Source organism: Astyanax mexicanus, chromosome 3, assembly GCF_023375975.1.
Source record: "Astyanax mexicanus isolate ESR-SI-001 chromosome 3, AstMex3_surface, whole genome shotgun sequence".
Taxonomy (NCBI): domain Eukaryota; kingdom Metazoa; phylum Chordata; class Actinopteri; order Characiformes; family Acestrorhamphidae; genus Astyanax; species Astyanax mexicanus.
In genome coordinates, this window is record NC_064410.1 from 2,890,794 (window position 1) to 2,962,828 (window position 72,035).

The window sequence follows — 72,035 nt, forward strand, 5'->3', positions numbered from 1 at the left end:
GAAGAGCTCTTCCATCTACCATCATCAATGCTGCTGCAAGATCTTGGTGAAAAATGTATTAATGCAACACTGCTGCAATCAAAGCTAAAGGCCGTCCAGAAGACATGTAGGTTCGCTGTGGTTTTGCAATAATAATAAATCATATAATAACATTTTTTTTGTACATTGCAGACATCACAACTCCCAGTTCCAGTCACCACCTCTGTTAAGAAGTCTGAGTCTGCGAATTTCTCTACAATAAACCATTTCACCTCAGACCAGTCTGTGTGCTTCTGTTTACGTCTCAGCGATTTAATTACACCGAACCTCAAAAAACTTCAGTGAAAAATCAGTGGAATTCCTCTTCAACGCCGTAGATCAATCTGAAAGGACTTTCAAAACAAGCCGTCAGTTCACGAGAGCTCAGTTTATACAGTCGTACAGTTAAAATGTTAAAACGTCAGGGTATGCATTAGAAATGTATGTGTAATGTGTAATATACAGTATGAAGGATAGCTTTCTTCCCTTCAAAGTGTAGCGCAGTAGACGTTCTAGCTGCCAGAAATGTTAGAGTGTTAGAAGAGTGTAGATCTTTGATACAGGCCCATTTTCTGACTTTTCCTCCTCCACCGGTGTGTGTGTGTATGAGTGTGTGAAAGAGTGAGACTGAGAGTGAGAGTATGGGTGGTGTAGATGGCGTGGGCGTTGTTTGATTCTAATGAGGTGGTAAATAGCTCTAAAACAGTCGTGAGTCACGGCCTGTGCCCTTCCATTCGCCAAAGAAAAATAAATCTATCCAATATTTGATCCCGTCCACCATTATGACCTTCGCGGGCCTCGGCTTTTCCAGAACGCTCTCTCTTTTTTTTTACACACAAACGTCTGTCGGAGGAGAGCAAAAAGCTCACGCAAGCCAGGAGTTGTGGAGTTATGGAGTTGTGGAGTTGTGGAGTTATGGAGTTGTGGAGTTATGGAGTTATGGAGTTGTGGAGTTATGACTCGGAGGGAGAGAGTCACTCCTCCAGAGCGGAGTGAAGCTCGCTTTAGTCCTCAGAGAGAGGGATGATGGTGGAATATGAGGACAGCAAAGTCAGGGAGAGGAGAATTACAGCTGAGCGGGGAGAGGGAGTGTGAGAACAGAGGGAGGGGGGACGGAGTGAGGGATGGAGACGAGGGAGGTGGAGGTGTAGACACTTTTTTGTAACAGTGCTAGAGAGTGACCTGGCTCTCTAGAGACGGTGGAATGCAGTTATGAGTTTTTCTGGGCTGGAGGAACTGGTGCGAGAGAAAGAGAGAAAAAGAAAGAGAGAGAGAGAGACATAGAGATAGATAGGGAGAGAGAAAAAAAAAGAGAGAGAAAGAGAGAGAAAGAGAGAGAGAATATGTGAATATGAGGATTTGTGGGTCAGCGCTTTCCCTCCATGTCTCAGGCTTATTGGCCACCCTTCCCCGTCAAAGCCCGGTGTGTGTTTGCACAGCTGGGAGGACAGCGCAGAGAGATGGACGGAGAGATCCCATTGACCCCCTCCTCCTCCTCCTCCTCTCCCTCCCTCCCTCCCTCCCCATCCCCAAAAATATCAGCCCACCAATTCTCCCCCCCCTCCAGCACTTCCACTGGGGGTTTCCTCTACTCTTAGCCCCGAGGTACTGCAGCCTCTGGCCCAGTTTGTTTGCTTTAGCCAGGCTACCTCACCATGACTCCAGCCTCCTTGTATTTTTAGAGAGCCATCTTTCGTTTGCCACGGAGATCCAGCCACCACGCTCTTTGTTTTCCTTTCCCTTATTTCCCTTATTTTTGTTTTTCCCCTCCGTCCTATTTATTTTATTTGTTTTGCGCATTTTTTCACTTCCCCTACAATGAAAACCCCAAAAACCTCTTTCAAACTCGTGATCTACGAGGGCACAATCGTCTGCGAGGCTGAAGAATTCAGCGAGTGGGGAATGTTATTGCTCTGGCCTGGCTTACAAAAACTGCAAAAAACAATCAGTGCGGTCATTTAAAAACACAAACAAAAAATTGCATTTCAAAAACCATCCAAACCTTCCCTTTATGCTGATGGGCATTCCAAGCAAAGCAGACAGGAATAAACACACAGTACTGTGTAAAGGTTTTAGGCACTTAAGCAAATTACACTAATTCATACACTCATCCACATACTGCTGCCATCTGGACTCTACACAACAACTACACAACAAAGACTCAGCATGCACTCACTACTACTCACTACTACTCACTTGTGCTGTACAGTACAAACTACATCCTTTAAACAGACTGGAACAGACTGGAGCTTTGCACTGTGGGTAAGAAGGACTGTTTAATAAAACTGAGCGACTGCTTCAACAATGTCACGATGACATCTTTTCATCAAAGAACAATAAACCCATTCATATTCCACGCACTTACTGTACGCTAGCATTCTGCTGTGTGGCCAACGCGGTTGCAATCCACCCAATCCACCTGCAACTGAATGGACAGTTACTGCAGGGGGAACAGCTGGGCAACAGATGTGTTGTGTTATTCCAAACTCTTGCACAGCAGCGGCCACCACCACTACTACCACCATACGAATCCAACTCCACCTCCAACAAGTCTCCAAGAACACATACCAGTCACATATGTGCCTCGAGTCAGCCATCTTGTTTCTCTGTGGCGCATGGCTGGGTTTCCGGTTTTGCGCTCCGGAAGTAGGCTTGTGCGGCGGGAGGCTGTCCAGCTCAAAGGCTGAGGTTAGTTAGGGCCTTTTAGCACTTCTGCACTCCTCTGGATCTGTTCAACGAGAAGCCGGCAGAAAATCCCAAACAGATGTGTCCATTTTTCCCTCTTTCTCTCGAACATGCATTTCCAATTAGCCACCAGCCACTGAAGCCATGCGCCTTCGCAGCAAACCCAACACGGCCAGCCTCGCGCTAATGTTCAGGAAGTATTACATCACTGAAAAATAAACCGAACTGGGTGTAAATATATTTGTGTGGCGAGTTAACGTACTATAAATAAACCCATTACTCTCAAATCCTCTTAAAATTCCCAGAATGACTAATGCCCACTACGCCTAATATTGTTCGCTTTAAATGTGAACTCCGGCCAGAAATATGAGCACCGTGTACAAATTCATAAAGGGACCATCCAAGGCAGTAAAATAAATGTAATTAAGGCCTGTTAAAATGACCCTGCTTTGCTTTACTTCTTAAGCACAAGTGAAAAATCTGGGATTCTGGGGGAAAATCTGGGATTCTTGGTGTACAGTATAACTGGCTGTGGCAAGGACAGAAAAACAGAAGTTTATGTAAGGGTTTTTAGTTGCCTGCTGGAGACGCGGATAAATCAGGCCTTTAGTGTATACACCTCAGTCGCCTGTGACATTTCTCAATGGCTAAAAGGAATTAAATCCTTCTTTTTGAAAGCTCCAGTCTCGGGTGCTTATAAAGCACTTTCCCAGCAATCAGCTAAAAGTTTGTATATACAAAGAATGTCATCTTCCCTAATTAACAAACCTCAAGACTCATTTGCTCATGCCATCGGGCTCTTGGAACTTGGAACGATCCACTTGCTTTATGCGTGGAAAAACCCCGTGCAATCAAGCGGCTAAAATCAACAGGGTCTTCATGTGATTCCAGCTAACGTTCTGCTACATTTATGTGGCAATCCCATTAAATCATGGCATGCTCACTTTTCTTCATGCACCTTCATTCTCCTGGAGGTCCTGACACACGGTTTGTTGAATGCCTCCCCTGACGTCGTTCTGGTGGGTACGTACACCACCATGTAGGGCTGAGTTTGGCATTAATGCAGCTGAGAGAAAGTGCAACGCTCCACCTCTCCATCATCTCTGTGAGAATTCAGACCCGTCCGTTAGAGAAGCAGAGGCCTGGCCTGATAGCAGTGACTGGGTCAGGTCCAATTCGGGAGTGAGTCCTCAGGGTCTTTGTTTCACAAAAGCCTGAAAGGGGGGGAAAAATGAGCAAGTGAAAAAGAACACGCACCGAGCGAGAGAGTGAAGCAGGGGAGCAATATTTCGAGAGGGGGCTGAAGGAGAGCGAAAGAGACAGCTCAGTGATATTTCTCCTCTCCTCCCCAGCTGTACAATCTCACATCTGGCTTCATGTTGGCCAGATGAATGCCAGGCTGTCAGGCAACGGTGGCATTACCCCACCGACGGGAAATGTTGTTTTTGGAACGCCGCCCCACCCTCCGAATCCTTAGACCAACCGCCTCCACCCCTTCCACCCCTCCCTCCTCCCTCTCGCCTGGCCTTTCTTTCTCCCATCCGCCAACACAAACCCCCAAAGCCGCAGCCGCTTCACTGCTGACGGGCAGAAATTAATCGTGAAGGCCTTACACAGAGTGATTTATCAACGGCTACTCCAGTTCACAGTCTGCGGCGAGGCAGGCCGGGGCCTCGGAGCTCTCAGGAACCCTGCCGTAGGGGAAGTCCGAGAGACTCCGAGAGTCAGAGGGAGAAAGACAGCATGTGTCAGGTATCAACAAACTGAAAATTGAGCAATGAATAGGTTACAATTCATCCAGAAAGTAAAACTGGCTAATTATAGCATGTCCCGAAAACTCTGCAGACACATTCATACAGTCCAAAGGGAGGGAAAGAAAGAGAAAGAGAGAGAAATAGAGTGAAGAAGAGACAGGTTTAGCTAAATTAAGCTAGAGACAGGTATCTAAAAAGAACAAAAATAGCATGGTTTTAACACAACATTTAAAAACTGAGGCAAGTAAGATCTGCAATTCTTTTGTGAGCTCCTGGATGAGTTGTCCATGCCCTTTTGGAAGATTTTGGTATGCCAGTCACTCCTGCGAGATTCACCAGTGTTCTATGTTCAATATTGATCTTGCTGGTCGGTCAAGTTGACCAACATGACTAGCAAGACAATGCTGGTCAACCTGCATGGTAAAGTTAAACCACTGAAAGACTTATTTTCAGCACGGTGATACAATATACTACTAACAAGAACTACTTTTTGTCTTCTTTGCCCTTAGTGTGTTTTAAATCATTTGGAACTCTTTCCAGGGGAAGTCCAAGAAGAAGAAACACTTATACACATGCAAAGGGAGAAATAAAGAGAGAAAGAGAAAGAAGAGAAAGTCAGAGTTACCATAAGTGTCTGCCAGGTTTACCGAAAATTGAGCAATGAATTGATCATAGTTCAGCAATCCTGAAACTAAGACTGCATATGATTTCTACTTTTAGCATCTTCTACATGCCTTGGTAAAGCCTTCCTTCCAGGCAAGACAGCAGTGGAAGGTCTGAGCTGTTCTGGCAAACCCTGGGAGAACTGAAGTCCTTGTGGAACATCACCAAATGAAAAGGGAAGAAGGGAAGGAGGGAAGGAGGGAAGATGGGAAGGAGACCCTCTCTCTCTGCCTCACACCCATCGTACACTTAAACACAGAGCCCCCTCCCACCTCCGACTGATCTCATCGGCCACGTAAACACCGCCCTGGCCTCTGCCCTGGAGACTGCGGGCAGCATCCCAGAATAATCAGTTGCTACGGTCCCTAGAAATGGTAAACAATGGAGAAGTCCCAGGAACACTGAAAGCTTTATCCCAGAGGTCTGGAAAAAGGGAACGCAGTTGGAGGGAGGGCTCGGCTGGTCAAACACGTAAAACTTTAATCAAACATCGCTGCGCAACATTGTGACCGTAGAGGACACTGCAGTTTGCCAGTCTGGCGTGCTCTCTGCATGAAAGAACGAGATAATAAACAGGCGTTCATCGCCAAGTACGTGCTTCCCAAGGGCCAAACACATCACTTTTACGGTCTGACCTCTTTCTTACATAAGGATTCTTATGAAGGCTGTCCCTGCTAGACTTGTTCCAGGGCTTTACACACAATATCCCATTGCAGTGAACTCTGCCCTCCGCTGAGGGAACGTAATGATGTCTCTGCTCGAGCTCTACTGTGAATAATTTGGAAAGAGATAACTGTCCATCCTTCTGAGCTAACTGTCCCACCAGAAATAGGCCTTTATCCAGAACCGGCAGGTCCGGAGGAGTATAGCTGTAAGGCGATCTGGCCTGTATTCAGACCAAAGGAACATAACAACATAACAAGAGGATCCGGCCTGGTGTTGGACCATTGTGCATTTGAATAAAGGCCCAGAGCCTATCGAAAAAAAAAAAAAAAAAACGCCACAGCGAATGCGTGCAGCAATTAAAGTAAATAAAAAGAAAGGTGGTCCAACAAAATATTAGAGTGTGTGACCTTTTTTTTTGGGTGGCAACTTTTTTTTGGCCAGGCAGTGTAAGAAATCCAGTGTTTAATCCATTAATTTTTCACCAAGATCTTGCAGCAGCATTGATGATGGTAGAGTCTGACCACTGCACAAAGCAGCTCTTCTCCATCCAGCACTTTATCCCAAAGATTCTCAATGAGGTTAAGATCTGGACTCTGTGGTGAACTCTCTCTCAATCCATGTGTGAAAATGATAAAAATGTCATGCTCCCTGAACCCTGAACTTGGAATATGGCCGTGTCATCAGAGAAGAAATGATCCATTGATGGAATAACCTGGTCTATATTCAGGTAGTCAGCTGACCTCATTCTTTCAGCACATACTGTTGCTGAACCTAAACCTGCAGACCAACTGCAGCATCAACCAACCAACACATCGTTTGCTTTTTTTTTACCAGGTCGTGTAAGAAATCCATATAATGTGATTATTATTCAGAGTAAATCTTTACAAATGCGTTATTACACTGTGCTTGTCTTTCCAAGGAACCAGAGTTTCTTAAAATCTTGAGCCCATCACCCAAACAGCCATGGCAAACGACTAAAATACAGTATTATGCAGCATTTACTGGGAGTATTGTGAGTCTCCTGAATGTGTAAAAGCCTCCAATGTACCAGACCAGTCACCAGTCATTCTACCACCATTCCATTCTAGCTTGGCATCTGGATGTACTGGATTGGGTCTGGGCTACAGTGGCCTACAGTGGCTTCTGTATTTTGGACTAGGCTACTGTATGCTATAAGCAGATCTGTCTCTTCTTCTTCTTCTTTTTTAGTCTAGGCAGGATTCCCTCCGTTGCTCAAACAGAAGGTTTTTTTGGTCGGTGTTGGACGTGATTGATCATTTTCGCTGCCCCCTCCTGCAGGCCTGGAAAAAACCCAAAGAGTGCAAGCAGCAAGGTTTTTTTTTTTCAGAGCTCTAAATGGCCCATATTAAACGGTGGCTTACCGCAGTTTGAAGGGATCTGGTGCGCTTCAAGCCCACTAGCCAGTGGTTGAGTAAGTCAACACGTACAGCAATTTATTTTACCCAAGCAAAACTAACTTCATTAACTGTGAATAATGCCACAGAAATGAGGGCTCTCGTTGATGTGTTTACCTTTTGGCACCCCAGGTGAACACTTGGGTGTCACCTCTGTAAAAGCTTTATGGCTGGATGTTGTGGCGCTTTTATAAGATGCAGGCAACTGTTCCTATAAACTTTTTCATTGGAACTTATTTGCAGCGCAAGGGCCGGCAGGATATGATGCCGTCGCTGTGTCTGGTGACGGGTTGCGCTTTATTTCCCCCGTTGTTTATTTGTTTACAGGGCTTCGGCGACCTGTGGTGAGCGCCACAGTCGGCGGGTCTGGACACCTTTTGGCCACAGGCACCTCGCCGTCTGCGGTGGACCTTGGTGAAGGGGTGGTGGAGGGGTGAGTCCAGGCAGAACGGCGTTCCCTCCAGCGGTGCTCGCTGCTGCTGCTGCTTCCTGCACAGGTGGAGGACCTGCTTCTGACCCACGGCCTCTATGGTCTGTAAAAGCACATTAAATACACACACACACACACACACATATATACACACACACACACACACACACACACACACACACATACTGCACCAGGAGACGCAACATTTAGGAGCAGCGCCAAAAAAAAGGTATTAGAAGTGAGGAGGTTTTTCCACTATAAATTCAAGAGGGCTGAGGCAAGGGTTTATGTGGGGAGGCCAAAGAAAAAGAACGAAAAAGAGAGAGAGAAAGAGAGAGAGAAAGAAAGAACACAAGCTCAGGTGATGTGAACTCAGCGCTTTACCCACAGACCCGCTGGAAGACGGCACTTAAAGATGAAAGACACCTTACTTACCAAAGGATCTGAGAATAACTGGCCCTATAAAAAAGACCTACACCGCAGCGTTACAGCCTTTATAGTGCGTGGCTCGGTTTTCAGCCCGACTCTTAGTGCTTTTGAAGGGACACTCTCACAAAAAGTGAATTTACACAACTCCCTACCCAACTCCCTTTAACCCTCCTGTTATGTTCCGCATCAATCTGACCCGTTTTAAAGTTTGAAGATCTAGGAAAAATAGTTAAAAGTGTGAAAAGTTTTTTTTTTCACTATGAAACTTCTTTTGCTTGCCTTACTTAGTGTAATAATCATAAACTACTTAGTAATTAATAATAAACATATAATATGAAAATCTATGGTTCATCTTACATATTTGCAACAACCACCCCCTGAAAAACTAAAAATAAAACAAAATTGCAATGTTATGTTTTAATGTTGTGTAAAACTATTGTTATATATGTTGTGAAAGTAGTGAAACATTTAAAAAGTTTATACATGTATTTTTTAAGAAAAAAAAAAACAAGTGAATTACCCTAATTGTGAATAAACCACTACCTGTTAGAGGTAAGGAACAGCCTTGCACTAAATACTGATAGAATAATTAGTAATGGAGTTAGTAAAAAAAATATTTACACTACTTGTAAATAAAAGTACACTACTTGTACTTTTTGGATAATTAAACATGCATCAGGTCAAATTAACCCCGAAACACAATTGCTGTTCCTGACAAATAAACATAACAGGAGGGTTAGGTTTAGTCTAACGGCCAAGACATATTTGATTTTCTTATTTAAATTACTAGGCCAGCAGAAAAGTATCTCTTTTTAATAAATGATATGCTTACATTTTAACACACTTGTTTCTGAACCCGGAATACCCACCTCTGTATGTAAGTAACTATAGGTTTAAATAGGATCTCCGGTGGATTTGGTGTTTTGCAGACACTCTAAGACTATAGGTCAGTGGCTGAACTGCACTTAGCAGGGCATTATTACACATGTTGTAAAGTAACATCTGACATTGCAAAGCCTGTTATTATTGTAAAAATATGTTTGCATATATGAATATTAATGAGCAAGAGCCTTAGACTCATCTTATCATTTCTTCCTCTCCACTCCTCCACTGGACTAAAGCAGGGTTATACTGCGTTATTCTGGATCACCGGAGCACTTTTTTTTTTTTTTACAAAAAACACAAAAACTCACACAACATTCATTCATACTAGAGACCACAAGTAGATGTATTAAATAAATAAATAAATAAATAAGAGTTAGGAGTGTGTATTTATTGTGTCTGATTTATCTGATTTATGTGTTTGATCTGAACTTTGAACTATTGAACAGGGAGATGTTTTAAGGCTATGTAGGACAGTAGTACAGTAGGATTTTCACTAAAACAACATTAGAGCTCACTTATTTAGGTAAGCACTAATGGCTTTCACTGTATTACCATTAGGAGGTCTCTCTCTCTCTCTCTCTCTCACACACACACACACCACACACACACACTCTCAGACACACTAGCACTAGTATGAGTGAGGGACTGAGTGAGTGTAAGGTGATAATGCTTTAGATGGATGGGGTGAGGGTGAGGGTTAGAGACAGAGACCAGGACAGGGGGTGGAGCTTCTCACTTTACAGAAGCACAGGAGATCTGCTGGGGCCATTATTCACACACACACACACACACACACACACACACACACACACACACACACACACACACACACACACACACACACAGAAAGAAAGTACATCAGAAAGTCTGCACCTGCAGGTCCGGCCTCTGGCCGGGCGTCTGCTGATGTAATTATGGGTGCTGTGAGGTCAGCGGGTGGATGCCTACTACTGCTCACATTCCAGACCAGATCCAAACTCAAAATACTCAAAATACATCAAAACCACCACTGATGATCACCGAACTCTCACACACCACCAACATCCAACCAGTATAAACACCAGAGAGTCAATTACGTTCAGGGATCATCTTAAATTTACAGTATAACGATTTTACAATACATTTAAAATTATTGTGTCACATATATCATCACTGTCGCTCAAAATCCTAGTGTCTCCATTTTTCTTGTGTTTAAATTCTTGTCATAATGTGAATATGGCAGTTGTTTTTTTCCATTTTACCTTTTTTATTTAAATAAATTGACCAAGATAAGTTACTCATAGCAAAATCAGTTTTTCTATTTTTGCTATTTATAGGTTTATGTTTGAGTAAAATGAACATTGCTGTTTTATTCCATAAACTACAGAAAACATTTCTCCCAAATTCCAAATAAAAATATTGTCATTTAAAGCATGAGAAATGACTGAAATCACAAAAAAGATGCAGAGCTTTCGGACCTCAGATAACGCAAAGAAAACAATTTTATATTCATAAGAAGTTTTAAGAAGTTTTTAAGAAATCTATATTATGTGGAATAACCCTGTTTTTTAATCATGTTCTCCTCCACCAGTCTTAGACACTGCTTTTGGATATCTTTATGCTGCTTTACTCCTGGTGCAAAAATTCCAGAGATGTTAAATTTGGTAAAATCAAAGAAACTCTGCATTTTAAGTGGTTTAAGAGCTGTATATATGAGTGTTAAATACACATTGAAGGACTTTTATCTTGACAGTATTTAAAACTATGATATCCTGTCTCTTGAGAAGCAAGCAGTTAGACAGTAGTGCCACCCTAGATCTGTGGAACCAAGTTCAGTAGGCCGAGATGTTGTTTCCTTCCCCAACAGACTTCAAGCTCAGAGTTGGACGTACCCAGTTTAAAGAGTTCTCTGAGACTGTTCATTTGACCCCAGTGCAAGTGGCTCTCTCTGCGGACCCGACCATCTCTCAGCAGCCCGGCCCAATCGGTGGGTTGCATTACAGGGTGGAGAGGACAGTTAAGAGACGTGTTAATGAAGTCTGTCGACAACACGGCTTCCCACTCTCACACACAAACACACAAAACACCCGGCAGAGAAACGCCCAGACGAAAATATGCAAGAGTTTAATGGGAAAAAGTGTCTGTTTGGGTATAATCAGTTAATCAGATCTAAATAAAAAACTTGGCAAAAATAAAAATTCGACTTTTCTCAAGAGATAATGAACAGTAATATGTTTCTAAACAAAACCAAATAAAGGCAAAACTAACTCATTTTTATTTTTTCTTATAATACAGTAGCATAAGAAGACTTTCAGCACTGCACTTTGTTTTAAAGTTTTAAAACAGATGTTTGTCAACACCTCTGTTTTATTTCTAATAGTACATTACCCTATACTGATAACAGTGCTGGGCGTTTATGGATTAAAAAAATATCTTAAAATCTTAGTTTAAAAAAAAATTAAAACAGATTTTCGATTATAATCGATTTTTCCACCCCTACTAAAAATCTACAAAACTACAGATGACAAAGAAATGGTTAAAAACTAGGTTTACCTGTTAAAAAGAAACTTTGAAGGAGAGATGATTATTGTTTTTTAAAAATTAATCACAGATCCTCACCAGAGAGCGATAACTCTGGCGTTTTTTCAGAAGCGGTACGCTTATATGCTTTATACCACCGGATGTTTGTGTCAAAATTGCTAGAACTTAGCGCCGGTATCCAAGATAAGGCGGATAAACACTTTAGAAATGAGTAGCGGTTTCAGATATTTTAAATTAAAAAAATAAAATGTCTGAATGTAAAATCGGGATTACACCATTTTGAAAATCATATTAAAACTGTAATTCCAATTAACTGAATTAATTGTGAAAATCACCCAGCACTAACTTATAATAATCATACATATTTAGCTGTAAAAAAAAAAAAAACTTGTATCTCTAAAATGGCCATTTTTTATGTTGCGTCATTGCAGACTGCAGCAATTATGATTGTTCCTCTATGTATCAAATTCCCACCTTCAAATTTCTGCAGCGCAACACAGGCACAACAGTGCACAAGTATAAACGCTGACAACAACGACATAGGCCATTTGTGTAGACTATGCCGTAGACTCTGCACCGACTGGAGATGCAGAAGTACCATAAATCTGCATTTATGATCTATTGTCTCTTGCTAGACAGTAGTCCTTTCATAGATTAGGATGAGTCATTAGGATGAGTCATTGCATGACAGTCTGGCATCACACCACTGCAGTCTTTAACAACATTGATGTGGTGTTACTGTAGGTGCTGTTGTCCTAATGGTCTGCTTGCATGTAGTATTGCATTGTGTAGCCGTCTGCCAATGGTACTGGCACTAACAGGAAAACTCATAGAGGTCATTTGTCTTATATATCGTGATTTTAACTTGGTGGTGGGAAATACAGGTGCACCACTGACTGATTGAAACCCTGACAACAGTCAACAGTCAGCCGCCCAATCCTATCCTGTAACTTGTAGCCATGCACCAAACACCCCCGCTTCTTACATACTCAAATAAACATGCTGCAGAGCTCAACACATTCAGCTTTTACATTAACAATAAACAGAATAAAGAATAAAATAACATTGCTGTTCCCTTAAATGAGCTGCTGGTGTATCTTTACAGTGTGAACACGCAGGTAAGTATCCAAGGCTGAGACACGCAAATCACAGTACTGTTAAGATATGAACGTGCCAAAGTCAAAGCTCACCCGGCTCTTAAAGGGAATGACGATTGCCGTTTTTTTTTTTTTGCGCCCTCACAATGCCAAAGACACAAGGACACCCCCTAAATCAAGCACTATAGAACGCTAAAATAGGGCACATGATGTTACAACAACCCACCAAGTTTCATTCCTGTACTGAAGGATGATAAGTCTTTGAGCACAATAAATCATCTTATGAATTAAGGGCTGAACGGCTCTTTGGCCTCGCGTTCATCACACAGAGCGGAGTGCAGAGAGACGCAGAGCTAGCAGAGGAATGCTTCTGTTCCCTCACATCACACACACTTTCACATACACACACACACACACACACACACTCACACATGCAGATAAATCCCCTGCTATATGTCCTACTCCTACACTGGTGGGTGTTCAGCGCTCCTGTATCGAGGAGCGCTCTGAGACAGGCTGAAGTGTTCGTGAAACGGTGGGAGGGGCCACGGTTTCTCTTCAAACGCCCCCCTGACGCACTTAAGTCATTAGGATTGATTTATCTCAGGGCTGCCTTAAAACGTTCGTGCTTTTAGAGGATTGAGATGGATTTGCAGCTCTAAATCGCGGCCTATTTTCCCTCTTTCTCGGTCAGTTTAATTAGACGTTTTTGTTTACGTCGTTGGCGTCCAGCACGTCAAAGTGAATACCTTTATATAAAAGTGTAAAAACAAAAAAGCTCGAGCGGCGCAGCCTGGAAGGCCCTTGACACAATTAAGCTTTGTCTAGACATCTTTAAAACCTTTGAATTCCAGAAGATTAGAATAGCCAATTAATCTAGCAGAGTTGGCCCTGGATCAGGAGGCTGAGCGAAAAAGAGAGAGAGAAAGTAAAAAAAAAGAGAGAGAGAGAGAGAGCACTAAAACTGCGGTTAGGCCCTTGTGTAGAAAAAAACATCAGCATTAAAACGACATTGGAAGCGAGGGAAAGATCAACAAACCTAGCGCTGACACACACACATACACACACACACAAAAAAGAAAAAGGAGGCCATTCGTAACAGACTCGAAAAAACAAACTGCCGTTCCTGACGCGAATTTTACTTTTTTTTCTTCAAACAGGAAGTAGATTGTTTTTTTCAGCACCCCGGGAGAGCATGGTGGGTCTTGGTAGGGTTTTGGGTAATGTTATATGCAGGGATTATTTGGATATGACACACTCAGAGGCGTTCACGTTCCCGTGAGAAGCTCAGGGGCACAGTCGTGGCACAGGGGCCGGATGCAGGTAATGCCCCTCCATCAGCGAGGAGGAAACCCCTCGGGACAAGAGGCATGGGAGACATGGGCGTCCCTGAGAACAAACTAAGCTGGGTTGATGGAAGGACAAAAAGTATTTGCCCCCTACAGATTTATTTTTTATTTTTTGTGCCTTATAGTGCAAAAAATATGATATATATATATATTTTTTTTTTTGGTAAGTGATGCAGGTCATTGTTTATAGCTTTATCTCTGAGCCTCTGCTATATACCTGTGTCTGTAGTCTGTGGCAGACAGCATTAGACAGCTTATATTAGAGCAGTGTTTGTTGTAAAAACCCTTCACACACTCCTGCTTACAGAGCCTTAACGCCCTCTTGTGAATGGGCACCACACAGTGCAGAGTGCAGCCTGAGGATGACTCAGATAACAGCAAAAATCCTACAGTAAAAAAAAAAAAAAAACTGCACATAAACTCTAAAAAATATAGATATTTAGATAAACATTTGTCTAAAGCTACGTTTACATTACAAGCCACGAATCTGTCCCTGAAATGCCTCACATGCTGCACATTGATACCTGTATAAACGTAAAAATGCCTTCTTCACCAACAACAACAAAAAAAAAACTTTATTAGAGAGACGAGAGACTCTTAGCTTTATAAAGGGAAATGGATGAGTTAGCAGCTCATATGTGGAGCATCTTTTGCTGGAGTAGAGAGGAAACAGCTGCTCTGAAGTTTATGCTCAGGTCGAGGAGGTGAAAAAAAAGGTCAGGTGGTTTGCTTTTGCTGTTTTTTTTGCAGCTATACCTGCACAGCTGCAACAAGAGATGGAGTGTGGGTACGAGAGAGAAGCACGTAGCGTTAATGCTAATGAATTCCAATTCCGATTTGACCGTTCACATTCATGTCGCATGTCTATGGATTGGATATGTATCTGATTTAGGACCACATATGAAAGTGACTCAAATCTGATTTGGCACCTTTACACAGACATTGAGCAAAAAATCAGAGTTGAGTCACTTTAGTCTGGTAATGTGAACGTAGCCTAAGAGTCATCTTAGTGGTAGGAACCTTGTGGGAAAATCACCTCATGTTTGTAACAGAAATGAATGAATATGAAAAATCTCTGAAAAACACCTAAAGAACCTTCAGTTCATGTCTCAGATTCAAAGTTCTTCATTTGAAGCACCTTGCTTTTTAGGAGTGTGTAGTGCAAAGTTAGCTATGTGCATATAAACACCCATATTTATTCGATAGCACACTCTACACCTATCCAGCTCCTAGAAAAGAAAACTATATATTATATTATATTGCTGTCTTTAAAATCAGGTCCAAAAATAACATACTAAAAAAAAAACACACAAACAAATGGCGTTGGACCGCCCTGGACAGAAAAATGTAAAGTGTGCGAGTCAAAAACAGAAGTGCCAACAGTGCCATAAATTTCCCTTTGAAAACACCATAAAAAGATTTCATGGATGTCAATAACCCCTGGGAAGGGCCTTTGATATGATTCAATTCCAACAGTTAAGCCAAGATACAGGCGAGCTCTTTGAAGAGGAAGAAATACAGGTCAGGCTGTTAGAACACTTAAGAGTCTCTCTCTCTCTCTCTCTCTCTCTCTCTCTCTCTTTTATGGCTTTCCAACACTGGAAGCTCTGGGAAGGCTGGTCAGAAGTGCTTACAAATCACTAATTAGGCAGAGGTTGGGCGGACGATGGGGGTTTGGGAGCTGTGAGGTTGGGGGGTAAGGGGGAAGGACGGTGTTGGGCGTGTCGGCCAGCCTGGACCTCCACGTCAGAGCCCACGGGCCTTTCCCATAAATCCCTGCTTCTTTAATGTGTGTGTGATTCAAAAGTCTGTCCGTCCGGCCTGGAAATTCTGACACGGGATATGTGAGGAGCAGAGCCAGGGCCAATTAGCACCCATCCCGGGCCCGGACAGTACTCAGGACCATCAGTGCAGACTCATCCTGAGAAATACAGAAAGTAGGGAAACTTCTTTTAGCTCCTTTAGGTCAATTCTGTTTCAAAACCACCAGAACTGGGGATGATTCAGTTGTTTTAATTACCCAAAAATGCAATTTGTTGTGTAAAGTTTGCTTCTGTAGTTTTGAAATGAGATTATTAGGCTAACTGTGCTAACTGTGGTCCTAAAACATTTTCACGCTTACAGTTATTTGTCCACCAGATTTGGTATAGCAAACTATAGTTCTTAAAAGTATATTCAACATGTAAAAGTACATACCATACTTTTAACATTAAAATTAATATAAACTTAAATGCACACTCAATTTACTTTCCAAAGTAGACTTAAGTGTGTTTTTTTTTATACATCACGTTTAATACACTTGACGTATATTGTAAATTTACTACTTTGCATATTTTTTTCATTATTATTATTTTGTAATAAATTTATTTTTAATTTCCTCCCAATTTAGCTAGGCACCTGAAGGCAGGCTGCATGACCGGGATTCGAACCAGCAACCTCCTGGTCATAGTGGTAGTGCTTTAGACCGTTTGGACCACTCGGGACCCACTACTTTGCGCATTGATGCACATATTGTGTACACCTTAATTCTACTGCAAGTAGTATTTAATGCCAAGACAAGACATATATATTTTCTGTCAACACAACGTACTTAACATTATGAAGGAAGAAAATTTGTTTATTATATTATAAGGCGCATTTTATGCAACAGTAACTAGTAGTAGAAACAGGGGTGTCGCCATGTTTTCCTTCAAAACGAGTGCTGGATGTAAATCTTCGTAGAGTTCGCTCCTGAAAACTGTTTATTTGGGTGAGTAAAGCGCTTCTGTTTATTTACTGATTTCCACTTAGGCTTGAGCATTAGCATTAGCGGCTAACTGCTAGTGGTTAGTGGCTAATGCCACCCAATTTTAGCTAAGTGGTTCATCCAGATGTAGACTGTTTTTACATGGTAAACATGCAGCCTACAGTCTGATAAACACTACTTGCCTCTGAACAGCAAAAGAGCTAGTGCTGGGTATGCGGCTAATGCTAATGCTTATGCTGCTCCAGCAGTGCTATCTGTGGTTAGCAGCAGGCTACAGATCGATAATACTCACCTGTGTATGGCCAAAATGGCTTTACTGCTCCTTAATACCTAACTGGATAAATTTGTACACAAGTTGCACTGGATTATAAGAAGCACTGACGATTTCTGGGAAAATTAAAAGACTTTAAGTGAGCCTTATATATTATATGGTCTCAAGGCCGGCCAAATCCAGCATTTGCTACAGTGCATAATCCTGTCATGTGTGTCCTAATGTTTAAACCAACACATTTAACCCCACCCTCCACCCCCTTCCGTTAATATGGCGAGCTTTACAGGAGGGAAACTTTGCCCAATTACAGGCACACCTTCCAAAGCCTACATTTTCCTACACAATAAAAACGGCTCATTTGGGCGAGAAGTGGCCTAATTTGGCATGGAGAACTGAAAGAAAGGGGGAACGCAGAAGGTAAGCAAGAGTCGACATAAATCAGCACTGGCCCAGAGCGTTCAGAACAGCTCCAAACCTCCTGCTCAAGCCGAACAAGAGAAACACAATAGTAAACGTCTGAGTGGGAGCAGACAACACAGCGAGGGCATGTTTATTAGGAAAAAGCTTGCTAGTAAATGATCGATTACTCCAGCGCAGCGCAAATAAACAACTGCATCAACTGGCTGCGTTCGAACCAAGAGATGATGTCATATCCTCCTATCTCCTCGGGGACATCATCTTTATGTAAACCAACATCAAACGGCCAAGCAGAACTTTGAAGGCACTTGGCACTGGGCGAGTATTAATTGCTTGTTTTTGTTAGTATGTTACCAAATAAAAAAGCCCCCCGGAGGAATTAAACATGGGCTGTCTCCAAAACAAGTGCCATCTCCATGGAGATCCATGCAGAGGACTGGTCTGAATGGGATTATCAGCCCTAATGGGTTTGGATGTGGAATCTCAGGCCTCGGGGACTGAGCTGTGGTTTCTGCTCAGCTCCGGCCCAAGCACTGAGTCAGCGGTTCGCATCAGGTGAAGCGCTGCAGTGTGTGAGAGTGTGTGTGTGTGTGAGCAGCAGTATTGCTGGCTTGTGGAGTGTATACAAGATTTTCAGGCTTTTTACAGATAGTTTGGTAGAGAAAAAGTTTTTATTCTTTATTTTTTTCCCCACATTATAATTGAATAGTGAAGTCATGCAGACAGTAATGAAGGAACACATAAGGAATCATGTAGTAACAGAGGTGGAATGTATTGGATTACATTTACTCACATTACTGTAATTGAGTAGATTTTATGAGTAATTTGTAATTTTTAAAGTAGTTTTTAAAATAGGCAATTTTACTTTTACTCAAGTACATTTTGACACAAGTAATTTACTTTGCTACAGTGGAAAACACCCCGTTACTGAGTAAAAAATAAAATGCGAGTACTTTTTTTTACTTTTACTTAAGTAGATTTTTAAATGGGTACTTTTACTTGAGTAGAATTTTAGCAAAGTAAAGGTACTTTTACTTAATTACAAATTTCAGTACTTTTTCCACCTCTGTGTAGTAACTTAAAAGTGTTAAACAAACTTTATTATCTGGGGAGCTGTTTGTTGACTTGCAGTTTCTGAGGCTGGTAACTCTAAAGAACTTATCCTGTACGACAAATGAGGAAACTCTTGCTCTTCCATCATTTCCTGGGGCGGCCCTGATGAGTGCCAGTTTCATCATTATAGCATTTTTGATGGTCTTTGCTGTGACTGCACTTGAGGATACTTTCAAACTTCTTGAAATGTTCTTGAAATGCTCCCTCTTGGGAGCACGCACTATGTCGCTATGTATGTAATCATGATTAAAATAACTGTGTAAGTAAGCTAAAGTGGATTATCTACGCTCAAGTACACGGTGCGTACCTCCCGAGAGAGGGTGGTTTTCGTAGCGGGGGTGCTGAATTCAACACAACATCGGCAAGCCCACTGAGCAGTGAGCAATGACAAGCGTGCTCGGGCACGGATTGTTTAAACGCAGTGTGGTGCAGACCAGCGGGGTAGCATACATCAACCTAACATACATCTGATAATTGGCAGAAATGTCTTTAATAAGATATAATGACTCAAAATTAAACTTTGTGCCTTATCTAAAAGAATCATCCATTAAAAAGACCTTTACGGCTCTGAATCAACTTTTTAGAACACTACGTTTCTTTTTTAATCCAGATGTCAGATTTCAAGTTGAGATAAGAAAAGCCCTGGCGCAGGGATAGCTGGGATGTTTTGTTCCAGGTCAGAGTGTCCTGACGGAGGTTCAGTATCTGTACGTCTTGATGGGTACTTCTTGAGTCCAAGCAAAAACATACACTCCTGCGTCGAGAAATGCACAACGTATGGTTCACGGCCAGCCCTGTCCACTTTGCGTTCTCAAAGCAGCTTCTAAAACACGGCATAAATCACAACTTATCTCTTATCAGAGCTGGAGGCCCAATAAAGCCGCCAAGCCCATCGGCCTCCAGCCCATCACGCCGCTCTCCCACCGCCCCCAGGTAGTGGAAAAACAAAGCGGGAACAATTCAAAATACCAGCGTTCCTGGCTGCGTTCCTGCAAAGCGCTTGGGGAGGGGAAAACGTGCCTCCTAAAGGAGCGCTCTGGGTCTCGTCGGGTAAGGGAGCCAGACTACTGTGAACTTGTGAAAAAGCTCCGGCCTGTCTTTTTTAAACAAAGGGGCAAAAGAAAAACACAATGCATCAGTCTGCACATAATCCCCAGTGACTAGGAACTGAAATAAAGCCAGGTGCTGCACTATGTTACATACACACACACACACACACACACACACACATAGGGGAGTGTACTACTGTAAAAACGGTAGAGTTTGGAACAGTCAGACAGCAAAAGATGGGAGCTGAGTACATGAGAAGAGTCCAACTGGCAAAAAAAAAAAAAAAAGGCTGGAACATGATCAACACGGCCCTTAAATTTACTGCACAGTTTTTTAGACACATAAAGAAAAAAGGGGCCCAACGCAATAAACAAGTTTCCCACATTCATCTCAGATGATTCATAACTGCAGAACAGCAATAAAGGGCTGTGCTTTTTATTCATTTCGAGGTACTGTATCTGCTAGCCTCGAAACCACAGCTCACAAGACACAAGGAACACAAGACAGGAACTTTTTTAGGCATTGGGTCCCATGACTTTTGCCATGTGCGACGGAAGCTAAAGAATGTTGTTTTACTCTATAAACTACAGACAAGATTGCTCCTAAATTCCAAATAAAAAAATACTGTCATTTAGATCATTTATCTATTTGTAGAAAACGAGAAATGGCTGAATTAACAACAACAAAAAAGATGCAGAGCTTTCAGACCTCAAACAATACAAAAAAAAAAAGTTCAGAAAGAAGAGTTCAGAAATCAATATTTGGTGGAATAACCCCAGTTAATTTTAAATCACAGTTTTTTTAACGCACATTGGCATCATGTTCTCCTCCACCAGTCTTACACACTGTTTTTGGATAACTTTATGCTGCTTTTTTGTCATTTAGATCATTTATCTATTTGTAGAAAACGAGAAATGGCTGAATTAACAACAACAAAAAAGATGCAGAGCTTTCAGACCTCAAACAATACAAAAAAAAAAAGTTCAGAAAGAAGAGTTCAGAAATCAATATTTGGTGGAATAACCCCAGTTAATTTTAAATCACAGTTTTTTTAACGCACATTGGCATCATGTTCTCCTCCACCAGTCTTACACACTGCTTTTGGATAACTTTATGCTGCTTTACTCCTGGTGCAAAAATTAAAAATCCAAGCAGCTCAGTTTGGTGGTTTGATGGCTTGAGATCATCCATCTTCCTCTTGATTATATCTCTAGAGCTGTATGTTGTGGCATTAAGTACTGCCTTAAATGCATTTTAGTGTGCTCTTTTTCAGTAGCATTAAGGTGTACACAATATGTGCATCAACACGCAAAGTAGTATATTTGCAATATACTTCAAGTGTATTAAAAATTATGTTTAAAAAACACACTACACTTAAATCTAAAGTTTGCAAAAGTTATAAAACCTAATGCTTTTGTGTTGTGTTTACATATAGCTTAATTACAAGTGAAATATACTTAAGTTGCTGTAAGAAATCCAAAACAGTACATTTAGTATGTATTTGAGAATGTATTCATTTTAATGCTAAAAGTATGTACTTTTCCATGTTAAATATATACTCAAATGCACTTTTCTTTTACAAGGGGTGTAAAGGTAAACAGCCTTCCACAAAGACGCGCTAATCAGCAGCTTGTTAATGAGTCTAACATCAGTGCAGCACCTGCAGGACCGAGCCCATACAGCCCCACAGCCAGTGTGCAGAGGTGGGAATATTCCTGCAGAAGCCACAGCAGGGAACAGACTGAACACCTGCCAATAACACTGTTTCCCCCTGCCGTTTTTTCCCTTTTTCTTTCTCTAGAGTCAGAAATCTTTTTTTGAGGTTTGGAACGGCCCTTTATGTTTCCTGTGCATGTAAAATTAGAAACTTTATACCTTCTACATGAAATGCTGGCGCTGAAGAGAAAGCGAGAGTGTGTGCTGGCTTTCAGATCCAGCTGGGGAAATCCTTCTTAAGCAGGTACGTTAAAATTAGTGGTGTCAATCGATTAAACAAATTTAATCCGATTAATCACAACAAAATTCTGTGATTAACTGCGATTAATCGCATTTGTTTTTCTTCAGACTCAAATTTTTATAGTGGATATTTAAATGTAAATAAAAGAATGAATGTAAGAAATGTAAAATGCAATTACTGTATATTAGTGGCGTAGAGAGAGAGAAATAGAGAGAGAAATAGAAAGAGAGAGAGAAATATATAGAGAGAAACAGAGAGATAGAGAAATAGAAAGAGAGAAATATAAATAGAGAGATAAATATATATAGAGAAATATATATATATAGAGAGAAATAGAGAGAGAAATATATATATAGAGAGAAAGACAGAAACAGAAAGAGAAATAGAGAGAGAAATATAGAGAGAAACAGAGAGATAGAGAAATGGAAAGAGAGAAATATAGAGATAAATATATATAGAGAAATATATATAGAGAGAGAGAAATATATAGAGAGAGATAGAGAGAAATATATACATATATATAGAGAGAGAAAGAGAGAGAGAAAGAGAGAGAAATAGAAAGAGAGGAGAGAAATGGAGAGAGAGAGAGAGAGAGAGAGAAGGAGAGAGAAAGAGAAATATAGGGAGAACTAGAGAAAAATAGAGAGAGACATATAGCCGGATGACAGATCAGTGCGTTGAGCGGGGGCGGGGCAGATTACGGCGGAAGTAGGAGTCAAACTTGGTGCCTTAATTAAATTGCGTAAAAAAATAGTAACGCGTTTTATATATATATATATATGTTTTTTTTTTATAATCTCAATTAATCTTTTTTTCTGTGGATTAATTAAATTATTATTTATTAAAGTGTACGACTGAGAATAAGCGAGAGTAAGATTGATGTTGGAGTAAGAAGGTTTTTGTTCATTATGTTTAAAAAAAAAAAAAACTGCAGTGCACAACTTGAGTTTGTGTAATTATAAATAGCAGCATTTATTGTGTATTATTAAAATACTTAAATAAAAAGCTAATTTAAAGTCTAAATTCTGAAGCAACATTCGTCCACACATCCATTCAGTATTTCCTTACTGACCTCTATTGGTGAATAGGTGGAACTACACGTTACCAAGTGATATTATTTGCTTTATTATTTACCTTAGATTATTACACAATAATACAAACAATCTTGGCACTTTTGGAGGCACTTTTTATGCAAAAAAAAAAAAAAAAAAAAAAGAAAGGAAGTGAGGACAGTCACAGTGTAAAAGCACTTATCATTTAATCTTTTTCTTTTTCACTGAAGGCATGCTGGAGTCTTCATGAAGACCCTCACTCTCCTGTGCTTTCCTCTTGCGTTTACTCTTGTCGCTTAAATATCCGCTGGAGTCGCTGTTTAGGAGCTCAGTGTTTAAAGGCATTTCTTCATCTGCCTCGTGCCTTTTATCTTTCTTCTTCTTTTTCTTCTTCTCTTTCTCCTTCTCTTGTGAAGGGCCGTCAGAATCAGGTTTTACCTTTATTCCGTTGCTGTTAAAATCAAGTGTCTCCATCTCAGCCACCTGGTTGCCGTTGTCCTCCATTGTCTCCGAGTCTAGTTCTTTGTTCTTTTTCTTCTTCTTCTTCTTTTTGGGCTTCGAGGAGTCCATGTCCTCTGTGCCTTCGTCTTTAGGAGCTGATTCTGGTTCAGCTGCTGCTTCTTCGGTTGTTCTCTGTTCCTCCATTTCTGTACTGCTGACTGCAGCAACAAGCTCATTCACCCTGAAAAAACACCATTTTTTTTTTTTTAAACCCTGTACACTGCAGACACACAATGTCTATGTGTTGATGTGCACATACAGCTCTTTAAAAAATTAAGAGACCACTTCAGTTTCTGAATCAGTTTCTCTGATTTTGTTATTTATAGGTTTATGTTTGAGTAAAATGAACATCGTTGTTTTATTCTATAAACTACAGACAACATTTCTCCCAAATTCCAAATAAAAATATTATCATTTAGAGCATTTATTTACAGAAAATGAGAAATGGCTGAAATAACAAAAAAGATGCAGAGCTTTCAGAACTCAAATAATGCAAAGAAAAAAAAAAGGATTACATTCATTAAGTTTTAAGAGTTCAGAAATCAATATTTGGTGGCTCCTCCACCAGTCTTACACACTGCTTTTGGATAACCTTATGCTTTACGCTCCTGATGCAAAAATTCAACCAGTTCAGTTTGGTGGTTTGATGGCTTGTGATCATCCATCTTCCTCTTGATTATATTCTAGAGATTTTCAATTTGGTGAAATCAAAGGAACTCTAAGTGGTCTCTTATTTTTTCCCCCAGAGCTGTGCATAATCCATAAATTTAATGGCATTTGGGATAAATATGCTGACTGAAGTCTCACAAACTTTTTTTATAAAACATGATAACCAGTTTTATACTTTTAAAGCTCATCATACCTGTATTTTTCCAGTCTTCCTCTGATCAGAAGGACGCCAGCCACATCAGCGTCCAGCTGAAACACTTCAAACTCCAGATGGTCTCCAACCTTAAACCCAGAGTCTCTCCATTGCTCCGGGGTCAGAAGATGTGGCTTCATTACACAGGCGTTAAAGCAGCCGTGCACCAGACAGCCCACGTGACCCACCGCCATTTTATTTATCACACCCTAGTAAAAAAAACAACGACAAATTAATACTTTTTAAGACCTCAATAATTACAATTTAAGACCCAAACATCTAGTCATAATTTCTCTGGTTTTCCAACTAATTAGTTCTCTTCGTTCTCTCTTAGCTAGCTTGCTGCTATTGTTAGCTAGATCTCTGGTAATGTTAGCTAACTCTCCACTAACTTTAGTTCTCTCAACGGTAAGGTTAGCTAACTTGCCACTAATGTTAGCTAGCTCTCTGCTAACATTATTTCTTTCTCAGGTAACCTTAGCTAATTCGTCGCAATTGTTAGCTAGTGCTTGATGCTAAATTATTTACCACAAGCTTATCTCCTTTCTTTGGTTTGAAGACGACAAACGAGGCCTCGATGTTTAGGTGGATGAAACCTTGGTCGTCGAATATGTCCCCGTATTGTCCTACGATTTTGATGTGATCATACGCCAATGGCACACCTATCAAACTGAGAAGAGAAACATGCATTTTATAAAGGCCTAAACAACAACAACAACAATAATCACTGAATAAACTAGTCTTACTTCTTAATAACAAAATATTGATCAACTTCACTTCTTGTCAGTGTGATGGTTTCTCTATTGTTAATAGGGGAAAAAAATGAACCACCTGAGAGCAAATCTTTGAGTTATTTTTATTTTTAAGTACCTGTTACAATATACAATATATATATATATATATATATATATATATATATATATATATATATATTTTGTAAGTATATTTTTACTTTTGCTTCTTCTATATTTCGGCATATATCGCTAGGATTTTATTCCAATACATTCTAAGAAATACCTAACTTTTTGGTTACTGTCATAGGGTAAAAAAAATATTCTAGCTAATTATCGGCTCCACCTTAAATGGTGAAGCCAGAGGCGCCAGACGGTAGCTGCTGCTGGAGAATTAATGTATCTATCTGAACTGACCTGCTGAAGTATTTAAGGTGGAACAAAACAGTTAAAGTATCTTACCTGACTGTAACTGACCTGATTCAGTATTTAAAGTGGAACGGAACAGTTAAGCTATCTTCTTTCCCTGAGACTTACCTGCTGGAGTATTTAAGGTGGAACGGAACAGTTAGAGTATCATATCTCGCTGGGACTGACCTGCAAGAGTTTTTAAGGTGGAACAGAACAATTAATCTATCTTATCTCGCTGGGACTGACCTGCTGGAGTATTTGAGCAGTTCTGAGTTCAGCTCCTCCTGGATGCCGGTCTTTTTCCTCTTGATGAAGGCGGGCGGCAGGACGACGTGTCTGCGGTGCGACTCCAGGACCAGGCAGGAGTAGGGCGCCTGCACCAGCGCACAGGCCGCCGCGAACGACGGCAGCAGGCTGGCTGAGACCGGGGCGTCCCTGCCCGCGGCCGGGAACAGCGCGGCGGAACCTCCGGCGGGCTCGGAGACCTGATTCCGATCCTCATCCAACTTTTTAGAGTTCGCCATGAGAATCGCAGGAGGAGCACGTGGTGCGGGTCTTCTGCAGGGGAAAACTGAGCGCTGCTGGGTTTGGGTTCGGGGTCTGTACCGCCCCCTACTGTCCCGGAGCAGGAGGCGTTTAACCCACAGTGATCGAGAAGGGTAATGTTGCACAAATATATATAATGTGTATTTATATACAGAATATACAGCTCTGGAAAAAAATATCTTGATTTTACCAAATTATAATCCTCTAGAATATAATCAAGAGGAAGATGGATGATCACAAGCCATCAAACCAAACTGAACTGCTTGAATTTTTGCACCAGGAGTAAAGGCATAAAGTTATCCAAAAGCAGTGTGTAAGACTGGTGGAGGAGAACATGCCAAGATGCATGAAAGCTGTGATTAAAAACCAGGGTTATTCCACTAAATATTGATTTCTGAACTCTGAAATCTTTATGAATATGAACTTTTGAGGTCTAAAAGCTCTGCATTTCTTATTTTCATCAAATAAATGCTCTAAATTACAATATTTTATTTGGGTGAAATATTGTCGGTAGTTTATAGAATAAAACAACAATGTTCATTTTACTCAGAGAAACTGATTCAGAAACTGAAGTGGTCTTATAATTCCTTCCAGAGCTGTATGTGTATGAATGTACATATAAATATAAAATTAATTCATTTATACACTTATTAATATGCCTTACCATATGTCTGTCTTTGTTAAAGAGCATAATACAAAGTATTTTAGCATAAAAGCACATATCCCTTTTAATAAGATGTTAGATGATAAGGGTTTCTAGACACGGCCGAGATGTTCAATTGTGCAACAGAGATCAATTGTTGCATAGGCCAATCAAAAGTGTGAAGTACCTGTCTGTCATTTTGTGCATCAGCCAATTGTTTAAAGCAATTTGTAAAACGGCATTAAGTATTTTTATGTACACGCAAACATCAGTTGTTTTAAATATCATAATTATGTATTATATCGACTAATTGGCAAACATAAGTAAACTGACAAACAGGGTCATAAATGAGCTAGATAAATAAAATAATCCAAAATCCTACAGTAATCCTACTGTTGGACAGTTCAATTACTGTAGGTCTCTGACTATCTGACCTTCTGGTCTATAACCTGCCTATAACCTGTGAAGTTGTTTATAACCTGTGTGACTCTGAAAGCACTCTGCTGGCTTCCTGTTGCAGCAGGATCAATATCAAACTCATGCTCTTTGTTTGCAAAGCCTCTAAGGGCTCATTCTTGTTCTTCCTCTGAACCATGGTTCAGAACAACAGACCACCAGCATGTTTTTCTCTGGGTTATAGGCCTCTTGTTTACTCTGCGGTGATACAAACTCCCAAACCTGCCTATTTGTTTGGGTTTAAAAGAGTTCTTTAGGAACATATAGTGATTTTATATAGAAACAAGAAACAAATGGTGGTGGTAAAAAAAAAATATCATGAATAGCCTATAAAAATGGTTATGTACATTCATTATCAAAGAAATAAGTGCCACATTGCAATGCAATACATAAAAAAATCTGAATAGACTGATATGGGCAATTCTTGGCCATATATATACAGCTCTGAAAAAAAGAGACCACTTAAAAATGATGAGTTTCTTTGATTTTACCAAATTGAAAACTTCTGGAATATAATCAAGCGGAAGATGGATGATCACAAGCCATCAAACCATCAAACTGAACTGAACTGCTTGAATTTTTGCACCAGGAGTAAAGCAGCATAAAGTTATCCACAAGCAGTGTGTAAGACTGGTGGAGGAGAACATGATGCCAAGATGCATGAAAACTGTGATTAAAAACCACCAAATATTAATTTCTGAACTCTTAAAACTTTATGGATATGAACTTGATTGCATTATTTCTTTGAAGCTCTGCATCTTTTTTGTTATTTAGGATTTCTCATTTTCTGCAAATAAAGGGTTTAAATGACAATATTTTTATTTGGAATTTGGGAGAAATGTTGTCCGTAGTCCGTATAAAATGAATAAAATCATAAAATTGGCTCTAATATTTAATATTTTCCTGAATACAAATCAAACAGTTCACGTCTTTCAAACCTTTTGTCTAGTTTTTATGTCTATTTTCAATCTCAATTCCTGTTGCTGATCTGGAATTATTAAGTGGAGTAGAGAGAAAGTGAACAGGCAGCTTCACCAAGTGTCTTGTAGGACATTTTTTTTTTTAATTCCCTTAAATTTTCAGAATGTCAATAAGTTATTTTACTGCAGAAAAAGGGTTTTGTCTCGCCTACACCTGTAGCCCTTATACAGGACAAGACATTTTAAGGGGTTAATAAGTAAAAAAAAAAACTACACCATCTGTGGCATCACTCCAACGCTTTTATGCATTTCTTTTTTAAATCCTTTCAGATGCTGTACCAACCTACCACTACTACTCCACCTTCTACTGTTTGCATGCTTTAGTAAGACACTCTGGATAAGAGCAGCATCCAGCAAATGACTCAACGTAAATGTAAGTATTGACCCTCTCAGCCATTAGTGTCAGACCTGATGTAGCCTTACAGGCACCAGTGAAGGTCAGGCAGGCTGGCGAGTGTACAGTGATCAGAGGGAGATAACACTGCGTGTGCGAGTGGACAGTACTGCACGGTGGCATGTTACGTGCTGACGAGTGATGACAGTAGAACCCTGTCAGCAGCGGCACCAGGCTGTTTCTGCTGTCGTGGTCCTGCAGTCCTGCGGTCCTGAACACACATATCAGTGAGCTGAGTTCAGCAGTCTTTGATGATGTGCAGGTCTGTTTCACATAAGAGCACACCACCTTCAGTGCTTGATTTTAAACAGTAAAGAAAAATATAAATGTGTAAAAAAAAAATCATATAGTTGCAACAGTTTAAAACAATTCCACCATTCCACCAAATCGGTGCCATTTCTGTCCCCAGGAATTTACATGTATAAATGTGCATACAAAATACTTTTAAAATACATTTTATTATTAAGCATATTGTCTTGTGCATTGACCTAATTAAAAAAGTAAAATATGTAATTAAAACAGTAATAAAACTACTTAGAACACTGTAAAAATAGCATTTGTAACCTTTCCTCACTCGATAATTATAAACTTTACCATGAAATTTAACTATTAAAATCCTTCAGAGATTGTTCTATGTGTCCAAATCCCATCTATACTTAAAAAAATATATATATTTTCCATCATAAATCCATAATATTTAAGTTAAAATACACATTTTAGTTATGTCCCTGGGTTTTTGCATCAAGAGTGACATAAGGTTATCCAAAAGCAGTGTGTAAGACTGGTGGAGGAGAACATGATGCCGACATGCATGAAAACTGTGTTTAAAAACCAGGGTTATTCCAACAAATTATGATTTATGATCTCTTAAAATGAATCTCTTATGAATATGAACTTGTTTTCTTTTCTGGACTTGTGTTATTTCAGCCATTTCTCATTTATTTCTGCAAATAAATGCTCTAAATATTTTTATTTTTGGAATTTGGGAGAAATGCTGTTCCAATGTAGTTTATAGAATAAAACAAGACATGTTCATTTTACTCAAATATATACCATATATACCAATATAAATAGCAAAATTAGAGAAACTGATTTAGAAACTGAAGTGGTCTCTTATTATTTATTTTTTTCAGAGCTGTACAGCTGTACACACTTTTTACTTTTTATTCTTACTTTAAGATTTTGATTGCAGATTTTATTTTGATTTTTTTGCATAAAATCTTTTGGCACAAAATTCACTCCATACCTTAGCTTTAGCTTAAGTCACTGTATCCCACAGTAACCACTACAGGAGGGTCTGTTTCAGTCATTTTTATTTCGTTTTCATATGAAGCCTCTATATAAAAATACTGTAAATCAACAATTTATCCCTTATATAAGCATTTTACATTGTGCATTTTGTATGTTTGAGGTCAGAGCATTCAATATGCCATAACATTTCAGCATTACAATTTCAGCATCGACATTCCAAAAACCTCTCACCAGGGATTAATGGAGAGATGCAGGATGAATGCAGTAAGGAGGAGGAGGAGGGAGCGCAGGAGCGAGAGAGAGAGAGAGATAAAGAGAAAGTAAAGGATTATGCATGCTCATTTTGTGCTCATTTTGGTACGATGCTCTATGCATGTCATCAATATGCTACACTTCGTAATGACCTCCCCTCAGGTCATCGGGTAACTGAATGCTGATTGGCTGTCAGTCCAGGAGAGGCGATCTCTTTTTGCCACAGTAGTGTTACCTGACCCAGAGTCTGTAGTCTTCGGGGAGAGCTGCAAAGCATCCTACTGACAGCCCTCAGCCCCGGAGCGTCAGCACCACTTAGCGCACAGAGACGGTCCTGAAACCAGATCAAAACTGCGAAGACCCCCGACTGTCACGGCGATGCGCTGCGTCCGTTGTACGCGATCTGAGGAATGCCGTTACTGGAGTTATCGAGCATCTCCTGGTACGAGAGAAAGAGAAAGAGAGAGATTTACAAAGATTAGCAGTTCCTAATCAATTCCTCATCAAGATATCTGCATTAATTAATACTTTTAAAATCAAATTATGTTGTATATATTGCCGTTTTACACTAAAACTTTTAAAACTTCAAATGGTTCTTGGAGTGACATCATAAAATAAGCACTTTTGGGTTCATAAAGAGCCATGCTCCGGTGATCCGGTATAACACTGCTCTAGTTCAGTGAAGGAGTGTGCGTTGGGGGAGATACGATAGGATTTCGGCTCATGCTCATGAATATTCATACATGCAAACATATCGACTCCGCTATGTCATATGTTAATCCACAACATGCGTAATAATGCCCTGCTAAGTGCAGTTCAGCCACTGACCTATAGTCTTAGAGTCTCTGTAAAACACCAAATCCACCGGAGATCCTATTTAAACCTATAGCTACTTACACACAGAGGTGGGTAGTCCAGGTCCAGAAAGTAAAAATCCACCCGGGTTGTATTTTTACATGTAGTTTTAACTAGTGTAAACAGAACTTTTTAAAATATACATCTCAGTTGTACTTCGCAGGTGTTGTTCCTCCATAGACTGATATTCTAACCATTTGTTTCTTAGCTCTTTTCTGAATTACTGAGTAAAGTATATAAACACTGATGTGTTATTCGCACAAATAACACAGGAATGAACTGCCATGCTGTTTCTAGCGCTGTTAGTTATCTCCTATCTGACGAGACGGCGTCGCTGCCCGGCGAAGTGCACTTTCAGCAGGATTTAATTTAATTGCCACTAAATATATTTTTTCTATCAACACAATGTATCAATTTAAAGCATATTGCTTAAAAAATACATTTAAAGTACTCTTCCTTTTCACAAGGGGTTAGCTGCAATTTTAACTTGTGGACGTTCTGTCGGCTTCCTTGGAATTTCTGGTTTAGTTTCAACAAGGTGCAATCTATTGGAACTTCTCCACAGACACTAGACAGGCTCTGTGTGTGGGGCAAAAATATATTTATATATTTATATATGAGTGGGATAAGATCTATTTTGAACTCCGAGGGTAAAGGAACACTCACACAGAGCTGTCAGTCACCCTAACAAAAGCTGGTGTCCTCTTTTAAACAAGCACAAAGAAACACAGTCAGTGTATCTGCACTGAGATAATGCTGGCTGTGTTGTGGCAGAGTGTGAGCTGGTGGGTCGAGTGTGTGTGTATATGTGTGTGTGTGTGTGTGTGTGTGTGTGTGTGTGTGTGTGTGTGTGTGTTCTGCTGAGCTAAGTTAGTTCTCCTCTCCCCCGCTACATCTCTACCTTCTCGGCCATCTCGTGCGAGTGGTGCAGCGAGTGCTCTCGCTCCAGGAACATGCGCTGCTGCTCGCTGCTGGCCAGCCTGCAGGTCAGCCAGGTGGACAGCGTGCAGCTGCTGATGCCCAGGCAGGCCAGGGACATGGCGGCCAGGTGCAGCGTGTCCGGACGCTTCACCAGCGCCCGCACAAACTGGAAGTTCAGGATGCCTCCGATCAGGCCGCAGATGCAGCAGGCCGAGAACAGGATCATCTGGTATATAGAGAGATAATCACAGATTACATCACATTACATTACATTACATTACATTTTGTCCAAAGCGACTTACAAGAGTGAAGTACAAAAGTAATAGAAGTTAAAAACATCTTTATACAGGGACTAAAGGAGGCCAAAGTGAAATAATGGGATAGAGGAGTGAAGGAGGGGAAGAAGGAAATGAGGTTAGAAGTAGTTAGTGTGTTAGAGGTGTTAGGAGAGTAAGTGTTCTTTGAAGAGCTCTGTCTTCAGGAGTTTATTAAAGATAGTGAGAGATTCTCCTGATCTGGTAGTAGAAGGTAGTTAGTTAGAGGTGTTAGGAGAGTAAGTGCTCTTTGAAGAGCTCTGTCTTCAGGAGTTTATTAAAGATAGCGAGAGATTCTCCTGATCTGGTAGTAGAAGGTAGTTAGTTAGAGGTGTTAGGAGAGTAAGTGCTCTTTGAAGAGCTCTGTCTTCAGGAGTTTGTTAAAGATAGTGAGAGATTCTCCTGATCTGGTAGTAGAAGGTAGTTAGTTAGAGGTGTTAGGAGAGTAAGTGCTCTTTGAAGAGCGCTGTCTTCAGGAGTTTATTAAACATAAAGACAGCTAACATCCACTAGAACTGCTTAACAGCTCCTGTGATGTGCAGAAAGAGAATAATTTATATTGCATTACTATGATATTAGAGGCCACCAATCAACCAGTCAACCAACAAACTCCAGACAATCGTCCAGCTTAAAGTGGATCTAAAGTTCCCATATTTCCTCAGTAAGCATCCTAAAGGTTAGAGCACACTCAGCAATATAAAAAGAGAATGAATGAGACGTGGAGGGAAAAAGGCAGGGCATTTTTCTGGCCCTTACAGAATGTGCTGCCCTGTTGTTTTTAATTGTTCGACTGGCTGCAGACAGAGCTGTTATCTAATGTCAACAAAACGCCAGCTCATCACTTTCCTGTAACTTTTACCTCAGATTACAGTGAGAGTAGACACTCTCACTGTAGACACTGTGTGTGTGTGTTATTTAGCTGTGGTCACGACTCTCTTTATCACTGTACCCCCCCCCCCTTCATTAACAGCACACACTAGCTCTTATTCCACTAAACATGTTAAAAACCCAAACAACCAACCAAACATTTAACCAACCAAACAGACAGACAAACAAATAAAAAACATCCTAGATTTTCAAAAGCACACTTAGATCAGACAGCTATGAGAATCATTGGCAAGATGGCGGCGCAAGCATCCAAAGAAACTCACAATTTATAATATTTTCCTTGATAAACATGACAATAGCCACTATATTACTATACTTTAATGTGTAGTTTCAATGATTTCTGGCAATTTCTATCATCATTTTCTTCATAACATGCATTAGGAAATGACTAGTAATTCATCTCAGTAGCTAGCTAACTAGCTAACTTTCCTGTTCCACCTTAAATGGTGCAACAGATGGGCAGAGGCTGCAGCAATTAAGAAAGAACAAAAAAAATAAAATAAAAGCCAACAAAAGCTCCCAATTTCAGCTTCCAATCACAGAGGAATTAATGTTAACGTCTATTTTCTGTTTTTTTTTTTTTTTAGACATAAGGCTCACCAGATTATAATATTAAGCAATATACAGGGGTTGGACAATGAATCTGAAACGCCTGGTTTTAGAGCACAATAATTTATTGTGGTGACGGACAGTTCTGGTGGAAACAAGAGAGTTGAGGTGCACATTGAATTCTGTGGTTTTATGTTTTTTGGATACAATCCAGTATCCAAGTTAGCACCCGAACATCCCTTTCAGACAGCTTCCTCTTACAGCATCCACAGTTAATCCGGTTGGATGTGGTCGGTCCTTCTTGGTGGTATGCTGACATTACCCTGGATACCGTGGCTCTTGATGCATCACAAAGACTTGCTGTCTTGGTCACAGATGCTCCAGCAAGACGTGCACCAACAATTTGTCCTCTTTTGAACTCTGCTTTTTCACCCATAATGTTGTGTGCATTGCTATATTTTTTAGCAAAACTGTGCTCTTACCCTGATAATTGAACCTTCACACTCTTCACGCTCTTACTGGTGCAGTAATGTGCAATTAATGAAGATTAAAGCCACCAGGCTGCTCCAATTTAGCCATGAAACCTCACAGTTTCAGTGTCCGACCCCTGTATATAAATAATTTTAGATATGCACCAGATCAGATAAGCACTTTCTGCACCAGAGCGGTATACTGTACTGCTTGGCTGGAGACTAATGAGGCTGAGTGATTGAGTGAGAGGGATTTACAGTAGATGGTAACGTGGTAGAGTGCCCTAAATGCCATCACAGAGAGCCATTACGGAGCGTGAGGGCGTATCAATTCAGTCATTTTTCCATTGTGTGGAAACAGTTCAGTCGAGTGTTTGAGGCGCATAAAATAAATCCGATCAGCGAGGGAGAGGCAGAGAGAGAAACACAGAGAGAGAGAGAGAGAGAGAGAGAGAGAGATGGGAAAATGGATCCAGAAAGTGGTGCACAAAAATATACAGCAGATATAAAACTCACGGAACAATAAAAAAAAAAGAAAAAAAGAAATGCATGGGCGTTTTAAAGACTCCGGACGGGCAATTTGTGGGAGAAAGTGGACGGGAGGACAAGAGGCATGTAAAAGACAGATAAAGAGAGACGGAAAGACTGCCAGTCAGGCAGAGAGAGGGAGACGTTAAGTCCTTCCAGACCAGGTTTCACTTTGCTATTGATTTGTCATTAACACTCTCCCCTGTGACTCCTCCACTCCACTTCTCAAGGTGCCTAATTGAATCTCCTCCTCCATGCAGAGCTGGTATGGCAGCATGCCTCTGCACACATGCTATGCAGATCACAAGGAAATCAGGCATGTGCCTGAATGTCTGATGTTGTGGAATCCTTAAGGTTTTATACTGTTTTTTTATATATAAAAAAAAATATCAAATACATATCCTTTAAATCAATCCATATATTATTTAACCCAAGTACCACAAAGTTCCTTAAAACAAATAATAAGAATTAGTTCATTTTATAAACTCTCCAAATTTGGTGGAATAACCCTGGTTTTCCTCATGCATCTTGGCCTCATGTTCTCCTCCACCAGTCTTACACACTGCTTTTGGATAACTTTATGCTGCTTTACTCCTGGTGCAAAAATTCAACAAGCAGTTCAGTTTGGTGGTTTGATGGCTTGTGATCTTCCATCTTCCTCTTGATTATATTCCAGAGGTTTTCAATTTGGTAAAATTAAAGAAACTCATCATTTTTAAGTTGTCTCCTATGTTTTTCCAGAGCTGTATATGAGGCCAAAGGGTCAATGTTTAAGAAATAGTAAAGTATTGAGAAACAGAAATGGAATATGGCAGCATGCTTCTGCACACAGCAGGGAAATGCATGTGCCTGAAAGCCTGATGTTGTGGAATACTAAAGGTTTTTTTATTACTGTAAACCCATCTGTTGTTTGAACTCAAATGATTTACATAAAATTGGATATTTCTAAACAGTACTCAACTAATTTGAGTTAGCTGAACATTTGTGGGTGCATATACTGTACTATTCAAACTGAGATCTTTGAGTTGAACCAACTTATAATAACTGAGTTTAGTCTGTTGCCATTATCAGCTTCTTTTCCATTGGCTTCTGTCACAATCTATTTGCATACTGGGTGTGTCCAACAGTTTCTGACTAACACCCACCATCAGTGTGTAGTGATTCCCCCTGGGCTACCTTACAAATAAATCAAGCTCCCCTTTAGTTGTAATAACATGATGTTCTAAGTTATGCTAACTTAAGTTTTCATTACCCATTACTTAACTTTTTTAACATCTCTGTCATTTCCTTTCCAGCCAAAAAGCATTATTCATTTATTATACTTTATAACAGTCATAAAACCTATTAAATTATGTTAAAATAGCCCAAAATTACTTAATGTTATAATATTAAGTAACAACTGAAACTGGGGAAATTGACCTTCAAAGTTTCAAATCAGGCCTTTAGTCCTTAATTCACCACACAAATGCAGTAGAACTGTACAGTAAAACAACTCTGAACAATATCGCCCACCTTTAGTTTGCAATGAACCAGTTACTTTTTAGGTCAGTAAAGTCAGGCAGAAGCAGGTATTTAGGGTAATAGCTGGGACAGTACTCACAACCAGGCCAGTCCTTTTTTTCGCACACAGCATCCCACAGAGTCCACAGACGAGGAACTGTGAAAGGAGACAAGAGACAAATACGTTAGTGTGGAAGATGCTCCTTATTCATGTGTGTTTGTTCATTCTGCTTTCTTGTTTATTTTGTTTCTTTATTATAAAAGTACCCTGCTGCAACCCTGACAATAATGTTGTCATGCAACCCAGTCTCATTTCCCATGCGTAAATAATAATATTAATAATCCCTCTCTCTCTCTCTCTCTCTCTCTCTCTCTCTCTCAAGAATACCACTACTACTACTAATGATAATAATAATCTCTCTCTCTCTCTAAATAATAATAATAATAATAATAATAATAATAATAATAATAATAATAATCTCTCGCTATGTTTCAGTATCTCTCTCTCTAAATAATAATAATAATAATAATAATAATAATCTATCTTTTTCTCTCTCTCTATGTTTCAGCCTCTCTCTCGTTCTTTCTCTGTCGCTGTTTCAGTCTCTCTCTCTCGTTCTCTCTCTCTCTCTCGCTATGTTTCAGCCTCTCTCGTCCTCTGTCTCGTTCTCTCTCTCTCTCTCTCTCTCTCTCTCTCTCTCTCGCTATGTTTTAATCTCTCTCTCGCTCTTTACATATACTTAATAGCAGCGTAGCATGTGTACGCAGCACTATGCGTGTATATGAGTACGCAGCACTATGCGTGTATATGAGTACGCATGCCAGTGTTTAGTTTTGCGTACCATTTCATACGCATGGGAAATGAGACTGGGTTGTGTCATGTGACAGGCAGTTCGGTACCACTTCAGTTTCTGAATCAGTTTCTCTGATTTTGCTATTTATAGGTTTATGTTTGAGGAATATTGTCATTTAGAGCATTTATTTGCAGAAAATAAGAAATTGGTGAAATAACAAAAAAATATTTTTCAGACCTGAAATATTGCAAAGAAAACAAGTTCATATTCATTAAGAGTTCAATTTAAGAACTCAGAAATCAATATTTGGTGGAATAACCCTGGTGGTTTTTAATCACAGAGTTTTATGCATGTTGGCGTCATGTTCTCCTCCACCAGTCTTACACACTGCTTTTGGATAACTTTATGCTGCTTTACTTTACATTACTTCAGTTGCATCTCTAGAGCTCCACAGCTCTACACTAGATTTAACACTGGCTGACCCTCCATGTTCATCTCTTCAGCTTGCTTTGGTCACCTGAACTGCTCATATATACAGTTATAAATCTGCCTATAGCCAAAGAAAAGACAGCCCTATAAAATAATGAGGCAGCTTATTAAACCGGCACAACCTGCTCAGCAACAGTGTATATAAATAATACAATAATCGCCTAACATTCCACCCTATATTCCACATGTTAAACCAATTGTTCAGTATGTTCTCTACAGAAAAACACTACTGAACGTGCTACTGGAGCTTGGGTGCAGTGGACATGTCTTCTCTGGAGTAATGGAGCTTCTTTCAGTTCTGGGATGAGCTGGAAAGGAGTTAAGTAATGCTCTTGTTGCTGAATATTCAACCACATTCTCACTGTAACATCTAGTGTCAAGCTAAACCAGAAAGGAAGATGATGTGCTATTACAAAGGGCAGTGGAATTCCAATTAGCACCCTTAAACCCAGAAGAATCAAACTTTTCACAGTGTGTATCAACATACCAAAATCTGAAAAATGTAACTGGAAAATTGGAACTGCATTGGAATACAGTGTATCAACATACTGAAATCCAGAAAATGTATCTGAAAAATTGGATATTTCACAACTGACGCTTGAATAAAGTAAAAATGTTAAAAAGTGAGATGTTCACATACTTTTACATACTTTTATGTTTTTTTTTTTCTTTGAAATTTTTTTCGTGAGTCTGACTATTTGGGATTATATCAGTTTTTCTCTACTGTGTAAACCTGATAAATCCAATGAACCTGATAAGTGCGAACAGAGGACATTTCACAAATTACACTTATGATGTTTGTACAAAAAAACACAACATCAATAACAAAAATGTTAAAGTGTGTTAAGTGAGAAGTTCACATACTTTTACATACTTTTTCTTTTAGTTTTTTAATTGGAAATAGATTTGTATACAAAAAAATGTAAAACTAATAAAATAACAATGTTAAAAGGGGAGATATTCAAATACTTTTACATACTTTTACTTTTAGGATTTTTCTTTTTTTTTTTTACTTTTCTTTTCGTGAGTCTGACAATTTGGGCTTATATCAGTTTTTCTCTACTGTGTAAACCCGATAAAGCTATAAACGGGTCAAAACACCAACAGAAGAAATGTCACAAATGACACTTATGATGTTTGTACAAAAAACGCAAAATTAATACAATTAAAATGTTAAAAACTGAGACGTTCACATTCTTTTACGTATTTTTTTGTGAGTCTGATCATTTTTGTGGTGATATCAGTTTTTCTCCTGAAAAAACGAAATTAACGGGATAAACTCTATGAAAGGAAAAAGCAGAAATTTTACAAATTATGTTTCTGATGTTTGTACAAAAAAGCAAAATGGTAAAAAGTGACACTTTCACAAAGTTTTACATACTTTTACTTTTAGTTTTTTTTTTTGTGAGTCTGACAATTTGGGCTTATAGCAGTTTTTCTCTACTGTGTAAACTTGATCAACTCAATAAACGCGAACAGAAGATTTTTCACAAATATTTTTTTCCTTTGGAGATTTTCGTGGTTATATCAGTTTACTCTACTGTGTAAACATAATAAACGCAATAAACGCAGTAAACGCGATTATAAATAGGATAAATAGGAACAGCAGATATTTTACAAATGAGCTTATGAAAAAACACATAAATAAATCAATAAAATAAATTTGTTAAAAATGAGCCTTTCGCATACTTTTAAATACTTTTACTTTTAGTTTTTCTTTCTCTGGAAATAATTTTTTTTTTTCGTGAGTCTGACAATTGTTATATCGGATTTTCTCCATTGTGTAAACCCGATAAACCCGATAAACTCAATAAACCCGATAAACACGATAAAAGCAATAAACCTAATACACGCGATAAACGCGAAAACTGATAATAAAAAAATTATGCTTATGATGTTTATAAAACCGCAAAATAGATAAAATAAAGGTTTTAAAAATTGTGGGACGTACACACACCCCGCTCCACACCGGGGACGCGTCGCCCTGCTGCGTCTTGTGTCCCGCGCGCACCCTGCTGATCCCCACCGCGCCGAGCGCGATGCTGGACACGCCGAGCCCCATCTCCAGCACGGAGAGCAGCAGCAGACTCCAGATGATCTTGCGGCTGGAGCACATCCTCGCTCAGGCATCCTTCCCGCCAGATCCCGCGCGCACTAATCCACTCCCGTCCCTCCCGCACCCCGCGCTCACTAAGCTCCCGCACCGGAGCCGCGCTCTGCAGCCCGACGCGCCTCCATCCGAGCGCGCGAGGGAAGACACTGACGGTCGGAGAGGAGTGATGAGCGGCGGTGGCGGCGGCGGCGCTGTCCACGGTTCTGAAACTCCTCTCCACCCCTCTCCACCCACCCGCTCCACGCCCTCCGACACGCGCGCGCCTCCTCCTATGGGGCACCGAAACTCACGCGCTTGTAGTAAAGCATCACAGCAGTGGGTGGGAGCTGCAGGTTGTGCGGTTTCACAGCTTGAAAAACATTTGGCCACCACGCGCTAAAAGTAGCATTCATAACTCTCAACTCATAACACATACAGTGTGGGAAATACATATTTAATACTTGCTGATTTTTCCCATTTACAAACAATAGAAAGGTCTGTAATTGTCCAGAAAAAAATCACATTAATTTGCAATTTTTTGCATGAAATAAATACTGTATTTCAGGGGTGTCAAACTCATTTTGGCCGTGGGCCACATTGGCATATTGGCTGTCCTCCGAGGGCCAGATGTAACTTATAAATGTAATAAAATGTAACCAAATGTAATATATGTAAATGAATGTAATTACTCCTTAATGTTAAATAACTCTCAATATATTATTTATTCAATCAAATATTACAGTTGCATGGAAAAAATGTTTGCTTGTTGCTCTATTAACATAAATCCTTTTAATTTGTCATGTCATGAAATCCAAAAACTCCATCAATCAAGAACCAAACTATTCAAGTGAATAGAAATGACATCAAGTTATATTAACTTTGAAATTATTAACTGAAATAAGGCTTAATAAATATAAAATCAAAAATTGTGAGCTGTTAAGAACATAGCATTTCCTCAGATTTAGCAGTTCCTCATCCAACCACTAGTGGGAGCTGCAGCAGCAGCACCACAAGTCTGCAGTCTTTACTGAGTCAGAGCTACAGCCCAGCCACGGGCTACAGGGCTCAGCTCAGCCAGTCTGGAGCGTTTTTAAAATGTTTAAGTTCTTCTGTGTATGAAATAAAGATTTTTGTAACCGAATAATACAGCTCTCTACAGTTCATCTTTCAGCCCAATCAGCTAACAGCAGCCGTTTAGAGCATGAGTCACTGCTGGGATTACAGTACATTATAAACAGGTCAGTTAGCGCGCTGCTAACCTCAGGATGTTTATAACTACGGAGTTTAGTGGACACACCACGGCTGCAAGGTTAGACTGTTGAAGGCTACTGAAGACTATTAAAGGCTATTGGAGGTTATTGAAAGGGTTATTGAGGGCAGAAATCAGTAAAGGCTGGTTAGATAAGTGATTCACGTCCTCGTACTTTGCTGCGGTGAAACTGCGACTAGCGCTGTCACAGTGATGTTTATTAACGTCATTAAAACAGATTTTGTCAGCTATTGTCTTATAAATATTTACACAGAACTTATATCTCTCCTAAAAAGCGTATATTTTGGTCAGTAACACTCTTCGTAACACAAAAGGCATACCGGTCTTTCGCCTTGAAGCACAGCCGTCCGTCTGCATCAACTTCTCTTTTTCTGGACATTATGGGATAAACATTTATATGTCTCAATTCCACCCGCGAAGTTACGCCTTCCCTCCGGCAGGGTTTCCACATCAATGACTACACTGCCGTGTAGTGGCAGTAAGCCGTAACTTTGCGGGTAATACAATCGACAAGCATTGTGGGAAATGTATTTTTTGGTCAAAGAACGCTTCTGACTTATTTATTATAGACACTAAGATCTTACAAGCTCTCGCGGGCCACATAAAAAGACGTGGCGGGCCACATTTGGCCCGCGGGCCTTGTGTTTGACACATGTGCTGTATTTGATTTGATTTGGCTGTCACATACCTGTTAATTTCCCTTTAAGAAACCCTCAAATTCTGCACTAATTACCTGTATAGACTGCACCTGTTGAACTTGTTACCTGTACACTCCAAGCTCTGCACCATAACCAAGATCACAGTGCTGTCTAACAACACCAGAAACAAAACTGTCATCAACAAGTAGTTCAGTTTGGTGGTTTGATGGCTTGTGACCATCTTCCTCTTGATTTAATTCCAGAGGTTTTCAATTTGGTAACATTAAAGAAACTCACCATTTTTAAGTGCTCTCTTATTTTCTTTTCAATACAATTTTGGTGTTTTATTTATTGGGTATCTAACAGGCTTCAGCGTTGTAGGGCGTATGAGCAAGTTACCTGTTTTGCAGAGGAGGACTGAGAAGGTTATGCTCTCAGTATTGACAGAATATTTGAAATAACGAGTAAAGTAAATAAAAGATTAAAGACAAAACAAAATGATTTATTATGAGTTAACTACCAGACTATAGGCCCATCAACACTCATGCAACCTCAGTATGTCCAACAACAAACATAGTACAAGGTTACAAGAACCACTACATAAAATAAATATTCTGTACTCATGCACATGTCACTCATGCCTCTTTGCATGGTGGGTTTTCTATGAAAACTCTTTATTTGACCCCTAGCTTTCTAAGAAACCCCATCATGCAATAAATTTCACCAAACATGGCTCTGCTTTGACCTGCCAGTGCAGATGCTTGTCTGTAAACACAGAGACAGTGAGCTCTCAGAGGTCAAGGTGCTGGAAATGCAGAGTTCAGGAGTAGATGTTGTTTTGATTGGTGCTAAACATAGACCACACTGCGCCCCAGGACTCGCTGCAGTTGACTGGACACTATAAGAGCTAAATGTGCAGCAGAGCACAAAAACGCTGAACACTGTAAAACTTCCACTCAACTCAGTGAGGAAAGAAAACCGCAGGCTTTCCAGCACTGTCACACGAGGTCGTCATAATATGTGACCTTTCCTCTCAGTTATTAATTCAGAGCTTGACTTTAGACATTATATTTAAGTGCCTTAAAGACAGTTTGAAACAGTTCCAGAGATAAACCACTTTCAATAAACAGCCTTATAACAATCTTATAATACTACTGTTATACATTAGAAAGAGTGTAGGAAGTTTGCATTGCTTTGTATCTAGTAATTTATTTATTCATCCATCCACTCAATCTTTCATCCATCCACTCAACCATCTACTCAACCATCCATCTGTCCATCCTCAACTGTCATCCAGCCACTGAACCATCCATCCTTCCATGCATAAGTCTATCCATTCATCCACTCAATCATCTATGCATCCATCCATTCATCCAACAATCCATTCAAATGTCCACCCATTCACTGAACCATCTATCCTTCCATGCATCATTTTATCCATCCATCCATTCAATTATCCATCCATCCATCTAATTCTTACATTAACTAATGCAAGATTAAATAAAATAAATACAAATACAATTATCCATCCATCCACTCAACCATCCATTCATTCATCCATCCATCTATCTATCCATCCATCCACCAATCCATCCATCAATAAACCCACTCAAACATCCACCCATTCATGCATCCACTGAACCATCCATCCACCAATCCATCCATCAATAAATCCACTCAAACATCCACCCATTCATGCATCCACTGAACCATCCATCCATCCATCCATCCATCCATCCATTTAAGACTTCACACTGATGGTCTCTGAAGGTTGCATGAACACACTCATTATGCAAATAAATGATGCCAGGAACCAATAGGAAGTATTTACTTCTTGTCAAGTAAACTTTACCTTTTTTTCAAAGTGTGTCTCAGCTGTTTAGTGCAGGTAATATTTATTTAATTACATATGGTGAATTCTTCCCAAAATAAAGTGAGTATTTTACTTATTTATGTTTAGAACACAAGGGGCACAATGATTAGCAATATTTAATGCCTTTCCTGAAATATATTTTACTCATTTTATGAGACAGTTCTTTATATGTGTAATACATAAGTTATCTGTTTGTAACAATTTTTAGATGGCAATATTTTATGATGTTAAAGTACTGCTCACATTATACTTAATATATAAATAAATGCATTCATTAGAATGAGAGTCCATTAACATTAGGACATGTGATGTACGTTTCTTAAGAATAAGAATTTTTCACAAATGCTTCTAAATAATTGATCAAGAAACAAAATATGATCCTCTGCCCCACTCTTTTTTACTAGAGCTGGCATATCATTGTGCTGAGTGTTGCTTTTGGGTTATAATCAGCAGAAATTGCTGGATCAGGTATTGTAGGGAATAAGGGAATTAACTGTTCCAGTTATAGATCTATCCTGATATAGTACACACACTCACACTGTTAAAATACATCAAATAGATTTCTATTCATTTTTGTGTGGAATGTGATAATGAGGTTTTTATTACGGTTTATGTTGCAGTTATATAAGCAGTTTTACTCACCTAAACACATTTAATCTCAGCATTCAGAGAAGATAAAGGAAATTTAAAGGTTAAATAAACCCCTCCTGATTTTAGTTGACTCCACCCTCAGCTCAAATTTGAAAAATGCTAAAATATTTGAGGTATGTTGAGGGGGGCACTTGGTGATGTATGGGTTTAGGGGCTGGTCAGGAGGCAGAGCTGATTGGGCTGAGCAGTGTGCCTCTGATAGACTATAGGTATTTTTGATTGATTTATGCATATTTTGATGTTTCTGCGTACCAAAGTACATAGATAAATCATCAGTTGAACCTGAGGGGGCGCTGTAGAGGCGGAAATTACCACAATACCACAAGTGTTTGTTTTTTTTAAGGTTAGGAAATGTTTATAAAATTTGGTAAATATGGTATCCAAGGGGGTCGCTGTGATGTCACTAATTAATTGCTATGGTTTCAGAATCGGTTGATTTGTTGTTGCCAATATAGGTATACAGAAGATATTGTGAAACAAGTAAAGTTCACTAATGTTAGTTGAGAAAAAGACATTTATGCTACCCTTAACAGTGTGGACTGATATAAGGGAAGTTTTGGATATTAATAAACAGAGTCGGCCCCGAGTGGTCCAGTGGGCTAAGCACTGCCACTATGATCAGAAGATCGCTGGTTCGAATCCTGGTCATGCAGCTTGCCAGCAGCAGAGGGTGATGTGGATCAGCACAAGGCTGCGTCTGTGAGCTGATGTATCGAAACTGAGTCACTGGGCTTTTCTCCGAGCGCTATGCTGTGATGCTACTCGGCAATTATTATTTCAGCCATTTCTCATTTTTTGCAAAGAAATGCTCTAAATGACGATATTTTTATTTGGAATTTGGGAGAAATGTTGTCTGTGGTTTATAGAATAAAACAACAATGTTCATTTTACTCAAACATAAACCTATAAATAGCAAAATCAGAGAAACTGATTCAGAATCTGAAGTGCTCTCTTCATTTTTTTCCAAAGCTTGAAGGCTTTTAATTGTTTGAAAAACAAAACATAATTAATATTGATTCCAGCTGATGCACAATACAAGATGTTAATATTGGTATTGGCACTGGAAAATCTACATCTATGCTTTACATATTCTCTATCAATTAACAGCGTTCCCTAGAACTCCATGTCCAAGCCAAGAACCATTAAGGCACCTCTATATATATATATATATATATTTTTTTTTTGAGTGTTGCTTTATCTAAATCGATTGGAGTAGTGATCAAACTGACTTCAGCACTCTACACGCCAAAAAAATCAATGAGCCGCAATAAAGCCACTGCTCTGGCTTTTTCTCTGGAACAGCTGGAAGTGTTTGGCATGTGTGGTGTCAGCAGCTCCCAGCATTACAATCTCTGGAGAATCTCCGGGGGACGTGATATAGTTTGGAGCGCCGTTTTTGTTTATGAAGGTTGTATCATTAATCTGTTATCTGTCTATTTTTTTATTAATAGACTCCTCTAATCAATCCCTACTAGAGTCGACTGCAGAGAAACACTGCTGGTGAGTAGTTTTCGTTGGCGAAGCTTGAAGACGCTTTTTTTATTCCCACGATTCGCTGAGTCGCCAGATTGACGCTAACACTAAACTAATTCATCTAACAAACACATGTCACATTTTCCCATGAGGCTGTTTTCATGTCATGTTTATTACCACGCAGGAGCTTTGTGTAGCTAGACGAGCTAAATGGTTTGTGTGGGGACTGATCAGCATCATCCACATGATCCACATCATCTTACTTGATGGCAATAAGATCACAACATCTCAGCAATGTTTCTGAAAGCCGATAAAGACAATGGTCTTGAAGCAATCCATTGTTTTGGGTACAATCGTCTAATCATGCTCAGTATGCTAAAATCACACAAACAATAGCTAAAATATTGCTGTAATGAAGTGTTTCTATATTTTATACCAAAGCCCTTCATTCAGAAGCCATTCTAATGACAGGTTGCAGGAGTAATGGCTGTCCGTGGCGGTTTATTCGCGGTGGAAAAACACAGCATTCCCTCTCACTAGTGTGTGTAAATTAGTGCTGTTTCCTGTAGAGGTAATAAGTATGCTGGTTTTGTCTTTTATGGAAAGAATTTGGTGGGAAACTTCTTACACAAAAAGCTCAGAATGTAAAATTGGCGCACTCAGCAAAGCTTAACTCTTTAAACTCTCTTTAAACTATACATATTGAATACTGAGTAATTCATACTGGATACTGAATACAGTTGTGAATACTGAATAGTGTAACAGTACACTGTAGAAAAAACGGTCACTCTCACCAACTTATTGTACTTGTTTTTAACTTGTTTTTTTACCTTTGAATTTTGGTCCATTTAAAGAAGATAAGTTGAGTTAATAAAATATCTGTGGACCAAATACACCAAGGTTGGTCCAACTACATGTTTTGCATAGTGTCTAGTTACATTTGTTTAGTTCAGTTATAATCAGTTAAATATTAAGCATTATCAAAATTGACCAAACTGCCATTGGCTGCATCAATTAAATGTAAAATAAAAGTACTTTATGTACTTTATGTAATAAACATACTTTTTAACAAATGCATTTTTATTGTTTTGTTTGTTGGCCTCATTAAGGTTCTATGAAATCTGTTTTGTAAGTTCTGCTTACTCTCCTTTAAGATCAACTAAACCAACTAATGATGTTAATCACGTTTTATATAAATCAAACTCACATAATGAATAAAAAAAACTATATATGTTTGTAAATTTAAGTCAGCAAATGAGAATTTATGACTTATACTTAAATTATAATGTCTCATAATCAGTCATATAGGCTTGCGGTGATGCAAATAGGACCAAATATTGTTTTAAACTGGTATTGTATGCCCAAACAGGTGTTTTGTAATACTGAAACAAATCAATTTTTTTAGGTTAACATTTGATTAAATCACAGTAATAGCCTTTTATCCTTTGGCAATTTCTATTTCAAGTTTACAACCGGTCTAAAGATGACGATGCTCCATTCAGACCTTCTCATTGGTCCAAACCAGGCTCATTGATGTTTTATGAAATCTGACCTCAGTAACCCATTGAGCAGAGACGCAGCTTGTGCTGGTGTTCTCCTCATGATGTCCTGTATTGCTATTGGCCTGTTGGATCCATGGGAACTCCGTCTGGCCTCAGTCTCTCACTATTGATCTCTGGAACGAGGAGTCAAACGCCTGCCTTAATGTGCTTTATCTTCGTTTTTGGAGCTCCTCCACCCTGCACGCTGGCTTCCTCCTCTCCTCCTCTCCTCCTCTGTGAACAGGGCTGTTAAAAATAAAAAGAGCTGATGTTTATTGTCAGGCTGAAGAGGAGCCGGTGGCGAGCGGATCCGGAAATAGCGCAGCGCAGGAGGGAAAGGGACTATTTATAGAGGCCGCTGCCACTCAGAGTCGGGCCATGAAAGAAAGCGGGAGGAGCGGTTTGTCCGTGCGGTTCACACTGGTGTATCCGGAATTCACCATGTTCTTTTCTTTTGCATTGAGCGAACTCTCCTAAAAAACCAGCTGCACACACCCACGACAAGGTGGCGGCTTCTTTTCAGAGGAGGGAACAGACTGAGAAGTCTTTGCAAACTGCAGGAGGCACCATTATTATATTGTGTGAGTGTCTGAGTGGCTGTATGTGTGTGTGAGAGTGTGTATAAGTGTGTGTATTGGTGTGTTGGTGCGTGTGCATGCGTCTTATTTATCTCTGCTGACATTTCACTCCTGCTGTTCTGTTCTTCCACTCGCAGGTCACATCTCTGTGCCATATTATCTTCTATTAACATCACAGCAGTGCAGATCTCCATCTTTAAACAAGACTATTTTATTTAAGTATTTACATTATTAAAACACAATAAATTACCTAGAGTTACCGAACGGCAGGTAGGAAGCAGAAAGGAGGCAAATAGAGTGGATGCACTTGGGAATGTGATTTATTAACAAAATAAACAAACAAAAGAACCAAAAAACGAAAAAAAAAAAAAACCACAATGTACATATAGGTAGACCTGACTGACAGTAGGACATACAACCAATGGACAAGGGATACTGTAACAAGGGGTACTATTTATGAACATGAACAGGGACAGGAAACACCCGGGATCAGGTAACAAGGGGGCGGAGCTACAAACAAACAAGTGACCACACTGAAGATACACAGGGCAGGTGCAGAAGAGGGAACTTACTTTTACTTTCTTTCATTTGACTAAACGTAACTTATATATGAATTTATTTGCGTCATCACTGAGCCATAGGAAAAATACCAGACAAAACGACAAATGAATAAATCTATTTCACGTTCACAAAACGTGACCTCAAGAGCCATGGGATCCAGGGTAATGTCAGCATGCCACCAAGAAGGACCAACCACATCCAACAGGATTAACTGTGGACGCTGTAAGAGGAAGCTGTCTGAAAGGGATGTGCTCTCTTTGAGCAGCTGTTGCAGATCCAGATCCAGAGCTTTGTTTAATGGACCATAAGATAATCTTTTGACTCGGGGTCGATCTTGACAGTCTTCCAATGGGTTTTAAGTTAATAAATCATAGTTTTGAGTTCTTTAGGTATTGAATTATAATGGTACAGTCTTTGTTTGACCACTATACATGCATTTCTGCTGGATTGTGATATGGTTAGGACAGACCAGTAGACTGGTTCCTACTATTATACTGTTTAACTGCATATGTGGGAACTACCTGTCCATTACAACACCCTGAATCTCCGAAGCACTTTCTTTAGATGCACTAATTTAGCTGCACATTCTCACATGTGGCTGCAGGGTGGAATTGAACGTGCGGTTAGATAAATAAGGGTGAAAACAGAGCAATAGGTCTGTTGGTGGAACCCTGCTTATTGTGCACAAAGCATGGAGGCTCATTAATCTGGTGACAAAGAGGCGAGTAAACAGCTGAACAATGCACAGTGGTCTCTATCGAAGCCGCACTGCCTTTTTATGACTGCGGTTTCTCCTGTTAGTTTATGCCATTTTAACTCCTTAGGTTTATTGTTCGTTTCGGAAGACTTGCAAATAATTCATAGTTTTATGTGTCAAACACTTGAGTACCTTAGAATATCTTCATTTAAATTAATTTAATACCAGTGCAGAATGTTTCAAACAATAAATCATTATTAGCAATAGCAATTTTATTTAGTAGATACAGCTCTGAAAAAAATAAGAGACCACCTAAAAAATTGAAAACCTCTGGAATATAATCAAGAGGAAGATGGATGATCACAAGCCATCAAACCACCAAACTGAACTGCTTGAATTTTTGCACCAGGAGTAAAGCAGCATAAAGTTATCCAAAAGCAGTGTGTAAGACTGGTGGAGGAGAACATGATGCCTGATAAACAAGATGCATAAAAAAGCTGTGATTAAAAACCAGGAATATTCCAATAAATATTGATTTCTGAACTCTTAAAACTTTATAAATATGAACTTGTTTTCCTTGTATCTTTTTTTGTTGTTGTTATTTCAGCCATTTCTCATTTTCTCTAAATAAATGCTCTAAATGACAATATTTGTATTTGGAATTTGGAAGAAATATTGTCCATAGTTTATAGAATAAAACAACAATGTTAATTGTACTTAAACATATACTTATAAATAGCAAAATCTGAGAAACTGATTTAGAAACTGAAGCGGTCTCTCTTTATTTTTATACTCTCTTATATTTTTTATTCTCTTTATCTGCTACGACCAAAAAAAATAATACAGTATATTAATGCTTGTAAAGTTTCAACCTTACAAGCTGCCATTAAGTGTTTAAAAACTGATATATAAAAAAAAACATTAAAAACATATCTAGTCTAACACTTTAGCTCATAAGAAAACCATGTAAATGTAATATTTAGCCTAGCGTTCTTTAGCCATCACTTTAATAGACAGGAGGTTCTTATAGAGAGAGGTGCTGTATCTTGGTTGGGTGACCTTACCCAGCCACCAGCTACAGTATATTGATATCTCCAATTGCTACTTAGCTAATCAATGCTAAAACACAGCTGCCAGTGTGGTAATGCACTCCTGAGGGTGTCTAATGCTAACCAGCCTGTCTTTCTCAGTCCCTTATTTACTTTCTCTCTCTATCATTCACTCAGTGGAGTGGGGGCAGCTTCCCTGTTTCCCTATACAGGCATTAGTGTTATGTGCACTGGCTCGGACAAGCCAATTAAAATCCACTCCAAGCTTGCCCTGTGACCCATGGGGTGTATCCCTGCAGTGTTTAGTCATTCGACCATGTGACTCCTCAGCTCCTCAGCTACAGGCAGTGACAAAGCCCAGGACAAGCCTGGCAGAGCACGCTCAATACTCTCCAATGTGACTTTGAAAAGGGCCAGTGAGAAGACCTAACTTGGTAACGGCACAGGGTCTCCAGGCCTAAACTGAATAACCTGCGTTAGAAAAACTCTCAGATTACAGTGCAGTTTGAGTTCAGGCCAGGAGCTCTTCTGATGATGTAAGCGTTTCACTGTAGGGGTCCTCACATATTCATTAATGAAGATGTCAGAATGGTTCTTTGGAAGAAAAACAACTTTTTAGACCCCAAAAGAACATTTTAAAGGGATGCTTCCTTAGAAAAAACTATGAAGAATCTTTAAACTTTCAGAAGCTGAGAACGTCTCATAGTGAAAAACAATATGTTGGTACAGGATGTGGCCATTCCCAAACTGTTCTTGCAAAGTTGGGAGCATCAACATTTCCAAAATTTCTTGGTAAGCTGACTTTTTACTGGACTGGAACCAAGGCGAAAAGTCTCCTGAAAAATTACCCCACACCATAATCCCCCCTCAACCAAACTTTACACTTGGCACAATGCAGTCAGACATGTACCATTGCCCTAGTATCCCCCAAACCCAGACTCATCCATTGGATTTCCAGACGGAGAATGTGATTTATGTCTTTGTCAAAATGGTTCTTTGGAAGAAAAACTTTTGAGACCCTAAAAGAACCTTTTAATGGGATGGTTCTTTAGAAAGTGAGATATGTATGAGATGAGTATTGATTGTATTGATGATGGTAGAGTCTGACTGCTGCACCAAGCCTTCTCCATCCAACACATCCCAAAGATTCTCAATGAGGTTAAGATCTCGACTCTGTGGTGAACTCTCTCTCAATCCATGTGTGAAAATGATAAATGATGATCTCATGCTCCCTGAACCCTGAACTCTTTCACAATTCCAGCACCATGAATCCTGGCATTAACACCTTGGAATATGAAGAAAAAATCCATTGGTGGTATAACCTGGTCTATATTCAGTATATTCAGGTAGTCAGCTGACCTCATTTTTTCAGCACGTACTGTTGCTGAACCCAAACCTGCAGACCAACTGCCGCATCAACCAACAACCCCACATTATTTACTTACTTACATCCAGGTGGAGACTCTTTTTTTTGGCCAAGCAGTGTAGATCACAGCTTAAGCACTCCATACTCCACCCCCACACAAGGTTATGTAAGGTCAGGGTTCTGGTCTTGAGGCTTGAGAAACACCACAGTACAAGATACAGTCTGCTTTGCGGTGAAACCCAGCGGTCATACATTTGTCACTCCACTCGTTTCACACAGTCAGAAGGGAACGTGAGAAAGGCAGATATTGGATGTCATTACATCAGCGTTATCATCAGAGCTCTGTATCACCAGCAGTGAGACAGAAACACTGTCTGTCTGACTCCTGTCTACGCCCACAGGTCATACGTATCGGACTACTCATAGTAAGCGTGATGATCCAGGAGTAGTGTTTGCCTTTCACATCTTAAATGATAAAATCAGAGGGCAACTGATCTGAGATCAGCAGTTTGACTGTGGGGTATGTAATGCACCTTATCCGCCATCTTTGTTCACTTTGTGTTTGAACTTCATCTGTTGTAAAATGAGTTTTTGTTGTAGTAAAACACAATAAAAAGTACCTTACCTTACCTTTGATGAATAGCACACCTCCGTTCTCCCACAGCTTTCAGAAATATTAACAATTTGTCCAAACACCCTTCAGACTGGGTGACACGGGGCATAATTTACCCTGATAAATCACTTTTTACACCGTTATCCAGCTCAAAGTAGCTCCACACCTCCTTGCTAGAATCCGGAGAGCCCTGACATTTAAAACGAGGCATTAATAACTTAAAAAGTGCACAAGAAGCTTATTAAAAACACTGATTACATCCTATAATACTAGCTTCAGCTCCGAGCGCCGCCATTACTCCTGCTACACCATTACCGGCTGCTACGCTATGCGGAGTCTATGTATATACAGTAGCTCTAGCTCTATAAACTCCACTTCCCAGGATGCACCTGCATATAACTTCCTGGACATGCCTGATCATCTGGCGATTGCATGTTCTAACCTGCCGGCCTTCTAATCATTCCCACCTGGTCCTCCTAGTATATGAAATAGCGCCGTTTCTGTTCATTTTTGCCCGGTATTAAATCTGTTTACTTAGCTCTTTTACCCCACGTTTCCTTTGCTCTTGTCTTTTTGTTATCAACTCTTTTCGTCTAGACATTTGTTGTTTGTTGGCCTTCTAGTTGCTGACCCGTTTTGTGTTGGCCATTTTTGACTACCCTTTTGCTTTTTTACTTCTACTTATTATTGGGTGTGTATGACCGTCTTGCCTGCTCATTGTGGTAGGTTGTTTGTCTTTGCTGCGCTGTGGTTGCTGACCTTGCCTGTCCCTGACCATTTCTATAAGTTTAGCCCCTTACTTAATAAATTATGTGTTTGGCCACAAAGACACGATGATGTTGGGGACTTTTGTAGTACTATATTTTCTGCACTATAAGATGCACTTAAAATCCTTTAAATTTCCTCAAAATCATCAGTGCGCCTTTAATCCGGTGCGTTTTATGTATGAAATCTACCAGTGAAGTTGTAAGGAGCAGTAAAGCCACTCTAACACTGAAGTACAGCGTTATACAGGAGTTTTGGTTTAGTTCTCCAGCACCAAGGCTGGAGCAGTATTAGCATTAGCTGCTAACCACAGCACTAAGCACTAGCTCTTTCACCATTTAGAGGTGAGTATTATTTGTCTGTAGCCTGCTGCTAATCCCAGATAGCACTGCTGGAGCAGCATAAGCATTGGCTGCTAACCACAGCACTAAGCACTAGCTCTTTCGCTGTTTAGAGGCGAGTATATCTGACTGAAGTCTGTGTGTTTACCATATTAAAATATACTACGACGAACTGCTACTACCGCTAATATGGCCCTGGATTACCGGAACACTCAGGGTTCCTCAGTGTAGAGCAGTAAACCCAGAACCAGGAGGTGGTCTTATGAAACTGCTTCTGCTTGTGTTTCAATCATTTATACTCATTTATAGTGATTCCAGCTGTCTTACAACACAGCCCACGTCTAAATAGATTTCCTCTGGACGGAACCGATTCCGATAATGAATAACCCATGAGGGATTTTTCCAAAATGACCATGTTAGTGTTGGAGCAGCTCTGCCAGAGCAGCTCCACTGAGCCTCAGACCTTCAGGATGTTCTTGTATCTCTGAATGATGTAACGCCATTGATCAGCCTTTTCCTGCTCTGCACATCTGCAGCACAAACTGACTCCCTGCGGCCTTCAGCGAGCCGGACGCTCGGAGGGGAAGTGAGAGAGAGAGAGAGAGAGAGAGAGAGAGATGGAGAGAGAGAGAGAGAGAGATGGAGAGGTGTTCTGTTACCCCAGCTTCTGCGTTTGATGACTTGCTGAAAGTCACTCATCCTGAACAACATGGGAACTAAAGAGAGAAAGAGAGAGAAAGAGAGAGAGAGAGAGAGAGAGAGAGCAAAAGAGAGAGAAAGAGAGAGAGAGAGAGAAAGAGTCCACCCAAATCTGAAATTCTTATACAGTTACAAAATTTCATCACTGTAAAGCAATATACTGTATGTGGCACCATGTCAGTCCTTGAGAGACATCAGTTAACAGTTAACAACCAATACCAGTACCCTACCCATTCCCTATTAAACCCTACACCACACCCCCTAATCCACCCACTATCTATCTATCAAAAATTATTACACTGTTACAAGTCTATTACACCTTTTATTCCATATATATTTTAAAGTTTATGTGCATTGAAAGCATAGTACTTGAGACTGTCACATTAGTAAAAGCCTCTTAGTTAACTAAATTAAACTTTTTTAATTTGAATTTGAATGAATCAGTATAAACAATGAAAGCAGTATTTTGTTGCTTTTTAACATAAAAAACATGTTTTATTTAGACTTTTTAGACATTTCTTGATTCATGTAAGCACTTAAAATGCAACTTACAAATGCCAAGAAAATAGCTGAGAGAGAGAGAGAGACAAAGAGTCACAGAGAGAGTGAGAGAAAGAGAGACAGAGAATGTCAAAGAGGAGACAGATAAACACAGTGACAAAGAGACAGAAAGAGAGATGAAGTGAGAGACTGACAGAAAAAAACAAACAGAAAGAGACAGAGAGAGACAGAAAAGGATAGAAAGAGAAAGACAGAAAGAGAGAAAGAAAAAAACAGACAGAAAGAGTGAGAGACAAAAACAAACAGGAAAGAGAGATAAAGAAAGAGAAACACAGCGAGAAAGAGAAGAGATAAAGAGAGAGAGAGATAAAGAGAGAGACGGAAAGAGAGAGAGAGATAAAGAGAGAGACACAAGGGAAAAAGTTACACAAAGAGAAAGAGAGAGACAGAAAGAGAGATAAAGAGAAAGACAGAGAAAAAAATAAACACGAAGAGAGAGATAGAAAAAAGAGAGAGAGCGATAGATAGAAAGATAAAGAGGAAGACAGGCACAACGAGTGAGCGAGACAAAAACAAAGAGGAAGAAAGAGATAAAGAAAAAGAGAGAGAGACAGAAGGAGGAGTGAGGAAGCGAGGGATCGATGTGCTGGGTCCTCTGCTGGTTCTCTGTGGGGAGATGAGGCTGGAAATCAATCAGCACACAGAGCGAGAGCATCTATAACCTCCAGCTCTCCCAGCAGCTCAAATTAAAACCTCCACGCAGGAGAGAGAGAGAGAGAGAGAGAGAGAGAGAGAGAGAGTGTGAGAGAGAGAGAGAGAGTCACTTAGCGCTGCTTAATGGGCCCATTTCTGCACCAAAACATTTCCATGTCAGGGGAAACGGGGTCTTTATTTCCAGAAAACCCCCTCATATATTTAACCCCTTAAACTGCAGGCTTAATAATGCAGGAGCCAGAGAGAGAGAGAGAGAGAGAGAGAGAGAGAGAGAGAGAGAGAGAGCAGTGTAGTGCAGCAGGGTAGATTTCTCACGACACAGCAAAATCTCAGCTACACTGTAAAATACAAACGACAGAACAGTTTAAAACAAGAATGTAACAGGTTACATGCATGTGTATTATAAAATAAAATCTTTTAACTCATGCAGCCTGCCTCAACCCCCTCCCTACAGTTTCTGCTTCAGAGTGGAGCAACTGTCTAACTGCCTTATCATTGAGAGGCAAGAAGCTTGATTTTCAGTGATTCCTTACATCTCTGCATCCAGTGGCATTGATTGGGCATTCATTCATGCAAGCCTCCATACAGCTCTGGAAAAAACTGAACTGCTTGAAGTTTTGCACCAGAAGTGGCATTAAGTTATCCAAAAGCAGTGTGTAAGACTAGTGGAGAAGGAGAACATGATGCCAAGATGCATTAAAACTGTGATTAAAATCCAGGGTTATTTCACCAAATATTAAACTATTAATATGAATTAATATCAAAATATTAATTTAAACTCTTAAAAACTCTTTATGAATATGAACTTGTTTTCTTTGCATTATTTGAGGTCTAAAAGCTCTGCATCTTTTTTTTTTGTTATTTCGGCCATTTCTAATTTTCTGCAAATAAATGCTCTAAATGACAATATGTTTATTTGGAATTTGGGAGAAATGGTGTCTGTAGTTTATAGAATAAAACAACAATGTTCATTTTACTCAAACATAAACCTATAAATAGCAAAATCAGAAAAAACTGATTCAGAAACTGAAGTACTCTCTTAATTTTTTCACAGAGCTGTATTTAAGTTTCCCTTATAGCTGAGTAAAACCTGATCAATAATACAATATATAAATCATGCTCCTCAGCTTAAACAATTACAAGTAGGAGTGATTTAAAGTAAAATGAAGAGTTTAAGCTGCCCAAGGGGAAAATGCTAATAATGAGGTGAGCTTTCTGTAAGCGACTGTTCGTTCTGTAAAGAATTCCGAAGTTATTGGTGCTAAAACTACATCGCTCTATCTCAGTAAAACAACTGGAACCTGCAGCCTAGCGCAGCCATTACAGCGATTTTGGAAAGCGCCCGTATGAAACGTCAGCATAGCAGTGATGTACTGAGGCATGTATCCAGTGAGGGCCTTATAAATCTATCACGCCTCACAGATACAGAGAGCCATCCGCCCTTAAACAGGAGCTCACAGTGATGAGTATTATAACTGTTGGCAGTAATGAATCTGAGAGCAGGGTGATAAACAGAGTCCAGGTCGAGGTCTGAGAGCTGCAGCTGAAGCATGCATGTACAAAATGTCACCATAATCCGGACAGAGAAAGGAAAAGCTGCCTCGATAAGCATATTTTACTGTGCAAACAGAAGCAGATTTTGCTTCCATAAAAGAAACCATTTTTGCATCAACCGAAAAAAGACCCATGGCGATGTCTAAAAGTGTGGAACATTCTTTACAGTACAGGTGGAACAAAATATCGTTTCGACAATATATCACATGATTCTCATTTGCAATAATGATGCCTGGAATAAAATTTCGATAGTTGATATTTTTGCATTTGTTTTTCACAACTGTAAGCTTATTTTAGAAAGTTTAAAATGCTTTTATTGTATCGTATTTGTGTTCTACCTACACATTTTAACAGCATCGTAACTGTTCTGATTTATGTTAGATTATTGCTATTTTACAACACTGGTATAATGCATGCTTGTATTATATAGACATGAGCAAGCTATGCTTTGCACTTTGTTTATCCTGTGCAACAAAGGGAACTCTTGCTTTTCATTTCCTTGGGAGGTCCTGATGAGAGCCAGTTTCATCATAACATTTGTGATGGCCTTTGCCTTGAAGTTCTTGTAATTTTACGTATTGAATGACCTTCATTTCTTAAAGTATTATTTTTTCTTTACTTAGTTAAGTAGTTGTTGCTTCTCATAATCTGAATAGATTATGATTAGAGCAAATATTCACTGTATACCTGTAACTCTACCTCTTCACTACTTTACTTTAACTGATGCTCTCAAACTAACTTTATTAAGAGACAAGAAATTCAAGTCATTAACTCTTGATGATTTCAGCAGTACAGTATCTAGATTTGATTTGATTAACCTTTTCTGAATACAACAATAATTTTATCAAATTATTTATACAGCTCTGAAAAAAATATGAGATCACTTAAAAATGATGGGTTTCTTTGATTTTACCAAATTAAAAACCTCTGAAATATAATCAAGAAGAAGATCTCAAACCATCAAACCACCAAACTGAACTGCTTGAATTTTGCACCAGGAGTAAAGCAACATAAAGTTATCCAAAAGCAGTGTGTAAGACTGGTGGAGGAGAACATGATGCCAAGATGCAAGAAAAAAAAAACTTTATGAATATGAACTTGTTTCATTTGCATTATTTGAGGTCTGAAAGCTCTGTATCGTTTATTTGTTATTTCAGTCGTTTCTCTTTTTTTTTGCAAATAAATGCCCTAAATGACAATTTGACCAATTTGAAATTTGGAAGAAATGTTGTCGTTAGTTTATGGAATAAATTATTAGAGATTCACTGCATATTATATATGCTTGGTAAAGAAATTAATTCTTCAGCTAGACAGCAGAGGTCTGTAGTGTTGAAGACAGTACACACACACACACACGGGATGGCAGAAATGCTGAGCTTTAGACCTACGTATATATACCGTACACACACACACACACACACACACACGAACGGAGTGACAGTGGGAAAGCATGTCCTTCAGCCAGGGTCTGTCCTCTTTCTCCAGTCAGAAGGACGCTGCTTTCGCAGCAGTGCTGGTTTGACCTGAGGGGACTGTAAATAATACAGCGCTGGTTTTGGAAGAGGACTTTCCACGTGAACTTTCGCCGAGTGTTTTTCACACAGAGCAGCTGACACTTCCCCTGCTGCCCTGCAGGCATGCACTGGATAAAACCTACACACTGCTCGCAGCTCTGAGATGATTAGGCCCAAACACACAAAACAACACACAATGCAAAATGTTTTCCATTTGGGAACGATGTTGGAAGGAGCTTGGGATAAATATGCCTCAGGATATTTGATGTATTCTGTATATGTGTGTGTGTGTGTGTGTGTGTGTGTGTTTCTGTGTGTGTGTGTGTGTGTGTGTGTGGTTGGAGTGTTAGTAGTAGTTCTGATGAGCTTGCACCTTTACCTTCTATCTAGGAACTTTGTAATGGTGTGAAGGACATCTACTGCTTGTTTTACCTTAATACATCATCATGTTTGATTGGCTGCATTAAACGTTCATTAACAATGATTGATGTTTATAAAGATAAAGGCGTTAAAAGTGCTGTTCATGGAGATCTATAGAGACTTATTTGTTTAGGAAAATACTCTGTGAACTAATCAGGTGTGTGTCCTTTTATATCTTGCATAAACATACCGCATTTCAGAAAAAGAACATCACACCTACAGTAAAACATGGTGATAGTAGTGCTTGGGGTGGTCTGGGTCTGTTTTGCTGCTTCAGGACATGGAAGACCTGCTCTGATATATGGAGCCATTTAAATGGAATTTAAACTCTCTACCAAGAATCCTGAAGGAGAATGTGCAGTCATCTATTTGTGACCTCAAGCTGAAACGAACTTGGGTTCTGCGGCAGGACAATAACCCAAAACACACCAGCAAGTCCTTTTATGAATGGCTGAAGAAAAAGAAAGTGAAAGTGGCACTCTACCTGCTGTTCACAACAGGGCCTCAAGGGTGTCGAATATCTCCACGTGAGAATACTGACCTGGGATCAGGTTTTACATCTTCAGCCTTGGTGAGTAAAGGTGGAAACTGCTGCTGCTCCCAGCAACACAGCAGAACTCTAAATCGTTTTTAGAAAGCCATGTAGATACAAAATCCAAAATCCTAAGAAGTTGGCACAGTATGAAAAAAAAATGTGAATTTAGAAAAACACAGTGTTACATTTATTACTTACAGCACAAACCAAGGACATTTTATGTTATGTCTTCATTTCGTTTATTCGTAAAAAAAAAAAAAATTGGGATTGGTGGCTTCGAGTGGTCCAGCAGACTAAGGCAAATCCCGGTCATGCAGCTTGGCATCAGCTGCCGGAGCCCTGAGAGAGCCCAATTGGTCTCTCTGGGTGGGTACAGCAGATGGCGCTCTTTCCCCTCATCACTCCTAGGGAGATGTGGATCAGCACAAGGCTGCGTCTGTGAGCTAAGGTATCAGAACCGAGTCGCTGCGCTTTCCTCCGAGTGCGCTGTGATGCTACTCGACAATGTTCAAAAAGAGGCGGAGTCTGACTTCACATTTATTGGAGGAGGCGTGTGTGAGTCTTTACTCTTCTGGTGTTGGATGGGAGGACGGAAACTGAATGAACTGAACAAGAAGAGGGACATGAATTAAGAACAAAAAAGAGGAGAACGGACCAAGTTCAAAATATCCACTGAAGTATTTTACTTTAAGGGACAAAAAGTCACACAGATTTTTGGGTTGTATATACACGATCACCAATCAGGCGATCCCGCTAAATGGGCTTATATATGAGATTGGATGTTGGGATTGGGTAATTGTCTTCCAAGGTGAGTACAAAAATAGGTAAAGTTAAAAAATAATCATTTAAAAAAGATATATCAACCTCATTGTTCTTTAACTTTATTTCAACCCTCACCAGGAGAAATTCTAAGCATCCTTCCTGACAGTTACAAATAAAAACACTCACAATGCTCATACAGTTATAAACACTGAACCAGTGCAAAAATGAGATGACAACAAGACCACATGGCTTCTTGCAAGTTCCTTTGATTGAATCTCCATGAAAAGGTTCTCCAAAGAGCAAATCAATTGCATTAGTTTTTTACAAAAACTTGCCCATCGATTCCCGTTGACCCGTGGGAGGATACGACACGTTAATTTGTTGAAAGCGAGCGCATGAAAAGGGAAGTGACATCAGTTATCTATTCCGAAGAGGCCCAGTGTCTGTGGTGGTCATCTGCGTGTCGAGTTGATTGGGCCTCGGGGTATCGGACCTTCGTTTGAGACTGGAGGGTTGCAGTAGAAGGTTCTGGTCTGAGATGTACCCGGATTTGATTGGGTCTCTGGGGCTTGTAAATGTTCCATATCAAGTGTGGTAATCCATACGCAAACACACGGTCTGTGTTCAGTGAAACCAAATTGATACGTTTAGTGGTACAAACCAGATTAAACATATAATTAAATCAAAATAATCAAATACAAACTGATACTTTACCAATAGTTTAAATATGTAATTTTTACACAGTAAAAATGTAAATGCATTAAAATATCACCCTTAACTCAGAGTGTTAATCTAAAGCTAGTTGTGTTGCTTTAGCATTAGCAAAATTGCTATGTGAATCTCAATTCAAAAATGTTCATATACCTCAATATACTCAAAATACTACCAGTTAAAAGTTTTAGAACACTGCATAAAATGTAAGCTGAAAAAAGGCATTTAAGGGGTTAAGTAATTGGTTAAATTGGACTTACTTTGAATTAAGCACTGCTTCTTTTACATTGTATCAAAACTTCATGATAAATGGACCAATAGAAACGATCAAAAAGATTTGGAATACACTCTGTAACATTAAATTACATTAAATAGAACGTCTATTGAAATAAAATCAACAAAGATGATTGCGAGCACAGTTTTCTTTAATCATTAAAAAGCTTTTGGAGCTGCAGGTTTGACAGGCTAAATAAACCAGGAAGAAAAAAATGAGTACATGTTTTAAAACTTTTGACTGGTAGTGTATAGTGAAATAAGGCTTCTTGTATTATATTTTATACTGTGTGATATTTTAGAGGTGGCCTGGTCTAAGCTTAATACATTGTATGCCCGAGAAAGCCCGAAACTCGTGATTTTAGCTATTTTAAAATACACCTGTTGCTCTATGGCTTGGGCTTTTTTGAAAATGAATGTAAAGTCTTATCTGGACGGGATTATTTTCTCAGGGGGACGTCTGTAAAAAAAATATTTCACACTTCTACTCCTGCATCTGGATTGCAACTGAAAAAAACAGGAGGACCAGTGAGTTTTTTTTAGGCTTTCTTGGTCACATGACATCAGTAGCGTTCAGTAGCTCCTCCATTTCCACTTGCTGTTGTGTTTTTTAAAGTGGATCTCCGTGAAAACTGTGGCGTGCCCAAAGTGTACAGTAATTACGGTGCGCGGCAGAGGACAAATAGCTATTTTATTAAACGTGAGGAGACGAAACTCAGAGATGTGCGTCCGGACGGGACTAAAATTACCTGAGGACCAGTGAAAAACAGTAGATAATTCAGCCTGTAAAAAAAAAAAAAAAAACACATACATGATTGTTCTGGATGGGAATAAAATCACAGAGGATAAAACCCCTGAATAAAAGAGAAAATTACCCCAGAACCCCCTGAGAAGCTAATCTCGGCCGTGTGGATTAGTATGGCTGTGAATTAACACTAAGCAGTGCATGCAGTTTGGTGGATATTGGGACACAGAAACTCTATGGCTTGGGCTTGTTTGAAAATGAATAGAAGTGACTGTGTTGGACAAAGGGGAGATTGGGATTTGTTAGATGGAGAAGATAAAGGATCCTAAAAGGTTTGGAAATATTTGGGAAAAGCTTCATTGTTGAGGATTTTATGGATTTTTTAAAAAAATGTAACACTGTATGAGCCCTGCACACAGCATTTCTTCTAATTCTAGTTCTGATATACCATTTCTTGTATGAGGTGATATGAAACTCTAATTTGTGAACACCTCTGGTTGGTCTACTGTGGCAGAATTTGCAGTTGCGCTTGAGATCGCCTTGAAAATGCCCTGCAGCGGCGGCTAATAATGAGTGAACCGGGAGCCCCTCAGCCCTGCTGCTGGAGCGCAGTCTGCTGAGTGGGGAAGAGTGGGGAATTGCTGCTGGTGACAGGTATAAAAGATCTGTGACTGGCCTCTCTGCCTTTATGGCCCTGCTGACATTCTTCAGTAAATGTTATGGCTGCTGCTTCTGCTGCTGCTTCTGCTGCTGCTGCTGCTGCTGCTGCTGCTGGCAGGACTCAGTGAATCTATTCTGCCTTCCGTGGCTGGATTTTTTTTTAATGCTAGCTTCACATTTTCTCTTTGACACTCACATAAAGCGCCAGTGAACCACTCACACCACTGAGTCTGTGTGTGTGTGTGAACATTCTGTATTTATATATGCATCATTTAAATTAGCTTACTGATGGTCCTTTTTGAAAAATCTAATTTATGATTAAATGTTTTCAATCCCTTTGATGTTGTAAATGCTCGGCAACATTGTAAATGAGGGTCACCCCCTTAATGTTTTTTCCAGAGTGAAAATAAAGGTTGATTAATTGATTGATTGATTGATTGATTGATTGACTGTATAAGTGTATAAGTCAAATATAAGAGTCTTTTTTTCTATTCATTACAGACAAAAAAAAACAGTATTATTACTTACTTTTTTTTTCCTGCTCACAATATTTGGTATTTAATAAAAATTACAGGCCTCCTTAACATTGGACTGGGTGCCTGATTTAGATGCTGAAAGCCACACACTGCAAGCTGGCACAGGCAACTGAATCTGCAATCAATATGACCTCCTGAGGAAACATGGGTAGAGGTGAGAGTTTCATTACCCTCATCAGCAGCACTAAGAAAATATTTCCCCACAAGCATGAGCTCAGCTTCCTCTCTGACCTGCTTGTGATTTGACTGTGATCTTCCTGTTTTGAACCTATAATTACAAGACAAAGATCACTAAAAGAGATACTCGCTTAAAAGATCCGCTGCCATTCTGATTTTGTCTTGGTGGAGATGACCAATGAATCTTTGGTTGGAGGCATTGTGGTTGACACAGAGTTAAATGATATGTTGTTATGCATCACACATCTAGACGTTTTGCTGTCATGCTACACTGTAAGTTGAAATTACTTAAAAAAAAGAGCTCAGTAGCTCATTCACGCATAGTAAAACCAAAGAAACGTTTCTGACTGAGCTCTCTCTCTCTCTCTCTCTCTCTCTCTCTCTCTCTTTCTCTCTCTTTCTGACTGAACATAACCTGGAATCGGATTCATTGGCTCTGAAAGGAGACCGCATCACACCCGCCCAATTTAAAACGATTCTTCCGCATGATCGGTGCAATTATCCATTCTCACCAGAGAGGGCCCCAAATCCCCTAAATCCCAAAGCTTACAGACATCAGCTTTAACCATTGTTTTTTCCATGGTAAAGCTCCTTTATGGCTAATATTCTTCAGAAATGTTAGCTAGCACCATTGGAGCACTGTGTGGTTCCTTCAGGGCTAAAACATTGAACATTGGGAGATTTTTCTGGAACTTATTGTACTATATTTCAAAGAAAGTCTGCATGTAGGGCTGAGAGTCATTGTTAGATGCTAAGACAGGGTTCTGGTTTTCTTTTCTCAGCCAGAGAAACTAGCAAACTAGCAAAACACTTGGTCAAAATGTGCTAATGCTAAATAATTCTCTATTGTCAAACTCAGAACTTCATTTTTTCTGCATAACAGTCTGGGGATTTTGAAATTGGCCCATTTTTAAGCTCTGTTTTACATATGCGTGTTTTGCTTTTACACAAACCATTGTTTGAGGGTCATAGTTTGTCACTTTCTTGTTTTTCTTTTCCTGTTTTAGGGCCCATTTATGGGTTGCCTATATGAAATATCCTGAACAGTATCTGCAGAACAAATTAATTTATTTGTTGTGTTTTTAGGTGGGAATTGGTCTCTTGAGTGTTCAGCAAGTCTGCTTGGAGTGGCTTTAGCACCTTCATTGCTTAACTCTGAGTATCTTAAGTGATATCTGCTGTGTAAGTCCAGCTCCCCTTCCAAGAAAACAAGCGCCCTTATTAAGTATTAATTACCTTTGACAAGAAAAGGGCGAAGCACACACTTTCAGAGGTGTGAGGGAACTGTCCACTAAGGCGATTTACGACCCACAACCCTGAGATATTCTTCAGGGATGGTGGGCTTCGTTCCGGTGCTCAGCGAAATTTAAACACACTCTCGTGAGGAAGGCGGGAGTGTGGCCTGTGCCCTACATAGTGAATATGCAGAAAATGTTCAGAGGGAGGTGTGCTGACAGAAATGGAGCAAACGAGGGAACAGAGTGTTCTGGTAGTGATGCCAGGTTATCTGGTCTTGAAGATATAATAACTATTACAGTTTATGGGTTGGACAATGAAACTGATGGTTTTAGAGCACAATAATTTATTGTGGTGACGGACAGTTCTGGTGGTAACAGGAGAGTTGAGCACCCGAACATCCCTTTCAGACAGCTTCCTCTTACAGCGTCCACAGTTAATCCTGTTGGATGTGGTTGGTTCTTCTTGGTGGTATGCTGACATTATCCTGGATACCGTGGCTCTTGATGCATCACAAAGACTTGCTGTCTTGGTCACAGATGCTCCAGCAAGTTGTGCACCAACAATTTGTCCTCTTTTGAACTCTGGTATGTCGCCCGTAATGTTGTGTGCATTGCAATATTTTGAGTAAAACTGTGCTCTTACCCTGCTAACTGAACCTTCACACTCTTCACGCTCTTACTGGTGCAATGTGCAATTAATGAAGATTGAACACCAGGCTGCTCCAATTTAGCCATGAAACCTACCACACTAAAATGACTAAAGTGTTTAAGTTTAAAAATATTGCCATTTAAAGCATTTATTTGCAGAAAATGAGAAATGGCTGAAACAACAAAAATATCTCTGGATATTTCTCACATTTCTGTCCAAATCGTACCAGAATCATTACAACAGCTTGTTTAGAGGCACTTTTTGATCATTTGTAATGATTATACTGTAAATTATTTCTGACTCTGACTAAACTCTGACTGCATACAGGGGATTTCTGAGCGAATAAATCAAATAAATCTCTGCCTGATTCATTCTCCACATTCAGAGAACATTAAACAATGAAATGCACGAAACACATGTGAGCGTGATGCGTGTCAGATCAAACAATGTGATACTAATTAACCCTGTTTTTGCTTTGGTTCAGCAGCAGCAGATGGGAATGTGCTCTTCTTCTTCTGCAGTTGGTTAAGTGTGGGAGTGAGGAGGACACGCCCTGTGAAATCACTGACATCCATGATCAGGGTCACACTGAGTCTGAATCTGAATTTACCTGCAAAATTAAGAACAAAATCTCACATAAAGAGACAGAACACCAGTCCATCCATCCCACACACACTGACTCACACCTAGGGGGCACTGCAGCACAGCTCTGAGGGATTATTATGGGATACTGGAGGAAAGAAAGTGTAAATACCTAAACTTTACTGATTATTTTGGTGTATTCATTTGTGACTTTTGGTGATTCTGTTTATGAATGTGAATGATGACTTTTTTTTTGTGACTTTTTGTTATGTTTGAATTTTTGTGACTCACATTTTTGTTTTATTTTTTGTAACTATGATGATTTTTGTGAATTTATTTGTGAAATTTAGTCCAATTTTATGTTACTTTTTGGTTAATTTTTCTTTCCATTTTGTGGATTTTTTTGTAATTAACTTTTTTGGCACATTTTTTGTGAAATTGTTATTACTCTTGCAATTTTTTGTATTTTTCAATGTTTTAATACCATTTTGTGACTTTTTTGTAAGCATGGCACATTTTTTCGAAATTCTTTTGAAATGCAGTGCCATGTTTGTGACTTTTTATTGCCATTTTTTGGTAAATTTTATTTGTAACTTTTGGTGATTTTCTTTGTGAATGTAACTATTGATTATTGACTATTTTTTTTTTTTTTACATTTTTGTAATTTTTTTCTCAACTTTTTGTAATGTGTGATTTTTTTGTTATGTTTTTGATACAAATTGTTGTGATTTTGATTTATTTACATTTTAGTGCCATTCTTTAAACTTTTCTGGCACATTTTTGTGAAATTGTTGTGAATTGTTTATAATTTTGTTTTTACATTTTAGTGCCATTTTTCGTGTTCATGTTTTTAAACTGCACTTTTTGTAACTTTGTGATTTTATTTACATGTTAGTGCCCTTTTTTGACTGTAACTTTTTGGCACATTTTTGTAAAATTGTTTTTTTTTCTAATTTTGTTTTTACATTTTAATGCCATATTTTGTGGGGGGTTTTAACTGTTTGGGACTTTCTTGGGATTTTTGTAAAATCATTGTGACTTTTTGGCAATTTTTTGGGGAAAATTCTTGTGACTTTTTGTAAAATTATTGTGAATATTTTTATGACTTTTGGAGACTTTTTGATTATATTTGGTATTGCTTGGATAAATATTTTTGGACATTCGGCTTTTTGTGGGACCTGTGAACTACTCTTTGTGGATCTGCTAGATCTTTGAGAAAGCCAGTGACTAGTGTGGTGATATGAACATTTTTTGTTGTTGTTTATTTTTATAGATCTTTTGTGGATCTTTTTGTCGATTCAAATGGTTGTTTTCTCATTAAACACTAAAGGATTTACACACACTGGTATTCAATTGGCTGTTCTGATTAATCTTTTGACATCTTGCATTTCTTATGAGATTGGTTACATTAATCTGCAGTTATTGTTATATTTCCCTTACAAAAGTCCATGTTTTATAGGTGAAGCCACATAGTAAAAATGATAATAATCACCTAAACACAAGAAATATATTGTTTATACACAATGCAACTTTGCATTTAAAATACAGTTTTTGGTGCTCTCCAACAGGCATGTTTTTTCTGTTGTATTGGTTTTAATAGAGGCAGTAGGTAACTGTAAGCGTATCACAGTGTGAGACCCCCAGGCATTTCAGATTTAGTTGTTATTTCTTAATTTAAAACACATCATCAAGCTCTTTGGGTTGTATTTAGTCATATTTATTGAAGTTGCTGTGCTTGGAGTCTGCGGGACTGGGAACAGAAAACCACGGCAGCAGGCCTAATTCTCAGAGCTTAAATGTACCTGTTGGCAAGTTCACTCCTGTTACTGTTCCAGATGTGCTTCCCAGCCTCAGCTCCACATCCAGCTGCAGAACTGACCTATCAGGCACTTCATCAGAGTGACATAAGCTGAAATATCTGCTGTGGTGTCCTGAGAAACTGTCCCTGCAGCAGATCTGCGCCTACGTTCTGAGGGAGACTCGTACTTGTGTCTCGTGAAGTTTTCTGATAAGCAGAAAAGCTCACTGACTCACACACACACACTGACTCACACACACACTGACTCACACACTCACACCTGGATTCAATCAGAGCAGAAAACAGCTCAGGTCAGGCAGCAGATCAGTCTGAGACTCACTGACGGCACTTCTGCTCTCAGCCACAAGGTGGTACCCGGCCCCGGCACTCAGCACCACAGCTCTCAGCACCAGTTGTGTTTCTATTACTGTCTATTACACCCAAAACTCCAGGAGTAACCAGCCCAGGCCCTGGATAAAGATCTAAAGCTCCTGATTAATGAAAAATTTCTAGATTCAAGGAGATTTTATTGTCATTCACATCACATGTGGTACATAAGTTAAAAACTAAATTGTGATCTCACGGTCCAGTTTACACCCAAAGAACAATTGTTAAAATACATAAATATAAGATAAAATGAAATAGAATACAAAATAAAATAGATATTAAGATAAATACACATACATAGGGAGAGTAGGCAAGTAGCAGCAACATAAAGTGCACATTTACAGAGTGCAAGTTTGCTTATAGCAGCATGATAGTGTGAAGAAGTTCACATTAAGTTCCCGCCAAAAATCGCATGTTTTAATTCCCACGCTTGTCCTCCACATCCACATTTCTGTGGCTCACATCCCGTGGTCTTGAATTAATTCAGTTTTATGCTTGAAATATTGTTTTATGTATTTTTTAAAACAGCAATATAGAGCTAGAAAGCGCTGTCCCATTTCTTACCTTAGTCCAAACACATGTTGTCAGGTGAATTGGAGATGCTGAAATTGTCTTAAAGGTGTGTGTGTGTGTGATTGTGTGTGTGTGTGTGTCTGCTGGTCCATCCCCCGCTTTGATATTCATCAGTAATATCTTGATATTTGCAGGCCTTTTAAAATATATTTAAAAAAATAAATTAAATAAAATGAACGAATACATGCATTATTATTTTTATTATTATCATCAGTGCTGCAAGATCTTGGTGAAAAATTAATGCAACACTGGATTTTACGAACGCATGGTGTGGGAACGAGATAATGAAGGCATGGGATCGAGATCCTAGCACGTGGGAACAAGATAATTAAGATCACTAAGGTGTGGCCACGGCTTATTAAGGCATGGGAATTATTTAATTAAATTGTAGTCATAAAGGCGTAGCCACAAGGTCACATTATTATTATTATTTTTTTTTTTTTACATTAGGGGCTCTGTAGGGTCTGTATAACTGAAATAAATCTTGTGAAATTGCAGAAGCTTATTGAAAGAATGCCACAGCGAATGCACTGTGCAGCAATCAAAGCTAAAGACGGTCCAATCAAATATTAGATTTTAGACCTTTTTTGTGGATTTATTTATTTTATTTTTTATTTTTTGTGAATGTAACTGACTATTGATTTTTTTTTTTACATTTTTGTGATTTTTTTCTACTTTTTGTAATGAGTGATTTTTTTGTAAATAGTTGTGACTTTGATTTTATTTGATTTTAATTGATTTTTGTGACCGACTTTTTTTGCCAGATTTTTGTAAAACTGTTGTGAATTGTTGTGTAAAGGCGGCCCAACCAAGTATTAGAGATATTAGAGTTTTACTTCGGCAGTGTATTTGCTGACTGTTAACAGAATTAGGAGAGCTGAAAGCGAGCGTTGTGATTGGTTCAGTTCATCAGGGATCAGCTGTCTCTTTTCCCCAATTACTACAGCTTCTTCTTCTCCTTTATCTCCATTTCACCGATAAAAAAGAAAGAAAGGAGGAGAAGAGAAGTAGCAAAAGTTTCTGGACGCATGCTCCTGTATCTGTATGGAACTCTTCAGTGTGAAGGCCAGTGTGCAGCTTCTGAGCCAAAGAGCCGGTGTTTTTGTGAGACGGCTGGTGGTCGCTGTGCGTAGTCTTGGTTACACCTCTTTGTCGGTGGGATTTGTAGTTCTGTGTTTGCAGGACGGGTGTTGACTTTCAAGGAAAGTCCCTCAGACTCCATCCAGGCCGTCCTCTCCGCCAGAACAGGCGTTATTTTTTATACATCCCAGGAAGTAGGTCCAGGTCAAGGCCCCTGCAGGCCTGACGGAAAGTAGCCTCAAACAGTTCGCAGTAAATGAGCCGTTCTGCGCTGTGTGTTTACAGGGGTTTAGATCTGTTTGAGCGTGGGCACTGTGGGGGCACTGTTAGGACTGTTTGCAGGAAAACAAGCAGGCTAATATATTTGTCTTTCTGAGAGGAAACTAATTGTGAAATAGAGCCTGCATGCAGATGAATCAAACAGCAGGAGAGAGAGAAAATAAAAAAACAGGCCGAACAGATGCTATGTAAGCAATGACATAATCTTTCACCGGCTCTGTGGTTGAAATGAAGGTCATACAGATTTCCTACAGATGTTTTTTGAGGCTGTTCTTTAAAAGGCTGCTTAATTGTCGTAAGTGTGGAGTTCAGTTCCTGTTGGCTTCCTGTGGGAGGAGCATGGAGTTAATTATCATCATCATCATCATCATCATCACTATTAACATCATCTAGAAACTTGGATGTGTTTAAAGTACACACTCATTTTAAGCTTGAGAAACTCTAGTAATACTATACTTCCTGTTATTAAAAAATAAAACATAACACATAAACACATTAACTCAAGGAATTCAATGAGTTAATCATTACTAACAGGATTTGGTTTATTATGAAATATACTCTGTCGAGAAAAAATAAAATAAAATAAAATATATATATATATATATATATATATATATATATACACATATATGTATATATATATGTACATATATACATATATATCTTTATATACATATGTGTATGTATATATATATATATATACATACACACACTTAATTGTACTTAAAATATTTTGAGAAAAGTATGCTGTAAATATACTAACACATATGTACTTACTTACAAATAGACTTTTGTACATTTTTAGCAAAGTGTGTTAAAAAACAACTGTTACAGTAGTTCACTTAAAGTACAATGCATCATGTATAACTTTAACTTTTTAGAAAGTTAATTAAATTACTACTACTCGTATTTAAAAAATGTAAAAAGTAAATTTGTAATATGCTAAAATTGTAGTACAGTATATTAAAATATATTTTTATACCCAATGAATTCAATGAACTAGAAGTGTGATACTTACAAATGACAGGAACAAGAAGCATATATTTGTACTGTAATGTGAATAGATCTCATACTGTATATTTAACATCAATTCTTAGTACATATACTCATAATATACCTGGTGTGTATTAATAAATATTGATAGAGTTGTAATACTTATTAAATGTGTTACATACATATATGTATTTTACTGTACGCCAATTTAAAATATGGGGCTACATATACAGTACATGAAGTAGTTTTTAAATGTTTAAATGTTACTTAAGTACTGTATATTTAAAATAGTTCCATTTTTGTACAGTTAAGTACACTTAGCACAGTCTAAGTAATACTTTTGAACTATTTTTATACAATTAATGTAGAATAAGTACAATAAGTTTCAATATACTAATTATAATATATAATGTGGCTACAAGAACACTTTAGTGCACTATAGCAAAATAATGTTAGTATACTTTAATCTACTTTTTTACTAGGGTAAACAACTTGATGTGTTTTCATGTGAAAATCATATACATATGATCTGACTAATCACATGCGCATATTCAACAGGAACAAACTGCAGTCGCCCGCACTGTGGTAGATGTGAATTCCCATGTTTTGGTTAGAAAGCCAGATGTTTCTTCAGCTGAAATACGTGTGACTGAGGGGAGAACAGACCACTAATGACTACGTTCAAAAGGTGACTCGACCATAAGGTACAGTCAGCTACATGAGGAATTACCCTACTTCCTAAAAAGTAAAAAGTAAAGTAGAAATGTATACACAGCTCTAGAAAAAATAAAATAAAATAAAAGACCACTTAAAAATGATGTTTTCCTTGATTTTACCAAATTGAAAACCTCTGGAATATAATCAAGAGGAAGATGGATGATTACAAGCCATCAAACCACCAAACTGAACTGTTTGAATTTTTGCACCAGGAGTAAAGCAGCATAAAGTTATCCAAAAGCAGTGTGTAAGACTGGTGGAGGAGAACATGATGCCAAGATGCATGAAAACTGTAGTATATGAATTTGTTTTCTTTGCTTTTTTAAGGTCTGAAAGCTCTGTATTTATTTATTTCAGCCGTTTCTCATTTTCTGCAAATAAATGATCTAAATGACAATATTTTTATTTGGAATTTGCGAGATAATTTTTCTGTAGTTTATAGAATAAAACAGCAATGTTCATTTTACCCAAACATAAACCTATAAATAGCAAAATCAAAGAATTGATTCAGAAAGTGATTTTTTTAAATCACTTATATATAAAATATATATATCTATTTAACAATGTAACAAATACATTGTTGTATAACAAAAACACACACACACACACACACACACACATATATATATATATATATATATATATATATATATATATATATATATACAAAAATACTGTAATGTATTCAAAAATATCACACATCATATATACAGTAGTAATGGATTCATTATAATGCATTAAATTTTTTTATATTTGCAGTATATTGCAGAATATGCATCACTAAATATAATTTTATATTGTGATAATTTATGTTACATAACAAAATCTGAGTTTTTTTGTTTCATTTATTTTGATGTAATAGTATGCACTTGATATTTGAAACACACAGTATGTTTCAGTGTTTGAACATATCGTTAAGAATATTGTTATTATATTGATATTATTTTATGAACATGGTGGCCAAACCTATAGTCTGAATACTTTTCCCACATGTCTTGTCTTATGCGTATTCTTGTATTTTATGTTTTCCTCAGAACTGGCAGTGGTGTGGGTTTTGTGGGCCGTGTTTTTCCCCAGCACTACCTGTTTACTACACCTCCGGTTTCCTGTGGTCATTCTGACCCTCTAAAAACCTCAGTTCTCTTCAGTACAGTCATACGGGAACATACTGTGGTCCTGGGTGATATAATCTGTGCAGGGGTGGAACGAGGACTGCGAAGGCTGAGGGTCAGAAGCAGCAGCAGCAGAAGCAGCAGTGTGTCGTAATATAGCTGATATATGGTACATTTTGTGGCCGTGGTCGTGTCATCGGTTGATTATAGCTCTTCAGCTTGTAGATGGTATAGTGTGGGCCTGACCACTAACAGCCCCTGCCAATGACACCGCACTGTGTGCTTTCCCTGAGAAGATCAGTGCGGTTAAAGAAAAATCTGGATTCCACGGGATTTCGCATCGTTGCAAGCGTTCAGTGCGCAGTAGAGTCTGAAGTCAACCATAAACCAGGAAGCGGTTTCCTCAGACTTTTATATGTTAAAAGCAAGATATGATCGGTAAAAACCACACTGGGAATTTGGCCCA

At 39.1% G+C, this 72,035-nt stretch overlaps 2 protein-coding genes across 3 annotated transcripts; both read right to left on the reverse strand.

Moving 5' to 3' along the window:
• Positions 1 to 22,574: 22,574 nt before the first annotated feature.
• Positions 22,575 to 25,616, reverse strand: polr1f (RNA polymerase I subunit F). Its single transcript, XM_007260690.4, has 4 exons — positions 25,269 to 25,616; positions 24,409 to 24,550; positions 23,881 to 24,089; positions 22,575 to 23,199 (listed from the first exon to the last, which is right to left on the reverse strand). Exons 1-4 carry the CDS (start codon positions 25,544 to 25,546, stop codon positions 22,719 to 22,721), a joined length of 1,110 nt encoding a protein of 369 aa, XP_007260752.3. The 5' UTR covers positions 25,547 to 25,616; the 3' UTR covers positions 22,575 to 22,718.
• A 3,721-nt stretch (positions 25,617 to 29,337) lies between these two features.
• LOC103038744 (transmembrane protein 196) lies at positions 29,338 to 46,712 on the reverse strand. 2 transcript variants are annotated; one of them, XM_049475732.1, is made up of 4 exons: positions 46,402 to 46,712; positions 35,670 to 35,726; positions 31,301 to 31,546; positions 29,338 to 29,983 (listed from the first exon to the last, which is right to left on the reverse strand). In XM_049475732.1, the coding sequence occupies exons 2-4, from the start codon at positions 35,700 to 35,702 to the stop codon at positions 29,915 to 29,917; spliced, it is 348 nt and encodes a 115-aa protein (XP_049331689.1). In that variant the 5' UTR covers positions 35,703 to 35,726; positions 46,402 to 46,712; the 3' UTR covers positions 29,338 to 29,914. The 2 variants fall into 2 exon arrangements, with proteins under 2 accessions (XP_049331689.1, XP_007260753.2); XM_007260691.4 differs by lacking the exon at positions 46,402 to 46,712 and adding an exon at positions 38,804 to 39,150.
• Positions 46,713 to 72,035: the final 25,323 nt, after the last annotated feature.

Bases quoted from the DNA above. Each gene is read 5' to 3' on its own strand.
- polr1f (XM_007260690.4), bottom strand. From the start codon at position 25,546: ATGGCGAACTCTAAAAAGTTGGATGAGGATCGGAATCAGGTCTCCGAG. The intron at 24,551-25,268 runs GTCAGTCCCAGC...TTCTCTTCTCAG, and splicing joins CTGCTCAAATACTCCAGCAG to TTTGATAGGTGTGCCATTGG. The intron at 24,090-24,408 runs GTAAATAATTTA...TTTTTTTACTAG, and splicing joins AGAAAGGAGATAAGCTTGTG to GGTGTGATAAATAAAATGGC.
- LOC103038744 (XM_007260691.4), bottom strand. From the start codon at position 38,968: ATGTGCTCCAGCCGCAAGATCATCTGGAGTCTGCTGCTGCTCTCCGTG. The intron at 35,727-38,803 runs GTACGTCCCACA...CTCCTTTCACAG, and splicing joins CGGTGTGGAGCGGGGTGTGT to TTCCTCGTCTGTGGACTCTG. The intron at 31,547-35,669 runs GTGAGTACTGTC...TCTATATACCAG, and splicing joins AAAAAAGGACTGGCCTGGTT to ATGATCCTGTTCTCGGCCTG.